At 39.2% G+C, this 72,089-nt stretch overlaps 1 protein-coding gene across 2 annotated transcripts; it reads left to right on the plus strand.

The window, feature by feature from the left end:
- Nucleotides 1–20,423: 20,423 nt before the first annotated feature.
- ADD3 (adducin 3) lies at nt 20,424–45,808 on the plus strand (the record flags this gene model as incomplete). Of its 2 annotated transcripts, XM_079701490.1 has the most annotated exons (14): nt 20,424–20,618; nt 30,923–31,061; nt 32,811–32,962; nt 34,156–34,236; nt 35,084–35,233; nt 35,719–35,862; nt 35,975–36,073; nt 37,196–37,378; nt 37,917–38,174; nt 39,474–39,593; nt 40,031–40,117; nt 42,942–43,065; nt 44,699–44,794; nt 45,390–45,808. In XM_079701490.1, 14 exons carry the CDS (start codon nt 20,424–20,426, stop codon nt 45,680–45,682), a joined length of 2,121 nt encoding a protein of 706 aa, XP_079557616.1. In that variant the 3' UTR covers nt 45,683–45,808. The 2 variants fall into 2 exon arrangements, with proteins under 2 accessions (XP_079557616.1, XP_079557617.1); XM_079701491.1 differs by lacking the exon at nt 44,699–44,794.
- Nucleotides 45,809–72,089: the final 26,281 nt, after the last annotated feature.

A 72,089-nucleotide genomic window follows, 5' to 3' on the forward strand; every position in this document is an offset into this window, starting at 1 on the left:
ACCAGGTCAGAGCCTAGACCTCTTTAAATGAATCGACAAACCTATATGGCAGTAAATGTCCAGCACAGTTCTAGATGAAATAATGGGGCATATATGATCTAGGTAGTAGGGTCCAGAGGACTCCCCTCACCTCTTTCTAAAGCTCACAATTATAGTTGTAATTTAGATTACACTTTGTAGAAGATGAAATTTGATGAATGACCAGGGGATTTTACTTATTTATTATTGATTTAATCATCAAATTCCTGAGTGTCACACCCTGTACATCATGCTTTTACATTCAGGCAAACTTCATCGTAAGAAAATACAGCCTATGAAAACATATATCTTTTCAAAGAGTTCACATTAGAGGTGGGGACTTAGATTTGGGGCTGGGTAGGGGAGGAGTTGGAAACATTTACTGGAGGATCTTAACAGGTATAAATTTGAAATGACTTAAAATTTGAAAACATCATTGGAGTTTAGGGGTGGGGATAGGGTAGTAGAAGGTAGAGATGCAATATAGTGTAGTGGTTAAGAACACAGGTTCTGGAGCCCATCTACTTGAATTTATATCATAGCTGCACACATATTGGTATGTGACCTTGTACACGTAGCTTCTGTATGCTGTTTCTTTGTAAAATGAGTATGGTAATAGCACCTACCTGTCTAAGGTTATTATGAAGATTAAATGAGTTAAAACACGCTGCCTTCTTAAAACAATGTTAGGTAATAGTAGATGCTCAGGAAATGTTGACTACTGGCCATTAACCCTCTCTTTCATCAAAAGTTGTGTTTTTAAAAATTCTGATGTAATTTATTTAATAGAAAAACACGAAAGCTAAATTACTAAGAAGGATGGTGTCAGTAACAGAGTCGGAGTGGCTGAATGCCTGACAAAGATTTGGAATCCGGGCAGACCCTTGAGGACAGGGCAGATTCCTAGCAACAGGCAGTAGGAAAAAGCCCAGGTGTATGGACTGTCAGGGAGGTTGGACAGTAGGTTTCAAACCCTGGCCTGTAGGCAGTGCATAGGAACAGGGTGTTTTGGCAAAGGGTGGCAATTGGTAGAAGCCTAGATGGGGAATTCATACCAGGGAAGTTTGCATGGCATCAGAAATCCCCTACTGTAAGCCAGGGTGTGAGCCATCAGGTTACCTTAGGGAACGGTAGAAACTGATAGAAGGGTCTAAGACTGAGACCTGGGAAAGAGGGTTCAGGCATAGATCTTCAATTTTGAAAGTATATGGAGTTACCTGATAGAAAAACAAGAAAGGGATTTAGGCTGCTTTAGAGTGAGTGGAGTGGCTAAGTTTGATTATTAACAATCAGATAAAAGTATTGCTAAAGTGAAAGTCAGACATCAGAATGGGAGCAGCAGCAGCAAGACTAACTTGATGCTGAGCTGCTAAACTAGTTTCTTAAGGTTTCTCTCATAATCCTGGGGGCCCAGAGCCTGGCATGATGCTGAATCTGCAGGTTAGGGTTTAGTGGTCCCTAATGTGGGGAGAAGGGCAGAAATGCAGCTTGTATGTACACATGGCAAGAAACCTGATAAACGGAGTGAGTGGCTTTTTAAATCCACTCTTGCTTAATGAAAAGACATTCCATCAGACTAGAATATTTTAAAATTTGATAACTGCTTTAAGTGTTTCAGCTATGATAGAACCAGTAGAGCCCACTGTATCTTTAATTTGTGGTTGATGTTCACTGTGAATCCATGGAGTTTTACAAAGAAATTTCTGTTCAGAATCTGATGTGACAAGAACATTCATATCATCTGGCTTCAGATTTTCTTGGAAACATTGTTTCTTGATCTAACATGGTAATAGTTTGCAAAAGTCATACCATTGTGCAAGACATCTATGTTGCGTTGCCCTTACGTATATCAAATGGTATATCAAGTGTCATTCGGGAGTCCTCCCTGGTGGTGCAGTGGTTAAGAATCTGCCTGCCAATGCAGGGGACACAGGTTCGAGCCCTGGTCTGGGAGGATCCCACATGCTGCAGAGCAACTAAGCCCATGCGCCACAACTACTGAGCCTGTGCTCTAGAGCCCGCAAGCCACAACTACTGAAGTCCGCCGGCTTAGAGCCTGTGCTCGGGAACAAGATAAGCCACCGCGATGAGAAGCCCGCGCACCGCAACAAAGAGTAGCCCCCGCTCACTGCAACTAGAGAAAGCCCGCGCACAGCAAAGAAGACGCAATGCAGCCAAAAATAAATAAATTTATTTTTTTAATGTCATTGGGGTTGCTATTTTGATTTCTGTTATTCCCAAAGAGCTGACTTTGATTTTGCAAAGGCGTGCTACCTATCTACACTGTTGTGATGGTGAAATGTCTCCTAAAATAGGTATTATTAAGATGGAAATTCCATTGGAACAGTATGTATATTAGTTTTCTAGGGCTACCATAACAGAGTACCACAAAATGAGTGACTGAAGACAACAGACATTTATTCTCGTACAGTTCTTGAATCCAGAAGTCCAAAATTAGGGTGTCAGCAGGGTTGGTTTCTTTTGGCTGCTCTGAGGAAAATCTCTTTTGTGTCTCTCTCCCAGCTTCTGGTAGTTGCTAGCAATCCTTGGTGTTCCTAGGCTTGTGGCTGCATCAGTTCAGTCTGTGCCTCTGTCCATCATCACATGGCTTTTTCCCTTGTGTGTCTCTGTATCCACATCTCTCTTCCTTTTCTCTTATAAAGACACTAGTCATCATATTTAGGGCCTACCATAATCCAGTATGACCTCATCTTAATTTAATTACAAATTAAGACACGATTTTCTTTTTTTTAAATATATTTATTTATTTTTGACTGCGTTGGGTCTTCGTTACTGCGCGCAGGCTTTACTCTAGTTGTGGTGAGCTGGGACTACTCTTCGTTGCAGTGCGTGGGCTTGTCATTGCGGTGGCTTCTCTTGTTGCAGAGCACAGACCCCAGGCACGTGGGCTTCAGTAGTTGTGGAGCGTGGGCTCAGTAGTTGTGGCTCGCGGGTTCTAGAGCACAGCCTCAGTAGTTGTGGCGCATGGGTTTTGTTGCTCCGCGGCATGTGAAATCTTCCCGGACCAGGGCTCGAACCCATGTCCCCTGCATTGGCAGGCAGATTCTTAACTGCTGCGCCACCAGGGAAGTCCCAAGACCCTATTTTCAAATAAGGTCATATTCTGAGGTAATGATATGAATTTTAGGGGACACTATTCAACCCCAGTACAGGATGTAATATCAAACTTTAGATTTAAAGGATAATTCATTTTAAAAAGCTAGTTTCACAAAAATAGTTTTTTTATTATAAAAACAGATTTTCAAGGTTGACAAACATCTCTTTGCATGGACTTCCACTTAAAACTGTTATCAGAGTTCTGAATGGTGGGTTATGACCAGTATTTTTGGAAATAATTTTCAAGTACTATTACCTATGCTTAATAAATTGCATTTTCATGACTCAGTATTAGACTTTCCATAGAAAGAAAACAGATGAGGTTGTGATGATCTTGAAATCCTCCTTACCAGCCAAATCTAGAGGTAGGAACTCCTTCAAATGACTTCTTTGCAGTAACGATATACTGAGTTACCTACAGCTTTTGGATTGACTTTTGCAGCTGTATTTTATAAGTTATAATCATGAAAGCCAGAAGTCTTTAGTTGGGATACCTGATAGTAGATCAAAATGAACTCTTGGAACTTACTCATACCTTGTGTTCTTTAAGATTTTTTTGTATATTTTCCTCCAGTTTTTTTTTTTTTAATTTATTTATTTTTGCTGTGTTGGGTCTTCATTTCTGTGCGAGGGCTTTCTCTAGTTGTGGCAAGTGGGGGCCACTCTTTATCGCGGTGCGCGGGCCTCTCACTATCACGGCCTCTCTTGTTGCGGAGCACAGGCTCCAGATGCGCAGGCTCAGTAGTTGTGGCTCACGGGCCTAGTTGCTCCGTGGCATGTGGGATCCTCCCAGACCAGGGCTCGAACCTGTGTCCCCTGCAATAGCAGGCAGATTCTCAACCACTGCGCCACCAGGGAAGCCCCTCCTCCAGTTTTTAAAATAAGGAACTTTGCCTCATATTTTTTGTGCCAGCCTCCCTTCTGTCCCTCACTGGTCACAACAATCACGTTAGGAATGGACCATTAGAAGTACGATCCACTATAACAAGTCAGTTTTCTAGACCAGCCTTTTGGGTGAATGTTTTGATTTGCAAACTCAGCTCATTTTTAATAATGAGCTTTTGTAGGATCATTTGCATTTCTTCAGAATGAGGAACTAGAATTTCTTGAGTTCAGAAATTTTGAAAAATAGGTATATGTAAGATTGGAATTTGAGGGAGTTAAGTTTTCTATATTACTTGTATTCTGATACTCACTTTGGAAAAAGTTTCCTGAGGTTTCAGAGTAGATATGCAGTAATAGGTAAGAGTGATTTTTCCTCAAACATTGCTCTCAAGAAAATGTCAAAAGCAATAGCTTTAAATTTTTCAAGCTCAGTGCTGCACATGTAATTTTTTTTTTTAAAAAAAGCTTTTTTCCAGGACTACTAAATAGTAAAGAGCCAACGATTTAAGGTATCTCCAGAAATTGAGAGCAATGAATCTTTCTTTAAAAATCGTAATCTCCACTGACTCCACCTTTTTAAACCTCTCATTTATCATGAGCTGTCAAGTTCTGGATAGTTTCCTGGATCTCAATTTAAAAATTTTCACTGATACCAGGGGACATAATAACAGAAACTAAATGTCTTAGTGGCACATCTGAGTAATCAATCCACTGGTCTCTGTCAACTTTCTCTTAGGGGGAAAAAAAAAAAACACCTTTTGGTTTTTTCCCAACCATTTCCAATACATTCCATGTTGAAGACAAATGATGACTGAGGGAATATATACAGAACGTTCATCATGTTTTGTAGAAAGGAGGGTAAAGGCACTGAGGCCATGTGTTTTTGGATTCTGCAAGATACTTGAGAGATTGCCTCTCTGTGGTTGATTGTTTTACTCATCATTTTATAAGATATATATATATATATAAATCAGTCTTATATTCGCTTTTCCAAATGATTCACGTTGGGAACAATTTGAGCTAAGTCTAAAAAGTGATTGAGTTTAGGCTTCAAGAATATACACTTCTGAACTCTTTGTACATGTTTTCAAGTTTATAACTCTGTCCCTCGCATGGCCATTACAACTGGTAAATTTGACCTATTTATAATGAAAGTTTTTTTCAAGTTACCGGTGAACATTATTTCCAGTCCTACCAATGTCTAAGCAAGTGACTGACTCTCTTCTCCCCAGACCCTACTCTTCACGTACAGAAGTCCAGCTCTCTGTTCCTTGCAACAGGTAATGTTGATCAACAAAATATTCTTCATCAACTACTGATACCTTAGTAAGAAAGAAGTTAGATTCATTTTCTGCTTTATCCAGCAGTGAATGCCTTTGGTCTTTGGATCACCCTGCTCAGTGTGACCTAGCAAGCACCTACTTAAACAACGTGTATTATGGTTATACAGAACTACTACTATGTTCCAATTATACAAGCACAGGATGTATTTTTCATGTTTGCTAAAGTAGTTTATGTTAATTAGCAGCATTGCTTTTATTATTAAAACAGTTTGAGACCAAAATACTCTCATAGCTGTGCCCTCCAGTTGATACTTTTCTGATATCTGTTTTTTTAATAAATGCTGAGCCAGCTATCAACTTCCATTAAAAGTACAAGACCCTTAGAAACATAAAGTGTTGCTGTAACTGTTACTAGTTTGTTTTATTATTGTTGGCATTTTTTCCTTGACTTTGTCAGATTTTTTTTTTATTGAAGTATAGTTGATTTACAATATTATATTAATTTCAGGTGTAGAACGTAGTGATTCCCTATTTTTACAGATTATACTCCATTAAAAGTTATTACAAGATAATGGCTATAATTCCCTGTGCTGTACAATATACCCTTGTTGTTTATTTTATACATAGCAGTTTATATCTCTTAATCCCATTCCCCTAATTTGCTCCTCTCCTCTTCCCTCTCCCCTTTGGTAAGCACTAGTTTGTTTTCTATATCTGAGTCTGTTTCTGTTTTGCATATACATTTGTATTTTTTTAGATTCCACATATAAGTTATACCACATAGTATTTGTCTTTCTCTGTCTGACTTATTTCACTAAGCATAATATTCTCTAGGTCCATCCACATTGCTGCGAATGGAAGAACTTCATTTTTTCTTATGGCTGAGTAATATTTCATTGTATATATATATACACCACATCTTCTTTATTCATTTGTCTGTTGCTGGGCACTTGGGTTGCTTCCATATCATGGCTATTATAAATAGTGCTGCTATGAACATTGGGGTGCATGTGTCTTTTCAAGTTAGTGTTTTCATTTTTCTGGATATATACCCAGGAGTGGAATTGCTGGATCACATGGTATTCTACTTTTTTTTTTTTTTTTGGCTGCGTTGGGTCTTCATTGCACGCGGGCTTTCTCTAGTTGTGGCAAGTTGGGGCTACTCTTTGTTGCAGTGCGTGGGCTTCTCAATGCAGTGGATTCTCTTGTTGCAGAGTACGGCACATGGGCTTCAGTAGTTGTGGCACACGGGCTCAGTAGTTGTGGCTCACCAGCTTTAGAGCGCAGGCTCAGTAGTTGTGGCGCCCGGGCCTAGTTGCTCCGTGGCATGAGGGATCCTCCCGGACCAGGGCTCAAACCCGTGTCCCCTGCATTGGCAGGCAGACTCTCATCCACTGCGCCACCAGGGAAGCCCTGTTATTCTACTTTTAGTTTTTTGAGTTCAGTTGCATTTTTGACTCAGGCCCAGATTAATGGTGTCTTTTGCTAATCAACTATAGATTCATTTTTTCCTAGACTTTTGTATTGAAGCTTAGAGTTTATAGTTTTATTTTAAAGATATACTCAACAGAAGTCATTTCAGAAGAGAAAAAAAAGTATTCAGAAATTTAAGGCCCATTTGGATCAATTTTAGGATTCTGGCAATAGACCACAGAGAGTTAAATATTCACAGTTATACCAGTTTGGTAGCCATACAAGATTTTTTTATTTTACTACTTTGATAATATTTACCATTTCTGTTTTGGTGCTGGATATTGTGATCCTATAATATATTTTCAGATGCCCCAGTAAAGAAAGACAGTAATTAAGTTTGTAATAGCTGTGTATACTTCTAGGAAATAACAGTCCTTTGAGCCGTTCCATCTTTTTTGGTCAACTCTTCCACACCTAATTAAGATCTATAACCATGAATAATTCCTTGTTTGGTGAAGAATATTTGGTAGTCTGAGGCAAATTATTCAATCTCAGTTTTTTTAATCTATACAGTGGAATTATTGCCAACATAATCTTTTTCCGAGGGTTGATTTGTTTCATTATAAATAGTTAAAGGCCCTCAACTCTTTCAAAATGATGCTAACTTAACTTTAGAGATAAAAATGTAAACTTGAACATAATTTATTGTTACCCAGGGCACAGTGAGTGTCATTCTGATAACTTCTAATTAAGACATAGCGGTTATCTGCTAGGTTAACAGTTACAACTTCCAACATACTGATCATTGCCCATGTGGTGGTGTTTTCAGATGGACTTGAACCAGTTTAAGGGCCCTTACCCTGCATGTATTTAGTTCCTCTTTGTTTGGAACTCAAAATTTTATGGAATGTTCCATGATATTTTATGATACTACTCATCTTCGCCTACTTCATTAAGCTTCTTGGTCTGCCCATGTCCTAATACTCCTTGTCCTTATGTATCTTATTTATCTGGTTTGCTAAGTACTGATAGAAAAGAAGGCCAATTATGAGGAGGCAATATTGTGTTGCATAAAGAGCTAGGAGAACTTAGATCACCCTGATGGTGTTAGGTGTATGATATTGGGCATGTCTCTGTATGAAGACCTCTTTCATTAGTTACCTAATCTAGAACACAAGAGATTTGGACTGGTTGTTCTCCTAATTTTTGCTTCAAAGCCTTCAAAGAATTTAAGTGAAAGGACAGATCCTTAATTTACTGGTAATATGTTACTAGATACTTCTTAATCTTTAAAAATCTAGTTACTTAAAAAAAGTGTATTCCTAAGGTATTTAAGTCATGCAAGCCACCACTATACAACTACCTCATTTGTACATCTACTTTTCTGTGCATGCTAGACAGACAGACAATCATAACATTAAGTCCATTTAGAAGCACTAGGATTTTTAGGCTTTCCTTATAGCCTATTCTTCTCAGTCAATACTATGTATAAATTACCTGCATAAACTGTGTGTGGTGGGCCTTGTTTTTTTCTTATATTTCATTTGAGGGTAAATTATGGCCATAGGGCAGTCTGTGAATGATATGGTAATACTAATAAATGTCATTATTATGCTTTTATAGCAATATCTGATACTTGAGCTTTAGAAAAATTGTAGCTTTAGAAAAATTACTCAACACCTCTGATTATAGTTTCCTCTCATCAGTAAAAAGTGTTCCTTGAATCTAGTCTGAAAAATTCCAAGAGAGCTCTCATAGAATCAGTAGCCATTATGGCAGTGAGATCCTAGTGCTTTGTGGGATAATTAAATCTTCTTCCATTTGGGCACTTAGAAAGTGCCATCTGTATTACTCAGTGCCACTCAATGCCTGTTTTTCTTTTTTCATTTTTCTTGACTTTTATCTACTTCTGTTCAATTTTCCATATCTATCAATTTCTATGTCAGCTGTATATAAAATTTTGGCTAGCAGTTGAAAGTAGTTCATGTATTTTGCAGTTTAAAATGAATAAAATTTCAGTGGTCGATCTAATGTGGCTTGTCATAGCTTATGCAGAGTCCAAGTTGTTTTCTAGAACTTTATAAATACCTTCACAATTTTATAGTAACTTTCATCAAGAAAAACTAAATAAACTAGCATTTGTTGTTGTTGTTTTTAACCAAATATGCTGCTTTGAAGTCTCGGCATATCTTTGATTATTGTTTTAAATACCAAACAATGGGCCTGGTACTTGAAAGTACAGCCATCTTTTTGCTTATGTTCTAGAGAAAGCTGTTAAAACTACCAAGAATTTCAAGCTTGGAAAGACTTTTTATAAGTAATAACTTTTCATAGGATTGTTTTTACCATTCCCAGTCTAGAAGTAACACAAACAAGGTTGTTTTGGAAGGAGTTGTGATATAGTAAAATAATTCAATTCAGCCGCTGCTGTGGAGTATTCTGCTGTTGTGGGGACTACAAACATAAGCAAAGAGGTCTTGAAAATTGAACTAGAAGTAGATATGAGTCAAGAAAAATGAAGGAAAAAAAAAAACCCTGACATTGGGTAGTACAGATGGTACTTTCTAAATGCCCAGATGGAGGAAAATCTAGTTATCCCACAAAGCACTAGGATCTTATTGCTATAATCTGCCATAAATATTAAAAAAAAAAAATCAGGGAATCATTTCTTATTCCCTTCCATCTCTCTAGCACATGTTCATTCCCCCCATCTCTCTCTCTCTCTTTCTCTGTCACACACACACGCACACACGTACACGCACATGCACACACACATTCTTCTTTTTCTTTCTATTTCCCATCTGACCATGACTTAGAGTTCCTAGGGCAGTGTTTTTCAAACTGTAGATTACAACAGCTTATTACTAGATCATAAATCAATTTGATGAGCATTTGTTTTTAAAAAAGGAAGAGATTAAAATAGAAAATACCAGAATATACTACATAGTAAAGGAAAGTATATGCCCTGAATTTGTTTCAGTTATACATCTCATGTATTTGTATGTGATTACAATATAAAATGTATTTCTTATTGTGGATTACCATTTTTTAAAAGTTCAAAAGCCATCATTCTAAAGTGTTTTATCTAATTTTGTCTTGAACCTAATGTTCTTTAAACATACATATTGTATAGTTACTGCATAAATATTTGGATAATGTTTTTAAAGCTAGAATTTTGTTTATGCTTGATATCTTGTTTCTAATCTGCATGGCCAGAGGAAAACCCATAGTATTAACAAGTTTTATAACATTATTTTTTTTTAAATCTGTCTTCTGCATCAGTTTCAATTCAGAGAACATTGTTGAAAGACTAATTTTTTCCCCCTAATGTAGTTCATACTGGTTTGCACTGGTGTTTATATTGTTCTGCAGTAGTAGAAAGCATGACTCTGTATATGTGGTATTAAAAAATAGGGTTGGTTAATTTTAAAGAGAAGGAGCCCTGGGGGCAGTAGTGAAGATGCCTGGCTCCCTTCTAAGCCATGGCAATTCTGGTACTTTTTCTTCTGGGGCCTGAGTAAAACCTTTTCAACCCCTCAATGCCACCGAATAGCTAGAATTGGCATTTGAAAAGAAACTAGTAGTTACCCCTGCCTGGGTCTGAGTTGTGATCAAGTCCATGAGCTTTAGAGATCAACAGACTAGATTTAAATCCCTGGTCCACCACTTGCTAGCTCTTGGACCTGAAACAAGTTACTTCTCAGTGACTTTATTTCCTCATCAGTAAAATGGAGATAATAACACCTACCTCATGGGATTATGCGGAGCAAACGAGCTAATGCATTTAAATTCCAGCGGCTAGCACATAGTAAGAGCTCAGTAACTGACAGTTGTTGGGTTTTTTTTTTGTTTTTTGGGTTTTTTTTTTTGCGGTACGCGGGCCTCTCACTGTTGTGGCCTCTCCCGCTGCGGAGCACAGGCTCCGGACGCGCAGGCTCAGCGGCCATGGCTCACGGGCCCAGCCGCTCCACGGCATGTGGGATCCTCCCGGACCTGGGCACGAACCCGTGTCCCCTGCATCGGCAGGCGGACTCTCAACCACTGCGCCACCAGGGAAGCCCCTGACAGTTGTTTTTAAATGCTGTGATGACCCATCACTAAAGTAAGGAATACCTAGTTATTGTTGGAAAATCTCTAGCTGTTATGAATACCAAGCTATATCAAGGTTCCTTATCTGCCTCATTATGGGACTAGATCAGGGGATACCAGTAGGACCATAGGATGTTAGAACTAGGAAAATCTGAAGGGTCTTTTGAGATAGCCCTTTTATTTTACAGTTAATCTTGGGAACTTTATGATGTAATTGCTTACTTACTTCTTCATATTCCTCACTAGACTGCAAACCTCAGGAAGAACTGTGTCTTATTTGCCATTTTTATCTCCATATAGTAGGACCTTGGCACGTAGTAGTTGCTCAGACGCTTACTGACTGAATGTGCCATGGCTACTCTAAAGTCACACAGTACTTGGTGGATGTGCAAAGACTTGAGTCCTGGTCTCTTTGTCCTCAGTCCAGTACTCTGCACCATTCTGCTTTCTTCTTGACAGGATTACATACAAGGAAATTTTTAGAATATAATTAGAAGTTTTTTAGTCTGATAATCAGCTAAGGCTCCTAGAACATTTTAACTATTTTCAACTAAGTGAAAATTTCTGATAGAAAACAATCATATTTAAATTGATCTGACCACAGCAAGATTTTTTAAAGTTCCTTTACAAAGCCAATAGTTGAGTTAATGTTTCCCCTTGCTGTGTCCGCTGGCTTATAAAGCCTAGTAGTGAAATCTGAACAGTATCCGTTAAATGCTTTTTTTATGGTATTTTATTTTGTCTCCCGGGGGCTTCATATTCTGACTGTCCTTAACTTGAGTAAACTGCTATGTAAGCAGATGTTAAGTTCCAAAGTTGCTCTAGACTAATCATCATGAGAAGTATTTTGCAGTGACCAGTTGATGCTAATAGAATGTATGCATTTTTATTCAGATGCAATTTAGTTGTATTGATGGAACTGCTTTTAAAATACATTCTGGTACAAAAGATATCTAAAAATATCTAAAAATCTAAATATTTAAAATACATTCTGGTACAAAAGATATCTAAAAATATCTACAGTATAAGCTTTATTCTGCTCTAGGGTTGATCCCATTCTTATGGAATGGCCTTTTTTAAAATTAAACTTTTAAAGTTTGAGATAATTGTAGATTTGCATGCAATTATAAGAATTAATACAGAGAGATCCTGTACCCTTCATCCACTTTCCCCCAATGGTAACATCTTGTAAAACCATAGTGTAATGTCACAGTCAGGATACAGACATGGTTGTAATCCACTGGTCTTATTCAGATTTTCCCAGTTTTGCTTGTAAGTCACTTGTATGGATGTATGTTTGTGTGTTTAGTTCTGTGCAATTTTATCATATGTGTATGTTCATGTATCCACTACCATGGTCAAGACATAGAAGAATTCCATCACCACAAGGATAACCATACCTCCTTTTATAACCATACCTTCCTCCCTCCTTCCCTCCCTCCCTCCCTCCAGAGCATACTCCTTCCCAACCCCTGGCAACCACTAATCTATTCCTCACTTCTATAATTTTGTCATTTGAAGAGTATTATATAAATTGAATCATGCTGTATATAATCTTTTGGTATTGGCTTTATTACTCAGTGTAATTCACTGGAGATTTATTCAGGCTGTTGTGTATCAGTAATTCATTCCATTTTATTATATTGATAATGTTCCATAGGATGGGTATACCGCAGTTTGTTTCATCATTCACCTGCTGAAGGACAACTAGATTATTTCCAGTGTTTGACTGTTACAAATGTCCATAGTAGCTTTATTTGTATACAGATTGTGTGAACATATGTTTTCTTTTTTCTGGATTAAATGACCAGGAGAGCAATTGTTGGGTCATTTCATAGTTGCATATTTCATTTTATAAAATGCCAAACTGTTTGCTGGAGTTGTTGTACCATTTTACATTCCCAGTAGCAAGGTATGAGGGATCCAGTTTCTCTGCATCCTCTCCAGCGTCTGAGATTATCATTATTTTTTGTTTGTTTTAGCCATCCTGGGACCTGTGTAGTAGTATCTTGTGATTTTAATTTGTGTTTCCCTAATGACTAATGATGTTAAACACCTTTTCATATGCTTTTCTACCATGTATCCTTTTCAGTGAAATGACTGTTCATGTCTTTTGCCCATTTTCTAATTGAATTGTTTGGTTTCTTTTTACTGTTGAGTTTTGAGAGTTTGTTATATATTATACATGCTAGTCCTTTGTCAGATGTATGGTTTGCAAATATTTTCTCATGGTCTATGGCTTGTCTTTTCATCCTCTTAACAGGGTCTTTTGCAGATAAACATTTAAAATTTAGGGGAAGTTCAATTTATCAGTTTTCCTTTTATGGACCATGTTTTGGTGTCAAATCTATAAACACTGCCTGGGACTTAATCCTGAAGATTTTCTATATTTTTCTGAAAGCTTTATAGTTTCTATTTTGAGTTAATTTGATCTAGTTTGAGTTAATTTTTTATCATGGTAAAATACATATAACATAAAATTTACCATTTTGAAGTGCATGATTCAGTGGCGTTAAGTACATTCACAGTGCTGTACAGCCATCACCACTATCTAGATCCAGAACTTTTTCATCATCTCAGACAGAAACCCAGTACCCATTAAAAGCAGTCACTCCCCATTTCTGCCCCCCACACAACCCAGCCCCTGGCAACCATCAATCTGCTTTCTGTACCATGGATTTGCCTGTTCTGGATATTTCATATAAATGAAATCGTATAACATGTGTGGCATTTTGTGTCTGACTTTTTTCACTTAGCTAATGTTTTTGAGGTTCATTCATGTTGTAGATGTATCCGTGCTTCATTTCTTTTATGGATATATATTCCATTATGTGGCAACACCATATTTATTGTTTATCCATTCATCAGTTGATGGACACTTGGGTTGTTTCCACCTTTTGGCTCTTGTGAATAGTGCAGCTATGAACATTTCACGTCCAAGTTTTTGTTTGAATACCTGTCTTCAGTTCTTTTGGGTTAATATTTAGAAATGAGTTAATTTTTTAATAAGGTATAAGACTTAGGTTGAGGTTCTCTTTCTCTCTTTTTTTTTTTCTTTGCCTATGGATGTACACTTTCTTCACCATTTTTTTTTGAGAAGGCTCTCTTGCAAGGGTCATTTTAAAGAATATTGTAAAGCTTTTGGAGAATCACTAGAATTTCTGTATGTATACAGTAATTTTGAAGAAAAGCAAAAGAATTAGTAATGGAGCATTGTAAAGATAGTTTGGTGGGTTTTACTGGGCTTTTCTTTATATTATATTTGTGAAAGTTTAAGCTTGGATGTTTCTATTACAGACAAAGCAATTGTATTTTCTACGTATTGAGGTGATGAGGGAAAGAGAAAACAAGTGAGCCACGAATAGTTTTATCCCATGGATGACAGGAAGCCATTTAAGGTTATAAGAAAGACAGACATAATCAGATCAAATTAAAAGATGGAATTTAAGAACAACAACTCTTGGTAGGATGGAATAAGGGCTCTGGTCAGGCAAGACTGACACAAATGTGTAGAAAGGTTTTCACACCTGGTTTAAGTGAACTCACATGCATTTTCTGTGGCATTTCTGACTTAGAAGCTTGAAAAACAACTTGAGAAAAATCAGCCTCAGACTAATAAAACTGGCACCATTTTACATATATTGCTTATGACTTGTTAGTTTTTGTTGAATTTTTTTAAGCTCAGGGACCTAAAATCTTACTCCTGAAACTAGCTTGAGGAGAAAACTTCTATTTAAAGAAGTCTACTTAGCTGCTGTCTTTAGGGGCCTATTAATATTGTTATTTTCCTTAGACTACTTTATTCCCCTGCTCCCAGAAAAGAATATTTTAACATTAGTGGGTGAAGTAGGCTTGATTTCCTAGTCTTAGTAAAACCACTGAACTTTATTACAAAATACTATGAAAAAACTTCTGGGTCAACTTTTTAGTGAAGGAGAATAGAGTGTATGCATTAATAAGTAGTGATTACTAGAGTAATCATTAAGTGTAAAGTTTTCACTTTGGAAACCCAATTTTTCACTTGATATTGTACAAAATTCTGAGAAATGGTAGGAAATTACTACTTGGCTTGCCTTATCAGTCTGTTAGTAAGTTTGCATTGCCTTCTAAAGCAAATGTGAAATTCACCTGTTTCTTTAAAACTCATGTAACTTTTTATTATAACAATAATGTATTTAAATGCTTTAAGTTACCTGTAGGACTGATTTTTAACCAAATCTTTAAGCAATTGCTTCTGTAAGATGTGCTGTTTATCCCGTTGCTAACTTTATTCCCTGGCACATTGCTGTTTCCCTGGGCCTGTACCTTCCTTAGTGTAAGAAAACGCTATATTCTCTAGGAAGCTTCCCCTTGTGATGGGTAGAATCCTTTTCACTGGGTTATAGAAACCTCTGAACTACTCTGGGAGCTCCCAGAAAGATTTGATTCAACATTCCATCCATACCTTCAGTACAAGGCCTGGCACATAGTAGATGCTCAATAAATATTTTTGAAAGAAGGAAGGAGGACCTCTGACATATATTTATATACAGCACGTTAGTTGACTGTGGCCCATTTATCATTATTTCAGACTAATTTAGGAGTTCTCTCTAAGCATAGAAACCACTTATTTTTATATTATATAAGCGAATTTATTAGGTTGAGTAAAAATTCTTTAGTCTTTTCCTTTTGGTATCCTAGTCTTCCAGAATGGTATTTGGTGATATGTGTCTTATGGGTAACTATATAAATGAGATATAATTGACATAACATTGTATATGTTTAAGGTATACAGTGTGATGATTTGATACATGTATAGTGAAATACCATAATAAGGTTAGTTAACACAACCTTACATCACATACTTATTTTGTCGTTGTTATGGTGAGAACATTGAAGTTCTACTTTCATAACAGCTTTCAAATATATAATACAGTATTGTTACTATAGTCATCCTGCTGTACCTTAGGTCCCTGGAACTTATAACTGACAGTTTGTACCCTTTGACCTACATCTCCCTATTTCCCCCACCCCTCAGCCCTTGGCAACCACCGTTCTACTCTCTGTTTCTATAAGTCTGATGTTTTCAAATTCTACATATAAGTGAGATCATATGGTATTTCTCTTTGTTTTGTATGACTTACTTGACTTAGCATAATGCCATCAAGGTCCAACCATGTTGTTGCAAGTGGCAGAATTGCCTTCTTTTTTATGGCTGAGTAATATTTCATTGTGTGTGTGTATCACATTTTCTTTACCCATCCATCTGTGGATGGACACTTAGGTTGTTTGCATGTCTTGGTTGTTGTAAATAATGCTTAAAGCTTCCCTTATTTTTTTTCTGAATTCTGTTTATTTCAGATAATCTTGTGGATCCTAAGTTTTTTCCAGGCTTGAAATAACACTTCAGTCTATAGTGTTTGGTATGTAAAATTGCAAATAATCAGTTGTTGCTTATGATTGGCTTAAAAATCTGTGTAAAACTCTTAGTGTTGAGTATCTAGGTATAGAAGAGCACCAAAATGGCAAACTAGTGTTCTTATTCTTTATTTCTATATCCTTCTTATAAATTCTCAATTCTTATTCCAAGTACATAAAACTTTGAAACTTCTTGTATTAAAAAGCCATGCTAAATAATGAGCTTTTAAAAAAAAATTTATTGAAGTATAGTTGATTTACAATGTTGTGTTAATTTCTACTTTCAGCAAAGTGATTCAGTTATACATATATATACATTCTTTCTCATATTCTTTTCCATTATGGTTTACCACAGGACACTGAATACAGTTCCCTGTGCTATACAGTAGGACCTTGTTGTTTATCCATTTTATATATAATAGTTTGCATCTGCTAATCCCAAACTCCTAATCCATCCCTCCCCCACCCCTCTCCCCCTTGGCAACCACAAGTCTGTTCAATAATGAGCTTTTGAAGTTTTAAAAAGGTCTGAGTGTTTTGAGTCATTTCTAATCCTATTTCCCCTTTTTGGTGTCATTTCCTCAATTTGACAGATTCTATAAACTCTGAATTGTTTAATATTTAGGGCAGAATGTAGACTAAAAGTCTCAAAATTTTGTAGCCCTCTTATGTTTTATGATATGTTTCATTGTAAGTGGACTAGGAGACAGAAATTGTGGCTTTGAATATTGCCTGTGACACAAGCAGTGTGATTTTTGGCAGGATGTTTAATCCTCTGAACCTCCAGATTATTAACCTCTATCTCATTGTGTAGTTGCAAAGGTAAAATAAGATAGAAAGGTGTAAGAGCATGGTATAAACCATATAAAGTGTTACACGTCTATAATATGTTCTTTTATTATTAAAATGGGTGGTTAGATATATTTTCCTCTTTACCTTACTCATCTAAAAATGCATTCATCAAGAGTTCTTTAAACTCTAAGCTTTTACTTATCAATGTTTTTATTATCGGTTTCTTAAACCAGTGCTGGGACAACAAAATGAATCTACTACAACAGTTCCTTGCTTTTTGCTGTGTTTTAATAAAGTTAGTTTATAAGCATCAGCAAATTCAGTTAGACATAAGCTTATTATCTAACTCCGTTCCTCCATTAAGCTAAACAGAGCTTTTTGGGGTTGAGGAATAGGTTAAAATCCAACTGAAGGCAATATTTGTGGAGTTTCTTTTTTAAAAATGACTTATTCATAGCCAGTGACCTAGTGTGGTAAACTAAACAGAACTAATTTCTTTATTAATTGATGTCCCATTTATTGAGTACCCACTTAGTCTATACTTGGCCAGAGCAGCATGACATTTACTAATATATGTGAGTTTGTTTGTTTGCTTTTTTAAAAACTTTCATTCTCCTTGAAATTTTTATCTGCTAGCAGTAAACTATTTTAAGGAGTTCAAATGACCTATTATAAAAAGTTTCTGAGAAAACTATGTTCCAAAGATTGGTTAGACCTTTAGACTGCTGATAACCCAGCTGGATATGGAAAAAAGTTTCTTACAGTTGGTGCTCTGTGCACCACATTTTTGGATAATAGCAAGATGATGATAAATGCCATAGGCTAGGGCTTCCTTGGTGGTGCAGTGGTTAAGAATCCACTTGCCAATGCAGGAGACACGGGTTCGAGCCCTGGTCCAGGAAGATCCCACATGCTGCTGAGCAACTAAGCCAGTGCACCACGCTACTGAGCCTGTGCTCTAGAGCCTTTGAGCCACAGCTGAAACCCCTGCACCTAGAGCCCGTGCTCCTCAACAAGAGAAGCCACCACAATGAGAAGCCCGCGCACTGCAGCGAAGAGTAGCCCCCGCTCGCCGCAACTAGAGAAAGCCCGCGCACAGCAACAAAGACCCAAGACAGCCATAAATAAATAAATACATACATACATACATACATACATACATACATACATAAAATACCATAGGCTAGTGCCAGTCTAATAACAGTGTAGCAAAACCTAATTTTTGGAAGAATATAATATGGCCAGGATCATTCCATTAATAGTGGATGTTATACTAAAAAGAAGGAAAAATGGCCATTTATCCTGTGGAGAACACATATAATGATCAGATATTCATTCTTTAGTTGAGTGTTTTCTCCCAATTTTTAAGTTAATGAATTAGGATGTGGAAGACTCAGTTATAGAAAAGCTCATTTTTCACATTTCCTTCACTGATTAGTTGCTTTCTAGTCATAAAATCAGAATTTCATTAAAGCCATATGATATAAAGTGTTTTTAACCATATTTCATGAATTTTGGGGGTAGTACACTAAAATAATTTAGGTAGCTTTTAGAATGTTCTGCATGAGATTGATGTTGGCAAGTAAAAGAAAACAGTTTTAACACTTTTGCAAAAATTATTCAACAGAATAAGTTTACATTTCCAGGACCAGAATTAATGCAAGAATGTTTAATGTCTTGCAATGAGTTTGCTTGGGCTAAGTTGAGTCAAGGCAGCTTTAGAAATGACTATTAGAGAAGACTATTATTAGAGACAAATACAGTAACCTCACTGGTTGTTATTGTGTTTAAAAGATGAGATCAGGTATCTCTGGTCTTTATCAGGGATTCAGATCCCTAAGAAAAAAGGTGGCCCTTGCCTTTTCCCTCCTGGATCTACCTAGAAACTATTCTGCTGAGAGGGAATCCAAGGCTGTGAAGAATCTTCAGAGTTTCAGGTCCACAGATATTTCTCTCCCCTTAGTTTTCTACATAAATAGAAAAAGAATACTTGGAATTTTTTACATTTAATTTCCCTTATTATGAAGTGATTCTTCTTACTAGGCAAATAATCAGTTTAATAAATACCATTTTGTAGTGAGAATGTTTTTTTCTGTTACCCAGTCATTTATATTGAACAGGTTGCATTTGTTACCACCTGTAGAGAAAATCGTGTTAAGCAAAACTGTCTTTACAATTTCTTCTTTAAAATCTGTTTCCTTTTATTCTTCCTTGTTGCACATTTTTTGCACTTTCTACATTCAGTTCAAAAGAACAACTATGTAAAGGGATACACTAATCAGTGGTGTCCTGTTCTCTTGATTTAGGCTTTTGCCAAATCACTTCTAAAAGTTAGAGGAGGCATTCCTTCAGTGTGCAGTGACTGTTGCTCTCTGCTAGGTCAGTGATACTCTAAGTGTGGTCCAGGATCCGGTGCCATTCTGCAGACTGCAGTCCATGACAAGTACAGAATATAATATTAAGCATTTAGAAACTTCATGCAGTTTGACATTGCCGTGACATCTAAATGCATTATTTTGTATTTTACAAAAATACTGGTTTATAGCAAATTGGAGAAAGTCCTTCACCACAGACAGTCTGAGAAGAACCCGGTTAGATGACTTCATCAACTTCTAGCACAAGCCATCACAGCCTGGGGCTGGGGATGGATGTTAAATAACTGTCCTGTTGATCTAGCTACAGTTGGTTGATTAGGTGCTCAGCTGTAGCAAAGCCCAAATGAATTTGTTTCCTGGCATAAAGTCAAGGATTATCCTAAGCGTCAGTAATAATTAAATGAATCAGCTGTTCCTGTGGTTTCTGAATGGCTTTTTATTTTTTCTTACTTGGATTTGAAGCACTATCTGCTAAAGTTATATAGTGTGGCAACCTTAATAATTCCTACATTTTCCCTGGAACTTATTGAATCACTTGAAAAGCTTACAACTGTGTTTCTCTCATGTGTTAATAAACTAAAACTACATTCACTATAAAACAGTGATCATTAAATATGGCCAGAGTTTGGTCTAACGTAAAAGCATGAGTAAGAGAGGAAAGAGAATCTCCACTAACAGTAATCACTAATTGTGAAAATTTGCTGTCTTAGGTGTGGCATTTTACTTTCAGATATTTTGATCATTGCTCCTTTAAAAAATTCATATAGCAGTTGATGACATTATTATAATTGAACCACAAGTTGCCACTAGCTCTGAAAATATCAATTTCCAATTTAGCATTGTAATCCAAGATATTTTCACCTAATAAAAAATTGTTCTCATATTTTTTGAAAAGCTACTTTTTAAAGAAAGTTGCCACTGTTACTCTGAGGGCAAAAAAAAAAAAAGTGCTGCATGACCTGTGTAAAATTTGAATTTAATAATGAATTTATTATGAATGTCCTACTTCGTGTTTATTAATGCAGATAGCAAGGAGAATTGGCAGACTTGAAGCATGAGTTCAGATGCTAGCCAAGGCGTGGTCACTACTTCTCCTCCTCCCAGCGTGCCTCACAAAGAGAGGTATTTTGACCGCATCGATGAAAATGACCCAGAATACATAAGGGAGAGGAACATGTCTCCTGATCTACGGCAAGACTTCAATATGATGGAGCAGAGGAAACGAGTTACTCAGATCTTGCAAAGTCCGGTGAGTCAAAATAATTTGAAGGCTATAATTTTTCTTCCTCTTTGGAAACCTTGATACAATGATATTCTCAGGTTAGAAGAGGGGTGGAGGAAGAGTGACTAGTTGTCCCCAGTCTTTCAGAGGCAAAATAAGCACGTAATTTATAAATTTAATTTGCAAGGCTTTAATAATAAACTGGTATCATCTTGGTGGGATAAATTTTCTTGAGTGATTTCTGAGTGTAATGTTTCATTAAAGGAGGACAAAAGATGCTACTGAACTCAAGGATCCCCATTACAGACTGAATATCTGTGAAGAAAATAAAGGTATGAGTGAAGTGTTAGGAACCAAGAAATAGATACACCCCATGAACATACTTTCTTCTTCCTTTGGGTATCTTGACACTCAGAGCAGCATAGGAAGACTTAAGGTTCATGAGGATGTCTGTGATTTGGCAGCCTAATGTTACATACACCTAATGTAGGCACACATATATGCATACACACCAAACTAACTAGATTAAACATGGATTCTAACCTTAACTCAAGCTGAAATTCTGTCTGCACAGTAATATCCAGACTTTGTAAATCATGTTCAAGTGATTTGTTAAGTTTCTTACAAACCTTTAGTGGAATTGTAAAGGTCACATATAAGTTTTAGAAAATGAGTGAACAGCTTGATTTAACATGCAAAATGAATTCATAGCTTTATGTATAATGAAGATCATGGGCCCCTTAAGACAGAGTTCAACATACATAGACACACGATGCCCAGGTTGAGTTTCTATTAGATTTCCAACTTAGGTACTAAAATAAACACCAAGACATAGAACTGCCTGAGGTGGCCCTGGTGAATCATTTTTGTTGTGCCCCTGTGGATTTAATCACAGAGGCTGAGTCCAAAGCCAAAGGGGAATTCCACTCCTGAGTAATTCTTATATATCAGTGGCCTAGATAAAAGCAAGTACAAGTTATAAAAGCAAGGCAAGCTTTGAGGAATTTAAGTATAGCTTAAATGTAAAGCTATCCTTTAAATAAACCCTTAAAGAAACCTTTTCCCAATGAAAAGGAGACTAACCATAAAATTCATCATGAGGGACTAAATGTTCAGTCCTTCTTTTATGCAGACTAGTTTCTATGTTTATAAATACTTGGAGAGCATGCTAATTATATAGATATATTTCCTTCTATAAAGAAACTCCACTTTGAAGAACAAACTCATTAGCCAAAGGATTATGGTAATATATAGAATAAGGTAACTGAAAGAATGAGATGAAGTTCAGATTTTGTTCAAGGTTATTAAATATTGAGATTTCTTTGGGAAGTGCTCCAAAGAGGATCATTCAATTCTAACTAAAGTTTAAAAGGAAAAAGTACCAAACTACATTTCTATGCCAGGGTTTTTTTAAGATAATTTCTCCACTAAACTAACGACAGTATAACAGTGAGGAGATTACCTAATGTTTTTACTTGTGTATTACTACTTGTAGATTGGCTTAAAAGTATCAGTTTTACTTATGCCCAGGGGAACTTAATGAACAAATGGGAAAGGGCGGGTACATAGATTGTCATTTCCATGTTCATATAGCAAGAGTGATAATTTTTAGCCCAGAGAGAAACAAAGAAAATTTAAAAGAATTGTGGATTGATCACTTTTTCCCTAGATCTTTACTAGTGAATTTAAAATCTTGTTTGTGAAAGACTTGGAAAAGTGTATACATTTTGTCTTTCTGCCATGTTTTAGGACAGTGGCTTTCAAATTTCTTTTAATACAACAAACTTTTCACCACAGGAAATAATACATGGTGGCCTATATTGCTAAATAACAAAACCTAGCAGCTTAGAACAACAGGCTTTTATTAGCTTGTCATTTCTGTGGGTCAGGAATTCAGGAGCAGCTTAGCTGAGTGGCTCTGGCTTAAGGTCTCTCATAAAGTTGCAGTCAAGACATCAGTCAGGGATGCTGCATCTGAAGGCTTGACTGGGGTGGAAGTTTCTGATCTTAAGATGGGTCACTCACATGACTGTCAGCAAAAGGCTACAGTTCCTTGCCACATGGACCTTAACCTGAGGCTGTTTGAGTGTTCTCCCCCACAGGAAGTATCTGAGAGCAAAGAGGAGCCTGCAGTGCCTTTTATGACCTAATCTCTGACATTAAACACCATCACTTCCACCAAGTTTATTAGTTAGAAGTGAGTCACTAAGTTCAGCCCATACTCAAGGGGAGAGGAATTAAGCTCCACCTTTTGAGGGGAGGATTGTCCACTCTCTGATCACAGTTTATTTTAAAAGTATCACAGTCTGCCACAACTTATTTACCTTCCTTCTACATGCAAAATACACTCACCACCTCCTCCTTCCACATGCAAAATACACTCACCATCTCCTAACACCCCTGCAAAAGTTTCATCCCATTACAACATTAGCCTGAATCCAGAATATCATCATCTAAATATGGTCCAGGTATAGATGATACTCCTCAAGTGTAATTTCTTAAGTACGGTTCCTCTCAATCTATAGACCAGAGAACTAAAGAGACAAGTTATCTGCCCCGCACACACCCAGTGGTGGGACAGGCAAAGGTAACTGCTATAGACATTCCTGTTCAAAAAGGGAGAAAATTGGGAGTACAAAGAAGTCACTGGTCCATAGCAATTCTGAAATTCACCTGGGCAAATGTTCGGCAGTTCCCTTGATGAAGACCCAGTCCTTCTACTTAGTAGGAATGAGTCTCCCTAGTTCTTGGCTCTGCCCTCTGAGCTTTTTGTTCCACTTGTAGAGGTTTTAGAGTTCAAAGACCTCTTTCCTTTTTGTACTCTCTTTGTTTCTTTAAGTCCAAGCTTGTAATGTTTCTGTGAATATAATTTTCTTAAAACCTTTGTGTGTCTCCTGTGAATATTGGGGTTCACTCTGTTGGACAAAACCCATAACCAATAAAGATCAAAATCAAAGGTATTACTAATTCATGTTTGTAAGAAACAAATTTGTAATCCTTCTATTTTAATTGCTGAGTTCATTTGGGAAGAAAGGAAATCAGGAGAAAAACTAATAAAAGCAAAGTATAATACTTTTTTTGAAAGCACTTACTATGTACCAGGCACCTATTATGTATCAAACCCTATTTAATCCTCAAAACAACTCAATCAAAGAAGTATTACTATCCCTAGTTTACAGTGGAATAAACTGAAACTTAGAGGCATTAAATAACTTGCAGAAGTTTTTACAAGCTTAGTTAAATGGTGGGGTCTGGATGTAAACTCCAAAGCTCACACCCTTACGCATTAGGCTGTACCACTTAAAGCATTCAATAACTTTGAAAAAATTCCACTCATATATTATTGTTTCATTCTTCTTCAAATTCTCTTGCTCAAGTTAATTCAACCCAACTCAAGAAGAGTTTCGAATCATAAGACATTTTGGTGTCTGTAAATTTGGATAACAAACTTGACACCTTATTGCCTTGAGCTGAGAAAATAAGAGCAATTTGTCTCATCCTAACTCCAAGTTATTACTTCTTTCTAGGAATTTCACGGCCTTTTGTCTTTTTTTTTTTAATTTAAGAAAGTATTTGTCTTAGAAATTAAGAGCTGGCGAGTAAACTTGTTTTAGCTAGAGATTTTGTTAATGCACTCGGGAGAATCCATAAGTTTTCTTTGACCAATATATTCCTCATATATATGTCTCTGATGGCATATATAAGATTGCCCTTGTCTCGGAATGAAGTGTCCAGGGCAAACTGTTAGAATTAAATGATGGACCTCATCAAAGTTAAAGAATCATGTAAGTTGAAAACTAATAGCGCATTGTGCATAGTAGATATTTAGTAAATTCTGAATACATGGATGGATGGATATATGAATAGCTGAGTGGGCTTTGAGTCATTAAACACTTGAATGTTGTCCAACAAGCTCCTACTGAACTTGACTGCTTAAATGACAATCAGTTGGTGGGTTTCAGAAAAAGAATGAATGTTCTTAAGCCATATCACTACAAGAATTTAGACTTGTTAACAGAAGTTAACAATTTAGACTTGTTAACAGAAGTGTGCAATGTTACTCTGAAAGATAGGACAACAGGAGTGTAGGTGGTGATTGCTCAGGCACATGACACACTAACATTTCTTAATAAAAGGGCAGTGTGTAATGCTTCAAACTTATTTTAAAGATAGGAGAAACTTCAAAGCCATATACATGTTAGAATATCACTGTAATCAAGGCCTAAAATGTTAACAGATCACCTCAGTTAGAATAGTTGGTCAAAATTACCATGATGTATCTGGTCACAAGTATTCTTTATTAACTTTGTTTGCATTTTTATTTTATACCAGCTTTAAGAAAAGATATTATTCTAACCTTTAGCTTTATATTAATTAAGACACATAGATACAGGAGAAAGATCATCCAGAAGAAAATTTGGTTTATTTGTGTTTTCTCCTTTCAACAGGACCAGTGGTAATCTATTTCCAAATGAATACATTTCTTAATGGAAAAATTCTAAGTAAGTTTGTTATGCTCCTAATCCCACTTTAGGAGAGATCTAATAGCATAATTGCAGGGTGCCTTGGGAGCAGCAAGTCTGTAATCTGTTTTTCTTTTTGCTCCAGTTTTTCTTTCTAGTAATTATTATGAGGTAGAACATCCAGATGTGGATATTTAAAATCCAGCTCTGATACTTATCAGTATTCTGTTAACTGATTTTCATAAGTTAGACATTACTTATAGGTCAGTCTATGTAATTTTTTTAGCCTTAACCAAAATAATCACATCAAGTCTGTTTCTTTGTTCTCTTTTCTGTGATTTAAAAATAGAAAATCTTTCATCTATTGCCACTTTCTCCTGAAGGTTCTGATCTTAGACGCAGAAGCCTTAAGATCTGATGTTTCAAATTACTCCTACTTTTGGTGTATAGTATATGTGAATATGTATATACTTAAAGTATATACTTTAAGAGTATACTTAAAGTATACTCTGACCTTACATTCAAATCTCTGAATCTTTTGTGTTTTTACAAGTTTATTTTTATCCATACCTTTATGAATTCAAAGTTTACAGGATCACTCCTTCAACATTGACAGGAGAAGTATCAAATGAAATGGGGGAGATTCAGAGAAAGCTTTAAAGGCAGGCACCCTCTCTCTAACTTAAACATTTTGTTTTTCACCTAGTGATTTTTTTTTTTTTTAACCACACTTTTTTGGACATGTGTTTGATGAGAGAGCTGTCCAAACTATAATGTTCTGGGGACAAACCAAGTTTTCAAGTAGGATTTTGTTTGAGTTGAAGAACTAAATGACTTTTCAAAAATGTATAACCTTCTGTTAAGATTCATTTCTTATTTAAAAAAACTGAATTTCTCCCATTAGATGATGGACAAGCCTTATTACACAGGAGGTATTTCTCATTCAAGTGACACACTGATAAGACTGTTTTCTAGAACTTCAGATTCCAGTGCTAATAACCTATGAAGTGGATCTTTGCTATCATTAACTCAAGAGGAGATCAGATTCTTTGCATTCTTTCCTTATATCTAGGAAAATATAGAAAAGAAGCTCTAACTTATTATTATAATTGAGCACTGAATAATTGTGTCCAGGAGACTCTAGAAGTGTGAAAGACACAGTCCCAGCCATCAGATATTACTGTATAGTAGAGTATGAAAAATAAATCACAATCATGGTAGCTACCCTAAATGTAGTATAGGCAAATGTTAAAACAATTCAAAGTGGGGTGAGAAGAGAAGAAATATGGAGATCCCTCCTAACTGTGGTGATTAAAGGGGAGACTTCAAGGAGAAGGTGACATTTTAAGATGAGTGTTGAGTAAAGGGTAAGAATTCATCTGGTAGAGGAACAGTAGAAACCAGCATTTCCGTTTGATGAAATACAGTGAGCAAGGATAGAAAAGTACAAGTTGTGATCAGAGAATGCTCAGCAAACCTCATAGGCTACCAGAGCATGAGGTAGTAATGGGAGATAGAGCCAAAAATTGACCTAACAGATTGTAGAGATCCTGGAGTACCAGACTATTGTGGCCTAAGTTAGAGGTCAGCCCATTTTCTCATCATTTCCAGTTTTAATCTGTTTATATAAATGTTTTATACATGCATATATATGCATATAGTGCTTGTTTTGGATCTTGGCTCACCACCACTTAATAGCTATGTGACATTAGGAAACTCACTTAACTTGAACTTCACTTTTCCTTGCTGGTAAAAATGGACCTCACATGGTGGTTGTGACAGTTTAATGAAATAACATAAAAGCATGTAGTGCAGTGCCTAGCACATAGTAGACAACTGTTTCTGTGGAAATGTATACATAGGGTTGAATACAATATTGCTAACTTAAAGCATTTTTATGCTTTTGTGACAACACTTTGAAGATTATAATCATAATTCATTAGACTGTATTTTGGTTTTTGAAGGCCTTAAAGGATCTGTCACCCCTATGGCACTCTGCCTTATTCATGTTCATGTATTCATGTATTCAAGGACTGCCTTCTCTTCTCTGTTCTTCTCTGAGAAGGAAGACGGTTTATGCTGTAAAACCACATATGTGTATGTGTTGTTTGATATTTTAACCTGACTCTTCTCTAGTAGAGACCCTAGGGAATTGTTGGTTTAATCTGACTTCAGAAGCCCCAGCATGTGATCTTGCTGCCCTGCTTATAACTGAGTTTCTCATTCTGCTTTGGTGGGAGAATTCCTAGCTATAAGAGGGCAAGTTTTGGTACTCCAAGATCTGCTGTATAATTTTTTTTTTTGCTTTATCTATCATTATAACCTAATGCCCTAATCTAGCCTAAGAGGTTTACTTATATTTCTGATCACAGCACACCTGCTGCCTTATTAGTTGTACAGGCATACCTAAGGGATATTTCAGGTTCAGTTGCAGACCACTGTAATAAGACAAACGTTGCAATAAAGTGAGTCACACGAATTTTTTGGTTTCCCAGTGTGTGTTAAAGTTATATTTACACTATACTGTAGTCTATTAAGTGTGCAGTAGCATTGCGTCTAAAAAAAACAATGTACATACCTTAATTTTAAAATAATGCTGTTGGAAAAATGGCACTGATAGACTTGCTCGGCAGAGTTGCCACAAACCTTCAATTTGTAAAAAACACAGTATCTGCAAAGTGCAATAAAACAAGGTATGCCTGTGTTTGGTTTCAGTGATACAACCCATCTCTGATAAAATTAGGCAAATATCTGTGCCCAACTGAGAGTTCGAGATTTGAATCTTTATTCCATTTACTTGTTAGCTGTGTAACCATGAGCAAGTCATTGCCTATTTCAGGACTTTGTTGTGAGATTCAAATGAATCAACTGTAAAGGATTATTTTATTAACATTGAATTTTAGTAGGAATATGATTAACTATCCACCATAAAGACAAACAAAATTTTTATTATTTTAACGAAAGCTTAAGTTTACTGATAAATTTTAAAAACCAGCTGAAACAATTTTATATCATTAGTAAATTTTATACTGACTGTTTTATGGCTTAGGCAATTATCTGAACAATATTTCAGAAATATTTGGAACATAATAACTGAGTTATAAATGTTCATGACAAAAAAATATTAAATCTTTTGGAATAGAAGAATTCATATCTGTTGAAGCACTGTCAACTATATAAAAAGGCTGGGGACATTCCATTTACTTTGAAAATTATTTTCTTCTCCTATACTGCGTAGAAGCAATTAACTAGCCTTAAAGGGGAAATTCATATTTTTTTCTTAATTAATTTCAGAAGGGCTTATACATTCCTCTGTGACACCATGGATCATCTCAAAGCTTTAGGATGGTACTCACCATACTATGGGATAAATGGAAGTGAAAAAAGCATTTTCACTGATTAAAAAAAGCATTTGACCTGAGTCCTTTCCTCTGACATTTACCAGCTCTGTGACCCCTGTGAACGAATTTTTCAACCTTTCTTATTTAGCTTTCTCAATCCACCCAGCAAAAATTTCTCATCAGGGTCATAAATAGTTGTGATTCTCTTGAGCATCTAGTTGGAGTTTTTTTATTTCTTAAAACCCTTGTAAACCAGCATATTGAGCGATTGTGTTGATTCGTGTTGGCTGCTGGAGACTTTAGATAAAAGTTGGCCCATCTGTAGCAAATGATACAATTTTATAGTATGCTCTTTGTATCTTAACCTCATTCCTGGCTCTATCTTACCTTCATATGCCTATTTTCTCGTTAGCTTGATTTTTCTTACCTATATTTAATTTATTTTCATGTCATGTTAATCTATGGAATCTGCCTTAAATTCTTCCTGGAATAACATAAGGTGCATTCAATAAAATAAATTATGCCTACTTCTCAGAGCTATTGTGATACATCCAGTAGGTGTAAATTTTTTTTTTACACTGAATCAAAGAATATTGGTTATAGCTGCTTTGAACTGTGGAAGGTTTAAATAGAGTTTGGTTTTGAAGGGAAGATAAAGTTTCAGAAGAGCATTTTGGCCCATTGCCAGGTATCTAGAAGTTTTCTGTAGTTTATATAAAGATAAATGAGTATATCTGGGAGATTCTTTTCCTTTCAGCCTTAAACATGGTAAAACACTCATGTTACTCATCAGTATGAATGCGTCCATCCATCTTATATGCAGCTCACAACGATTTTATGTTCACGAGGTCTTAGATATGTACTAATGGAGTTTTCTGATAAATGTAATGTGTCTTTGTAGAGAATATTTTATACGATAGTTTCTCCGGTTTAAATCATGTATTTAAATGAACTAGATAAAAGTCAATGGAATTAGATGTTTAGAATTTTTTTATAATTATGCTAAGGATTTATATTTAATAAGCCTTGAATTTGTAAAAGAAAAACCATGTTTAAGTGGTATAAACTTCTCTATGAACTCAGAATTCAAATATGGTCACAGTATTTTTAAAATTAATCATTCAAACATCCATTTGCTGTATGAGCAGAAAGTTTTCTAAAAGCAACACAAGCATGAGTTAGTACTGGTTCTAATATGTACTACCACCTCATAGCCTCACAACCACATTTCCACTTTCACCATGGGCTTCTCTGCCATTATTTAAATTTTTTTTTAAAGTTCTTCCTTCTGAAAACCTCAGAGGTGTTCAGCCATCCTCTAAGCAAAGCTACATCTAAGCAACTGTTCCAGGAGATCTTATTCCCAGCTTTTATGAGGAGGGCTATTCTCAGCGACTTGAAGGAGAGCCACTCTTCTAAGGAGGATTTCCCAGTGATCTCCATGGTGTTTATATCTACCCCTCTTGGAGGTAATGTTTCCAAAGCAGTTTTCTGCCTTCTCCCTCTTAGGTGAGGTGGGAACAAACTGAATTTAATTTCCAGCAGCGTATTCTGCTATACATGTAACCAATCTCAAACGGAAGAGCAAGGTCTAGATGGTTTATATTGCAAGAGCCTTCATGTTTAAGACGAATGAATATAAACATGAGCAAGAGAATAAATGATGAATTTAATAAAATAAGTGTTGGTTGGGTGTGATAGAAATACAAAACCAGCTATTTCAACTAATGTGAAGGACTGGGAGATGTTTCAAATGATGAATCATATTAACAACTCAAGGGTTACTGGAATAGAAAATTTTCTCTTAATGTTCAGTATTTTTATTTATATAAATACTGCTTCTGCCACACATACCACCCCCCACCCCCCCGCAAAAAAAAAAAAAAAAGAAAAGAAAGAAAAACAGCACTCCAGAACAGGAACATACAGTACCCAAAGTTGGGGGGAAAAGTTCTTTCTTTAGCACAGTGTTGCATAAGGGGAGTAATCAGCTCTCAGCTTTTATAAGTTTGCTTGCAGAGTTTATAGAGCTGCGGAATTGCCATGGAAATCGTAAAATGGAAGCCATGATTTACTATGTCTTAGTGAAAACTTTTGCTGGGAGTTGCTATAGTCAGAGTCATGCCCCATTCAGATAAGAACTCTATCCTAACCTAGATAATGAGATGCTAGGCAAGGAATGGGTCTCTTTTTACATCAGTCTGTACTTGGTGCTCTAGTTGCATATTATTAACAAAGTTGCTTTTACCTATACCTGTCTATTATAGATGTTGTAATATAGCTCATTTGCTTTGAGATTAAGAATGCCTAATGATTTTCCCTCCCCTGAAAGCAAGCTTCTTGCTTCTTCTTCCAGTGTTTTAATTTTATTATTTTTTGTTTTATATTTGTTTTAAAATAATGTACATGAAAGCTATTCAAGAGAGGGATGAGGGAAGAAGACTGATTACATCAGAGCAAGTTATGTTTGGGTCGTTCTGCTCCAAGCGAGATGCATGTGCTCAGTGATTATTTTTGTGTATTACAGGCCTTTCGGGAAGACCTGGAATGCCTTATTCAAGAACAGATGAAGAAAGGCCACAATCCAACTGGATTACTAGCATTACAACAGATTGCAGATTACATCATGGCCAATTCTTTCTCGGGCTTTACTTCACCTCCCCTCAGTACGTTAGTTTCGTAAAGTTTAAAAGACAGTAATTTCATCTCTACTTTGTACACTGCACATTTCTAGCAGCATATTCTGATCTGGTTCAGTCCTTAAGTTTATAACATCTAATAGTTAGAGGAACATAGTGTTAGGATCTCTTACTTTTTCATACCAACCAGACATTTATTATTACAAAATAGTTATAAAGTGTGGTCCCTGCCCCAGATAAATGCATATTTGAATTGAGAAGACATACAGTGAATGCACAAAAGATTAAAACTGCAAGGTAACTGTAGAGGAAAAAATTACAAAGCAGCTGGTAAGAAATTGTCTAATGACCTTTTCTAAGTCACCTTGCTATGAGCTCAGAGTTGGAATTGATTATTGGCTGAAGTGGACTGAGAGAACTTTGTGGAAGAAGAGAGGCCTCAACTAACCAGACTTTAAAGGATGGAGCAGTTAGAACTTGGTGTAAAAGGGTTTAGGACATTTTATTCATTCAACAGTTCTTTAGTGAGAGCACCAATTTGGTGGACTGAACACTAAGGATACCAAGAATCATAAGGCATTGAGTTCAGGCACGTTACATCTCAGAGAGACATGCACAGAACTCACTGCTGTACCAGGGCAGGTACACAGATTCCCAGACCATCAGGGACTTTTCTTTTCCTTCTCTTTCTTCCTTTGTTACTTCCTTTTTTTTCTTTTTGGTTAAAGATTTACAAACAGGAATTCAATGAATTCAAATACTTCGCAAATAGAGGAATGGTATGAAAAGAGACATGATGGTGGGAATGTGCAAGGTGAGGGTAGAACTCCTAAGTGGATCAGTATGTTGGGACATACATACTGGTTAAAGAATCTTTGAAGGAGTCCCAAAGTGAATTATAAGTGCTTGAACTAAAGTAGTGGTTGCGGGTAAAAGAAGGAAGAGATCAGTGAGAAAGGCATAGCCAAGGAAGAGGAGAGAAGACTTAGCCACAGGTTTGAATGTGGTGATGGCGGGGGTGGTAGATGGATGGTGAGAAGAACGATGAGTTCCCAAATCACCCACTCTTCCAGCTTGGGAGAAACATTCTATCAGAATCAACAGGAAAGTTAAAATGTTGAGCTAGTTTTGTTCACTTTTTCTATAACATTGATTACCTGTCATGTGCCATGAATCCTCACAAGAGTCCATAAGGGATAAGAGGTCCACGATAGTACCACACAGGCCTGGAAAAGAAGTCTAGGAAAGAAGTGGGAAACGGTGTCTAGGAGAATGAAGACTGAGCAAAAGTTGAATTCAGCAATTGGGTCATTAGAGATTAAGACTCATTTTTGTTGCTTGGTGAGGGCAGAAACCAGACTGCTGTTTGACTGCATTCTTAAATATTTTTTGTTTGAATAAAAGTCAAAAGAGGTATTAGAAAGGTACAATAGCTTTCTGTTGAGATCTTTTCATCATAAAATTAGTAATAACCTCAGTGTTAATAACGCTTTTACCATTGGGATCCTGTGACCATTTTTCCCCAGTGGTGTGAACCTGACTCCTTAACATCACAAGTACTAGATGAAACAGCAAGGCGATAGCTGATACGTATTTTTACTCTCAGTGTACTTCTCTGAAGGCAGATAAGCTAATGCAACATTGTGTGGGCTGATAAGTTTCAGATCATCATTTACAGGCTGGGACACTCTCGGACTCAGGCTGCTTCCTGGCAACTGATTTTCAGGTAAGGAATTATTTGACCTGAATCTTTCTCCACAATTTTTCCTCTTTTAGGTCTCGGCATGGTCACACCTATCAATGACCTTCCTGGGACAGATACATCCTCGTACATGAAGGGAGAAAAGCTTACTCGTTGTAAACTTGCCAGCCTATACAGACTTGCAGATTTGTTTGGATGGGCCCACCTGGCAAATACATATATCTCAGTGAGTCCTTCGTCTTTCAGTTCCTTTTTTTAAAATCCCAACTTAAAGGCAACTATACTCTCCTCACCTTTACTCAGAAGTCTGGTTTTCAGGCCTTATTCTCTGAACCTAGCACGCTGGACCACAACCTCATCCTGATATAAACCTTATGTTTAAGGGAGAGGCTGCAGTTACCCCAACGTTCTTCTCCATTTGTTATCTGTGTTGTTTCCTTAATTCAGACCAGTCGCAGAACCTATCCAGGAAGAAATCCTCCTGGCAGAATTTTCTCTCTCTGTGTTAATTATGTCTGAGAGTCAGTGATATTAAAAAATGCTTTAGGGCTTCCCTGGTGGCGCAGTGGTTGAGACCCCACCTGCTGATGCAGGGGACACGGGTTCGTGCCCCGGTCCGGGAGGATCCCACATGCCATGGAGCGGCTGGGCCTGTGAGCCATGGCCGCTGAGCCTGAGCGTCCGGAGCCTGTGCTCCTCAACGGGAGAGGCCACAACAGTGAGAGACCCGCGTACCACCAAAAAAAAAAAAAAAAAAAAAAAAAAAAAGCTTTAAAAAGCACTTGGGGCAGGGAAAATAGAGGGGGCCAGGGAAGTTTCCTCTCTCGTCTTTATTTTTTAAAATATATTTTTCCCATTCATCATCATCTTGTTTTCATGTTGCCACACTTGGACACAAGACAATATTTGGAAGCAAAAAGTATGAAAATATTGTGTGATGAAAATGGCACAGATGTGAGGTGCAGTCTTCTTACAACTTTTCATCCCTTCCTCCAGCTATTCCTTGGCTTCCCCTTCCATTTCCACCTTAATTCGTTCCTAGGAAGAGAATCTATTCTCTTTCCTTTGCCCATTTCCCCTTAATTTCCATATTGCATTGGGTTGAACAATACTGGCATTCGTTTCTCCTGCGTGTAGCTGACCCTAAATAACCTTAGAACCCCCAAAATAACACTTTTAGGTAAGTCCAGTAAATGAGAAACTAATGTCAGAATTTTTTAGCAAGTACTTGAGGGCTTGAGGGAAGAAGACTTTTCAAGGAAAGTTTCATGCTGCACAGCTTTAACTTCTGCTTTGTTTTTCCCCCCAGATATCTTACAGTTATTCATTGTAAATATATTCCTAGTCATGTTTACACTGCAAAATATGAACACCTCATAGTAAATCTGTATTGTTTTGTTTTGTTTTTCTTTTTCCCAGGTAAGAATAAGTAAGGAGCAAGACCACATAATAATAATTCCCAGAGGCCTGTCTTTTTCTGAAGCCACCGCCTCCAATTTGGTACAATTTTCATTCCTATGTTACTTTTTCTGTGCTTCCTTGTACTTTTCTGACAGATTTTAGCTTTTAATACAGGACAGAACAAGAAAAGGTATGGATGGAAGAACATTTACTAGTGAACAGGGAAGAATTTGGAAAGCTAATGTTGATTTTTAAGAAAAGCTTTAGCGTTCAAGAAAAACAGGGTAGTTGAAGAGCCTAATAAATGAATTGGTCTAATCAGTTAACCTATTTATGTTTTTTAGAGAATCTTGATTTTTTTCACCCTGTATTCTCTGTAATTTGTTTTAAAAAAAAAAACAAAAAAACCCACACACAAAATCTGTATATTGTATAGCTAGATTTAAACAAAGTTCAGTTGGTGTGAGTATGGGGTCTGACATTCTAGCATTTTATTTTCCCATGATTGTACCCCAAGCCACTGTCATTGGCCTCTAGAAGAGTAGGAACTACGTTGGTTCTGGTGCTGTAGTGTTAATTAGCAAATGAACATTTTCCAGCCAGTTCAGTAAATGCCAGACTTATCCAGACTTTCAGTGAAGAGCTTAAGTTATTCAGTTTCTTGGAAACTGTGCTTCTTGCTAAATGCTGAGTTTTGTTGCAGACTACCTGTTTTTGTAAATAAAATTTTATGGGAACAAAGCCACACCCATTCTTTTACAGTAGTTTGTGGCTGCTTTTATACTACCGTGGCAGAGTTGAGTAGTTGCAACAGAGGCCCACAAAATCTAAAATATTTGCTATCTGGCTTTTGACAAAAAGTTTGCTACCCCCTGGTTTAGCTCATGAAACACAGGAAACTTTGATGCATGTGTGCCAGTTAACTGTGTCTTTCTGATTTTTCCAGGTGAAAGTCAATATAATAGGAGAAGTGGTTGATCAGGGAAGTACTAATTTGAAAATTGACCACACAGGCTTCAGTCCCCATGCCGCAATCTATTCAACACGTCCTGATGTTAAGTGTGTGATACACATCCATACCCTTGCAACGGCAGCTGTAAGTCACTGAAGGGCCAAAATCAACAATGACCCTGGGAAGTGTATTTTTTCATGGCTTTCCTTACATGATACTTTATAATCTTCATTCTTTCAGACCCCACCATTTGAAGTTATTTTCAAAGTATTAATCCTCTGCATACCCAGAAAGCAAAAGTCCCTTTGGAGTAAATGCTACTGTTCTAGGAAACAACTGGAGAGATAGCATTTGCATTTTTGAACTCATCGGTTTAATAATGGGGTCATTGAGTTCTTTAGAGCAAGCCTTCTTTCCTAATATCTGGCACAGTATGTAAATTGAGTAGTATCCCTAAAAGGTCTTTTTTTTTTTCTCTTGAAGAAGTGAAGAACTGAAGTGGGAGGTGGGCTGGAATGGTGAACACAGTGAATAGGCCAGCACTCCCTGAGCTGACTGAAGAATCCAGTTCCTATGAAGGTGTAGTTAGTAACTAAGTGTGTTATCTTGGCATGAACCCAACCAAATAGGTATCCTCCATGAAGTGCGGGATCCTTCCAATTTCTCAAGAGTCCCTGATCCTGGGAGATGTCGCCTATTATGACTACCAAGGGTCACTTGATGAACAGGAGGAGAGAATTCAACTGCAGAAAGTTCTGGGGCCAAGTTGTAAGGTATGTAGTAGAGTTTCTATCTAAGGAGCTATTTTTGTTGCTGTTACTGTTGATGAAAGCAGTGTGAGCTATGCCAGTTATTTAAAGTGATTGCTTTGGGATTCTATTTTAGGTGCTGGTACTCAGAAATCATGGTGTGGTAGCACTTGGAGAAACAGTTGAGGAGGCTTTTCATTACATTTTTAATGTGCAGATAGCCTGTGAGATTCAGGTAAGAAAAATTGTCTACCCCCCTCTCTCTTTTTTTTTTTTTTTGCTTTGTTATTTGTTGTGTTGGGTATTGTGTTTACTTATTTCCAGAGTTCTATCAGTTGGTGGCTTTTTGTTTTGTCTTTTAAGAGAAGTTCTGCTTCACTTGAGTAAAAAAGGGTCAACTGAGGTATCTCTTGAATTGAAAACAGGAGGAAAGAAAATTAAAATTCATATACAGACACACACACCAAATCTAAGTGCTGCATAAACATCATTTTCCTCATAATCCTACTTTTTAAGATGGTATAGTTGCACATTTCTCCATTTTCACCCTCTAGTGATGTGGTGCTAATTGAGAAAGGTGACTACCAGTTATCAAAATAGACCAGCTGTGTTGTGGCCACTTTTATAAAAAGTGTAAGAGCAGTGCCAGAAGTTTTATGAACTCATGCAGTTTCCAGTGATGCCACAGCCTCAGCCTCATTATTATAATGGATTACTTATTAACCACTTTTCCCCCAGAGAAGCTGAATGCATTTAATGGCCCTAATTTCGCCCTTTAAGAAACATCAAGCAGATTCTCTTGAAGCAAATGGTAATAATCTGAATTTATTGGAAAGGCTGCAAAAAAGGGGGAAAGAACTTTTTCTACCAACTTGTCTTAACCACCTTTTTTTTTTTTTTTTTGCTTTAATGGTCACTCTTCTTCTCAAATGAGGCTATGAAAAGCTTAATTATATTGAGATAATGAGCTGACTTCTGCCTAAATATTCTTAAATTCACAGTATAGTGTTTATATTCCTTTAAAATTATAACTGTCAACAAAAGTATTAACTGGATTGCCATGGGAAAACTGCAAGGAAAGAACTTTAAAATTTGGCAAGAGAATTCAGTTTCTTGAAATATATTAAAAGGTATGGCTCTAAATGTGTTTTCCATCAGGGAGGGTCAGAGTCCTGGAAGGTATAGATAGATGGAAAAGATACTTCAGCTGCCTGCTTTCACAAGTGTATTTCTTTGTTGGCAGCCTGGAGGAAAGTGTTACAGATATTTGCTGAATCAACCTTATGCCTCTTTAAAAGTGAAATACTCATTCTAGTCTTTACAGTCCTGTGCCTCTATATTTTGCCATTGATTACAGGTGCGGGCATTAGCAGGGGCAGGTGGAGTAGACAATCTGCTTGTACTGGATCTTCAGAAGTATAAAGCTTCCACTCACACTGTGGCAGCATCTGGAGGAGGAGGAGTGAATATGGGTGCCCATCAGAAATGGAAGGTTGGCGAGATTGAGTTTGAAGGGCTGATGAGGACTCTGGACAATTTGGTAGGTGAAAAATTGAACATAACCTTGATTTCATGTTTCCAGATTCAAGAGCAGATGTTTCCATCTCCCTTTGGTTTTGGAACATGCTCCTTACTCCAGAGTGTGACCCCAAGAAGGAATTCAGTGTATTTTAAGAATCAGTGAAACATGCAACTGTTGTCTTATCTTAGTTATTAGCCTCTTGCACTAAGAGTCAGAAGGCAGATTGCCTTCAGATCCGGGAACAAATACTTATTAAATGAGCACTGAGATTTGGCCTCCAGAAAACCAGTTTATATCTAGGAACATGTTTCTGGTGAGCAGTTTTGAAATTACCTTTGTCAGTAACAGTTGTGTGAGTGGAAATTGCTTTGTCAGCTGAAATCAGTTTTAACCAGATCTTGATATTTGCTTAATTTTCAACTCTAGTGTTATGTGGAGGTTATATGGAGTTTGGAAGGATCTTCCCTTTATTTGTTTTTTGGTAAAAGAATTAGACTCTAAATGCTGTGTTTGCTACAAGTTTGATAGCTTCAAATGTGGTTTTTCCCTCCCCTAGGGATATAGAACAGGCTATGCTTACAGGCATCCTCTCATTCGAGAAAAGCCTAGGCACAAGAGTGATGTGGAGATCCCAGCAACCGTGACTGCCTTTTCCTTTGAAGATGATACAGTGCCACTCTCTCCTCTCAAATACATGGCACAGAGGCAGCAGCGTGAAAAAACAAGATGGCTGAACTCACCAAATACCTACATGAAAGTGAATGTGCCTGAGGAGTCTCGGAATGGGGAGACCAGTCCCAGGACCAAGATCACAGTATGCCCCTACTTTACGTGGTTTGCCTTTACTAAATATTTTGCCTCGTTTACTGATGAATTGGATAGTCTATGTTGAAAATATTGGGGAAGTAGAATATAACATTAACAATAATATCACTATAAAGTATCAGGTAACCTTTGTGCAAGGCACTTTGTTCTAAGTGCCGTACATGAATTATCTCATTTACTTCTCCTAATATGGAAAGGATGCTGGTTTTCCCCTCCGTTTTATAGATGAGAAAACGGAGGCACAGAGGGATTAACTAATCATTTGTGAATGGTAGAATCAGGGTTTGAATGCAGGCAGTCTGACTCTGGAGCCCAGTGTTACCCATTGCATGATACTGCTTTGTAGTTTATATTGTACTTGTGAATCAGAACTATAAAAGTTATCAACACCTAACGGTGCCAGATTTTGTGAATTACTGCACATAGGCAAGATCTTGTAGATAAAGAAACAGGTTATCTTAAATTTTTCAGCATTTTGTCTCAGATTTGGTTTAATTTTGGAGTGCTTATCACTAAATATTCTATAGATACTCAAAATTGGTTCATCCTATCATATAAATCAGCAGTATTCAATATGGAAATACCTAGGCATCAAAGTTTTTTATTTCCCCTAGTCTATATTGATTTCTTATCTCCTAGTAAAAGAACATAAGTTTCCCAGAATTAATTTTATTGACAGAAACTAACGGCCAGTCGTCATTAATCTTGATGAATATTAGCTTTCTTTAAGGGATATAACGGGAAAATGAGAAGAATTATTTAAGGCTTTTCCACCCCTGCGGTGCCATTACACTATAGATTACTACAAGATTATCCCCTTTGTGAAATGCTGGTCAGGGGCTTGGCCCATTCTGTCAGCCAAAAATAAAAATGATATCTGGAAAACTAAATCTTAAGAGATTTCTTGAGTCCTTTTTGATGACTTCTTAGCCATCATCACTTAAAACTTGAAGGCAGGTGGCAACTCTGAATGTGAGTTAATGTGAGATCAAGCGCTATATACTTGAAATATTTTCACCAATATAGTTAAAATGCCAAAAGGAAAAAATTTAAATAGGCATCATTTAGTATTCATGTGAATAATAATGGCATTTGTTTGTTTTTAAGTGAATGCTGATTCTAACTAGTATGGGAGATACACTAATTGACCACTAAAAACTACTCAGTGAAATTCTTTAAAATATTAGCAGTGTATGCACCCAACCACTGGAGTCAATCAACAGTTGTCAAGAGCCTACCATATTTCCTTAACACAAAGCTTCATTCTGGAAAATGTTTGATTCTTTAGTGGATGAAAGCAGAGGACTCTTCAAAAGTTAGTAGTGGAACACCTATCAAAATTGAAGATCCAAATCAGTTTGTTCCTTTAAACACAAACCCGAATGAGGTACTAGAGAAGAGAAATAAGGTAAGACGTGGCTGATCTTCTGTGACTAGACGAGGCCTTTTTACGCTGTTTTATGTTTAAATCACTGGTGACTGAATCTGATTAATGCTAAGCTTAGAGGTTTAAATACAGAAGAATTTGAAATTTAATTCTGTATAATTTTAGCTTGTATTGAATACCTCCAGCTCTGTTCTAGTTTCTGGTGAGCGGGCTATACGGGGAAGAAGTATTAGACATATTTCTGCTGTATTAGTGAAAAATGTAGTCCTCTAACAATGTAAGACAATAGGAAATCACACATCAAGAAGAGTGGAGATTAATGTGAGTTGCTGTGATGGTAAAAGAGGGCTTTGTGGAGGTGGGAATTAAAGAGGCTCTTACCCTGGGGTGGTCAAATAGTAAGCCAAAGGTCACCTGCAGAGTTGCCCCCAAGAACTTGTTACTGTGTTTCAATTCAGATTCGAGAACAAAATCGATATGACTTGAAAACAGCAGGACCACAATCTCAGTTGCTTGCTGGAATTGTTGTGGATAAGCCTCCTTCTGTAAGTCCATAAAGCAATATGATCTTTGTTTTCACATTAATTTATTTGCTTTTTAAATATGAATATCTGTCTTTACTAAAGTTAATATAAACACAAGTTAAAAAGTCAAATAATCCACAAGACTTAAAATGTCACCTTCAATTCCCAACTTCTAGGGGCAAGGACTTTATTCTAGCATACACTTTTGGTTCTAAAGAGCATCTTTATTCTGCTTTTTCTTGGTTTATCAGTTTTAGACGTCAACTGTATTTCATCAAATCTATTTCATCAACTATGAGAAGTACCATTATTTTATGTATCACTGAAAGAGAAAAAAACCTAATTATAAGATGAATGCCAATTTCAGGATCAGAAAATGTGGGAGAAAAGTGCATCTTAGAATTAATGAAAGACAGTAGTGACTTCTTTTGTGGACTATGAGGATCTAGCCTGTTTACACAAGGCTTCCCTTTTTCATTCACCCAGTAAGGTTGTACCACAATGTTTTGTCTAGTCAGCTTTCAGTGTTTATATTTTTAAACGCTTACTGCTGAGCCAGGTAGTATCCCATGATGACATTTCCTTTCTTATACAACTTTTCTCCCCTTGGAGAAAAAGTTGCCTCCTTTTTTCATTGGCTTAGTACTTAGGATACATTGGGCTTAGTTCTTCCCAAACTTTTCTTAATAGTATTTTCCATAGGGTCAGAGGTAACAGGTAACCTCTCAGTTCTAGCCCTTTGTCATTGTTATTCTGGTCCGGATCTGGACTAGGTGCTCTTCAGGCCAGAGGTACAGGCCCATCCTGAGGATTCCTTTGCTTCTCACCATGTAGTCCTGTTTCCTGCATCGTATGTCTCCTACTTAAGAAAGGAGACTCCTTTCTTACTCCTTTATCATTGAGCGCGTCCCCTAATAGCTTTCTGGGAAAGGATACATAGGAGGTAACAGTCTGAAAACCTGTATTCTACCTTCAAATGTGCATGTAATGGATACAGAATTCTAGTTTACAAATAAAATGAAAAGCATCACCATATTATCCCCTAGCTCCATATCATTGTTAAGAAGTAGGAGAGTATTGTGATTCGTGTACCTTTGTGTAGGCTTTTTTTTTTTTAAGACCCTTTCTATATTCCTGCTGTTCTGAAATTTTATGATGGTGTGCTTTGTAGTAATTTCTATTTAGTCTCCACTTTTAGCACGTAGTAACCCTTTTCAATCTGCAAAGTCATGTCCTGGGAATTTTTTAAAATATTTCTTCAGTAAGTAGTCCTTTTCCCTTCAATTTCTTTTTCTGTCAGGATATATATGCTGTTAGTTGGATCTCTTTGACTAAGCCTCTGATTTTTTTTCTTTCCTATTTTATATCTCTTTGTCTTTTAATCCTACTTTCTGGGAGATTTGCTTGACTTTATTTTCTAAGCCTTCTATTTAATTTTCTATTTTGATTTTTTTTTTTTTTTTTTTTTTACTTTTTAAGACTTCTTATTCCCTGAATGTTCCTTTTTTTTTTTTTTTTTTAACTAACATCCTGGTCTTTCTGGATACAGTATTTTCTCTTATTGCTCTAAGGGAATCAATTTTAAATTTTCTTCAGCTGCCTTTATTGTCTGTTTCTTCTGAGTTCCCTTTTTCTTTTTAATTCTCGTTTCCTCCATGTTGGAAACTTTCCTCAAGTGTCTGGAAATCCGTGGTAGTCTGTCTGTATTTAAGAATGAGACACTGAAAGCCAGTCAGAAGCTTCAGGTGTGTGCAGAGCTTGGGAACTGGCGAGCTCCACTGTAGGGTGACTGGATGTGGACCAGGTTGATTCTTTCAGAAATGCCCAGATGTTAGTATCTGTAGTTGTTTTATCTGGGGTCATTTAATTTATCCAGAGAATTCTCTAGTCTCTTGCCAGTCTCCCACCATCATCCTGGGAACCCTCAGCTATGTTTTGTGTCCCCTAATCAGTTGTTCTGAAGAATAAGCCTCTGATCTTCTGCAGAGATGAGAGAGAAGTAAATGCTCAGCTGTGTGGAACAGGAAAGGGGACCTGAGAATCTATCTGTTCCTTATTTACACTTCTAACTTGTCCCCGCTTTTCAGCTTTTCTTCACTGCACCTTCTGTGATACCTGAGCCTTACCAGGCCTCCACAGGGCAAATGAGCAGGTTTCTCCTTTGCAAGGCGAAGGCTTCAACTTTCTCAGCTCTTCCACCCATTCTTCCACCTGCTTTCCATCTTCCAACAATGTGTTACGACTTCTCATCCCCTGTTGGCTCATCTTCCATTCTTTTGTCCTTAAAAGTTTATACTTTTTTGTGGTTGTTCCTTTACTATCATTTTAGTGGGGTTTGGGGAGGAATTTTTTTAAATGCATGGGTTCAATCTGCCAGGTTTAGCTGTAAGTCTCATTAATTTCTTTTCTAGAGCAAATAGGTACAAGTTTATTTTCATAGCAAATTTAAAGTTCTTTTGGTACAGTTTCATTTTTCTAAGACTTTTTTCAAAGGCTTTTTGAAATTCTTCATTTTTAAGATATTTCTTAGTTATATGAAGCTTTCTAGAACTTGGCTTAGTTTTTTTTTTCAGAGTTATTAAAATTGACCTATGCAGGCTTATTGAGGAAACATCACTGGCAATTTTAGTCTATTGGATCAGTAGTCTAAAAGCATTAATCTGATATGAATATTTTAAACAAAGCATGTTACTTTATCATTTCTTATGATTGTTGTGAGGTGGGGTGTCACAAACATATACATTTAAGTGTGTGTATGAAGTTGTGTATATATGTAAATATATATAAATAAATATATAGATCTAAGTAAAGCTCTTGGTAACAAGTCAGTGCTTTTCTTTGCAAGACCATGCAGTTTGAAGAAGACGATCATGCCCCACCAGCTCCTCCCAACCCCTTCAGTCATCTCACAGAAGGAGAACTTGAAGAGTATAAGAAGGCAATTGAACGTAAACAGCAAGGACTGGAAGGTTAGTTCGTTTTGAGATTGAGCCCAAGATAACCACACTGCTAACAGCCTCTTGAGGTGGATGACAGAGGGCAGTCAGGGTTGTTTTTTTTTTAATGTTCCTTTTACAATCAGTTGTTCCATATCCTCTCTCCCAGTCCTTACTTGAGTATAAGTAGGACTGAAATGCAAATAGCTACCACACACCATCTATGTTAACGTGTAGAGAAGACTGTTTTCCTCAGAAAACAATCTGATTGCTAGCAAAAAGTCTTCTATAGTAAAGTGAAATCCCCGGATGAGTAAAGAATCACTAGCTAGAGTAAATGTAGATACATTAATAGATTTAAACATTCAGAATATGTGGCTTTTTAAAAAAACTTTCTACTTTGACATAATTATAGATTAACAAGTATGTGGCTTTAATGCTTTGTAAAATCTCTATTGTTACTGGATGTCTCAAGATGTCAATATTTAATTTCAAAATCAAAATATAAAACAGACTGCTAGAATTTTTATGTGACTTTCCTTAAGTACATGGGCACTCTAGTGAGGTTGCTTTTATCTGACTTCAGAACCCTAAGCAAGGGTTGTATTTTAGAATTGTTCATGAAAATGCCAATTGAATATTAGCTCCCTTTTTCTCAAGAATAAGAGATTCTTTATAGCAAGCATTCTCAATCTTGGGTCTTTGGATAAGCTTTAGACAGTCCATGAGCCATCTGAAAAATATATGCTTAATTTTGTACAATACAGATTTGAGGAAGGCAAGGGTGCAAGGTGGAGGGCAAGAAGTCTGTAACCCCAAAAGAGGCTAAGAGCCTCTGCTTTAGAGCATCTTCAATATACAGTTGAAATTTTTATGCAAAACAGAACCAATAGTTAAAGAATCTTTGTCCCAGTTAGATATCATGTAGAAAGAACTAATGACATCTGGATCATCCAGGGAACAGTTTTTTTAAGTGTGTTAGTGTCTTTGTCACAAAAGGAAGTCATCCTGACTCATTAATGTAATTACACTAAATGTTAGGTGATACTATTCAACTTGTTTATTCTAACATAAGGTTGGAAACTTTCTCTGTTTTTGTATTTTGTAAAATGTCCCTCTTTAATCTCTTATTTTTTGAAAGCCTAAAGATGCCAGGTAACAAATATCGCACAATAGAACCATCACCTTTTATATATAACTTTATAGTTTCTTCCACATTCATTATGACCTGAATTGGCTCACTAATATTGCTGACAGGAATCACTAATTGGATATTGATCAAAACTTCAGTGAGGCATTCTGCCTCATTAATGTAGCATCATTGGTGAAGCTTTCATATTTCTTTTCATTTGGCTGCTCAACGTATTTTGATTTTCTAACACTCTAGCAAAAGTTAAATGCATACATATTATTTGCCTGGGCTTCCAGTAGCCATGCTTCCTTAAAGCATGTGTATAAAATTACCAGTAGCAGCCAGAAATGTTAACACATTAACCTCCTCTTACTGCATAGTTATCGATATGTGGGATAACTGTTAGCATGCTCAGCTCATTGCTGAAGAGCTTATCATCCCTGTGTATGCAGGTATTTGATGTATGCACTAACCTCCCTGAAATCTTATGCTTCTTTGTTTTGCATGGCTTTTAACTAAACTCTTATCCAACAGATGCTGAGCAGGAATTACTCTCAGATGACGCTTCATCTGTTTCACAAATTCAGTCTCAAACTCAGTCACCGCAAAATATCCCTGAAAAATTAGAAGGTATTCAATGTAATTTCCCATAGCCTTCACCGACTTAATCTTTAGAGTCTGTCCCTCTGTCATTTGTCTTCATATAAAGAAATTGAACACCTGATACAGTAAGTTTACCATGGATTTTACTTAAAGCTCCCAATAATTTTATATTTTTTATTAAATGGGGTGCTACTTTTGTTCAACATTTATATTGACTTACCTTAACCTGGATATTGGCAATTCTTAAGAATTTGTGAAATTAAAATTGGTTTGTCATATGTCTTCCAAACAGAAGCATGAAATCTTTTTCAATTTTGATTGCCCAGTGACCCCAAAGTTAAAGAAAAATATATGTATGTTGTCTTCCTCATTTATACTGACTTGCTTTACAATGAAACTATCAAGTCATCAAACTGGACTTATCCAGCCTTCATTCTTTGGTCTAACAACTTTCCTCTTTATACCGCTTAAAAGCATTAGCTTTATGCTAATAGACCCATAGTCTATTAAAATAATGATCTGTCTTTATTGGAATTAAAGTACATTGCTTAAACATTTCAGTTTTGTAAAATAAAGCAAGGATGTTGACTATATAAAATTTAAAAATCCTCCCCTTTTGTAGAAAAACATGAGCTGTTTTCCAAGAGCTTCATCTCCATGGACATGCCTGTCCTGATAGTGAACGGCAAGGATGACGTGCATGGGGTTGAAGATGAGCTTGCTGAGCGAGTGAGCAGGTTAACTACAAGCACCACCATAGAAAACATCGAGATTACCATTAAGTCTCCAGAAAAAATTGAAGAAGTCCTGTCACCTGAAGGCTCACCTTCAAAATCACCATCCAAGAAAAAGAAGAAATTCCGCACTCCTTCTTTTCTGAAAAAGAACAAAAAAAAGGAGAAAGTTGAAGCCTAAATAAAGTCTTTTTGTAATTATTATTATTACAATGTGACGTTGCACATTTAAAAACCACATTTAAGTTGATCATTAATATGCAGTGGTAGATCAGATTGGGGGTATGTAGCAAACTGGACTTTAAGAACTGGAAAGAGGTTTTACTAAAAGAAAAACATATTATGAAAAACACTTTCAAATTCATCTCTCATTTTGTATGTCCAAAAAAGGTTTTGAATTTTTAAACAATTGCTAGTTTTGATTAGCTCTGCCCTCGTGAAGTATTATTATAATCACCACAAACAGATATCTGATCTGTCTGAATTACTTCAGGCCTTCTACATAATATCTGTTGGAAAGAAATTACCAGTGAACAAGTGAGAGAATTTTTGTTTCTCAAAACCTGCTTCACTTGGTAAGCAGATTATAGTTTTTTATCTTGATTATTGACTGTCCCTTTTGGGTTCCCATTGTTAAAATGGGCATTAACAGAATGCTTTAAAAGCTTCTAAGATAAGAATCTATAGCATTAGTATACACTGGCACATAATTGTTTTTTTAAATTTAAGAAAAGATTCATTTGGAATTTTATTCATAGTATAAAATTTCCTCACCTGAAGTAACTTTGTTTGCAAAAAAAACACGTCATTTTAGTAAACTATAATTTTTGAAAAATTCCTTTTTTATTAGTTTAGAAAGCCCCTTATTTTTCAACAAAGGGGATTTTATACACATAACATGGGTTATTTAGTTTAACTCTGGCAAAAACGATTTTTGTATGTTGAGATGTTTGTATACCATTCAGTATAAAAGTGTCTGAGCATATTAGCCAATCATTTAACAGTAGAGCACATTTGAGGCTGCTTGGTACTAAGTATACTTAAATATAATTAAAGAATCCAGGGACTTGGTATCAAAAGGGGATTAGAGCATTTAAAGGCATAACAGGATTCATATTTGAACCTTATAATGTATTTTTCTCTTAGTATCACTAATGAATGAAGAAGCCCTCATAAGGTAACCAAACAGAAAGGAAAAGAATGAGAGAGAAAGTGAAAAATGAAGGGAACAAGAGAGGTGTCATGAGAAGAATTCTAGTTCGATAATGATTCATAGTCATGATAGGATTTGAAGTGTCATTTATTTAACGCATGTCCCAAATTTCTAAAATTCTGCTTCTCTGCCAAAATTATTGTATTTCTTAGTTGATATTTGAGTTTTAAAAAGGGTCAGATCCTCCTTTTAACTTGTGTATCTTCAGAAGGCAGCACAAGAAGAAATCAGTGGGTCTAATCCCACCCCCACCGTGAGAGAACTACCACTTCTTAATTTTTACCAATTTTTCTTATCTTTTCAGTTAACTTTCTTTCTAATGTAAATACAAATTTAAACCTAGGCTTAATATAGTTATTTTTTCCCTTTCACCCAAGTCATGTCACAAATCAATGTAAAATCAATGATCCAACATAGTCAGTGGGTAAAAATAATCCAAAGTATTTCTGAAGGGTGAGTTGGCGTGTAAAAAATTACACTGATGATAGTGTGCTCTGGGGCTGGTTCTGTTTGACTGTGAGTGTATGATGATGCAAAGTTGAAATGGAGCCTGGAAAGTTCATTCTAGATCTCACTAACTACTGGAATCAGTGTTTTAATCTTAGTGGAAACTTTCAGTTGCTTAATTCTGTATTTGAGGATTCTTTTATGTTCTACATCATTTATGTTGTATTACAACGTATGTAGAAACAGTAACCTGTGAACTATGCTTTTCCATAACTTTTTAAAAATATATATAAAATGAATGCAATGTGCATAAATATTTTTTAAATGCAACAGTGAACTATTTGCACCTTTTGCTAATGCCTCTATTTACTTGCTTTGGCATAAAGAATGAGCCAGTGAACCTCTGTGTCATGTGGAAAATGTATAAATGTTATCTGATATTGCTCTTAGATGTAATGCTAATTAATGTAAAATCACAAATAAACAGTATTTTAAATAGACGGACTTGGTATCAAGAGCTTTCAGTTCAAGGGTGGTTACTTATCCTGAATTACTTTGTGGACTGTTGAGTTTTGTACTGCAGTGAGATTTTGAGTAAGACTGACACTTCTGAATAAGGAATGTCCTAATACATTTATTTTCAAATTAGTTGAAAATCAACTATATAAAACCCTTTTTGTTTCAGCTCATTTTGGAGGAAATATTCCCCAAGTTACCTACTTTTTTTTCTTGATAGGATATGGCAACCTTAACTATTTCTCTGACATCTAGAGATCTTTGAAGGACTTAGGATTCTGATTCTCAGTCTCAGAATCTATGGATGTAGAATAGAAAATGTTGCAGAATATGTGTTGAGTTTTATAGATTAAGGATTCTGATTCTCAGTCTCAGAATCTATGGATGTAGAATAGAAAATGTTGCAGAATATGTGTTGAGTTTATAGATTACTTCTCTTTGATTTTTATTTATGTAACAATGTAACAATAAAGAAGATAGTAGAGAGAATAGAAAGGTTACAGTTCCACCACATTAACATTCAACAAAATATTTCACTCCCTTCTAGCTGTTGTTCAGCTATGTATGTATTTCCTGTGTACTGGTTATCATGGGGTGAGTGTAATTTTATTCAAGATTTTTTTTCTACTTAAACATAGCATAATCTGTCCTAGAAGATTTTCAAACCAAATCCCTCATATGAGTGATTTCTTGTGATTTTTTTCTACCACTTTGTCCTAAAAATAGAGTGCAAGAGGGGAAATCATGTTAATTGAGGGTTCTGGTTAATTGAAGTTTTTACTATAATTACCCATTATAAAAATGAAGGGTTTGGGCAGAGGATAGATTCATAGTCTTGGGCATATTTAAGTATTACTTTGGCTTGTAAATAATCCTTTGGCGAAAAACTGCTGTTTTAGAAAGATGCTCATTTCAAAATTCCCTTTCATAAAGCAACAAAGGCAATTATCTTCAGTTCTCACTTGAGAGTCCATATAGCATGAAAGGTAATGTTGCCTGTGCCTTTTCCTCTATTGATTAGTATTTTCATTCAGCAGGGAATAAAGAGAACCAAATAGATCAAGTTGTGACAGCATTGGTTTTTCTTAACATCAGCATTTTTTTTTTTTTTTTGACACAGGCAGAAAACACATAAAGGCAAGTGGGTTATTTTTCAAACTCCAGGGTGAAGTATATACATCAAAGTTGCAAGCTAGACCAAACTAGGATTTTAAAAAGAACAATCTTATTTGTAGCCACTAGAGGGTGTAATAGACCTAACAGTCCTGTATGTTTGTAGTCCTTGAACTTAACTTCCCTTTTCTTAATTGCTAGGCACCACCATGTTTGTTGTGAAATACCCAGAACTTAGAAGACTTTGTTGCTTATCATTCTCCTCTCTAGACTGTTCTCAACCTAGTTGTCTCAGCAGGTCCCATTTCACCAATACCAATACCACCAGCAGGGACTCAGTGCCTCTGGAGAGCACATTGAAAATTGTTGAGGTGTGGTCTCAGAAAGAAACCACGGTGGAATATAACTCCTCGGAGGAGTTTTCATGCCTGTGAGTGGTAATATAATGCCTGCTTCAATAACTGACATTTTTGCAGGAGATAACTGATAATATCTGTCATTTTTTGATGCCTTCTGTTTATCAAAGATTATGCTAAATGCTTTTCATGTATTACCTCATTTGGCCTTCCCAACATCCTAAGAAAGTAGATGATATTATCCTCATTTTGTAGATAGAGACTAAGGCTTGCAGAAAACTAAAAGGGGGTGCTAGTATTTCACTCAGAGATTCAGATTGCGAAAACTGCTAGTGCCAGACCCTATGTGCGTCCAGTGTACGTTTTCTGGGGGGAGAGGCAGTTTACTTAATGTGGACTATAAGTCCAGCCATGGTGAATTCATGTTTTGATATAAGATGGGATATAGATTTGGGATAAAACATTAACTTTTGATTTGGAAGACTTTTTTTTAACAAATTACCCCAAGAATGAAGAAATTGATGAATACCTGGAAAGTGGGAACAACCTGCAGTAACATGATCCTTTAGGATAAAGAACCAGCTCTTGAACCTTCTCCATAATACCTGGAAGATAAGATATCTACACTTTTGCTTAAGATGCAAAAAAGGCTTGGGGAGATGCTCTTTATCTTTGCTTTTTTTTAACATTTCCAATGTTGGGGTCAAGGAGAGACATTCTAAGGAAAGTTATTTTTAAAACCTGAAAAGGCTGCTTAATCTAGTTACAGAAGCAGTTTTAAAGATAAGAAATATACTGTACCTACTTACAATTTTATTTAAATGAACATACTTGGAGATGATCTTTCTTGGAGAAAAACCTAGTGTACATGCTGGAGATCAGAACAAGGATAAGCAAGCCTTTGGGAGAAATCTGGATAGAAAAAACAATTTGCAAATTCAGTAGTTTTCAAAGAGATTTCATTTCTAAGAGATGACCATTAGGGGGCAATCCTGGGTCTATATTTAGCTTTAGTTAATTGAGGGAAATTCCTTCAAAATATCTATGAGCTTGGATTTGCAACTTTTTTCTGATTATGCATTACTAGATGCAGAATAAGGTTGAGGAAAGTTTATAAATACCAAATTACTTCATTCATGCCTTACAGCCTAGTTATCTTGTTCTGACTTAGGAAGAATCAGTCCTGCAGAGAAGCTGTGCTTGCCTGACTTACAGTTCAGAGATGGCTTAGCCAGGATTCAAGCAAAGGTCTTCAAGTCTGCGTCTCACACTTGTCTGCTATGCTACAGTCTCCCTCGGAAGCCCATTGGATCGTAACCTAGGAACAGATACACAGTTATCTAAAATTCCCTGCAAATTAATGTTTAGAACTTTATTATGGGAATAGTTAAGAGAAACATTGCAGAATGGAGCCTGTATATTATTTATCAATAATTGTTTTTCCTAAAATTTCAAGTCTGTTAGATGCTCTGATAGAACAGTCTTCTATGTTTCCCCTCAAGACAATGTTTTCTTTAGTGCTACAGCCTGTAATATTTTAAATGCCATTTATACCTTAAATGACGAACTGATACCTTTAGATATTCCTTCCATAGCAAAAAATGTTATATGTCTTATCTAGCAGATAGATGGATATGTCTCCAGTCAACAATTATTTTTAAGGCCTATATAATTTCTGGTTGGTTAAGTCTTGATATTGAAGCAATGGTGAAGGTAATTGATTAAGCTAGCTTTTGTTTTACTCCTGCACAAACTACTTTAGGTTTTGTCATTCTCAGGCCAGCATTGACCTTGCTTATAATAGTAAAAAAAAAAAAAAAAAAAAAAAATTCCTTATTTTCAGTCCCAGGTAACTCCTGTCACTAGACAAAATACTAGTTCCTCACTAAACTCTATACCTTAAAATTAATAGCATTGATTTTATTAATCCAATTTGGATGTTCACTGAAGAATACCAAATTTCTAAGAAATCATTCAGTCTCTTGCCTTCTGAGACAGACCGCATTCTGCCTGTGGAATGTGTATCTCTCTAAATAAACTTGCTTTCACACACACACACACAAAAATAATAAATTTCTAAGAAATGATTCTAATTTTTTAATATGCATTTGAAATAACAATATGTAGCACAAAATCTTATAGACAAGATTTTTCCTCATTATTTGTCTACTTATATTAGACTGTCCCTCAAAAGGCCAGTAAGTATGTGAGCCCTATGGAAGGACCAATTTGTTGTGTTAATTATTGGACTTCTTAGACCAAAGAATGTCCTGTCAGGTTGATATTTAGACTTCAGATTTTTAGAGAAAAAACCTGGATTTCCCAAAGCAGTAATATCCTAACCGATGGGGATGGAAATGAGGAAGTGGTTTGGTTATAAGAGGTAGACTGTTCTGTGGATTTCCCACTGGTCCTCTTGACTTAAAAGATATTTTCTGGGTTAAAAAAAAAAAGTGGTAGTGACAGTCCCAGCCTGGACCTGGAGCTGCAGTGCTGCTAGACGCCTTTCAACGATTGCCAGACTAGCATGTGTCCTTCCTTAATGTAAGGGCACTTTCTTTCATAAGCAGGATCTAAACTAATTGTTTTTTCCAAAAGCAATAACTTCTGAAGATTCTTACTGAGCAGGAGCTCTGGCGGAAGTCGTTGCTGCACTCTATAACTCAGCCCTTTCCTGTTGAGTAATGCTCTAGGGGCTGGATTTCAGTGGGGACTGGTTTGGTAGACTTTGACTTCAGAGTAGATGACCTCCTCGGTTTTATGAGACAACACGGAGATACAGCCAACTTGCTGGCAGGCACAGGCCTACTCTTCCAAAGGTGTTTACTGGACTAACAAGTTAAGGTTAAACATTACTTCCTACCTGATGTCTATTTTGGAAATGTTGGCTTCAATTGTTTCAACTGAAATAAAGGTCATTTGAGGCTATTCAGACAACTAAAAATGTATTCCAAATATTATCTACCGGGCCTCGGTGCTGAGAGGAAGAGGGGGAGAGGGAGGGGTGAGGCTCCCACTGCATCTGGATGTTTGGCTGTATTAAGCCCTTTAAAATATGTTGTGTGGTAATTGAGATGTTTCCTTTTTAAAATATCTTTTAAGTAATTTTATATTGTAGAACCACGTATGGGAAATGATTTTGTATAAGTATGGTCTCATGTCTCCATTTTGACCTTTAGGTGGATATTGAGCAAGAGTACATGCACATATACTTGCTAAAGTCAAGCTGAGCATGGCTCAGTTAACTGCAGAAGAACAGGGCAGACTGGGTGGGGCAAGCTCTGGAATTCTACCCAGTCACCGAGCCAAGTCAGGCACTGGGGCAACAGCTTAAGCTGAAGCAGCTAGTAGGAAGTCCAGCCCAGCAGGTGAAGCATGGAATCTGGAGACGTGGCAGTCAACCAAGAGCACAATCCGGTAAAGTGGTCTGCATCTGGGAAATGTAAGTCCCCGTCAGACACCGGAGCAGGAATGCAGGACCGCAGAAGTCTTGTAGCACGTGTAGGAGCCCCAGCCCCAGCCCCAGCCTAAGCTTCAAGAGCAACACTTCCTCCGCTTCCTGTGGAGCAAGGGCAAGATCAAGGCAGGACCTCGGGCTTACGGGGCCTGAGTACAGTTCAGGCTTCAGGACAGAAACTCAGATGGAAGGAGAATGACAGATGGGGATCCTGTTATCAGAGCTGAGGTACGTGATACTGCTCAGGATCCCAGGAGCAAAGCAGGGTTCGGAGCCAAGACACAAGGTCATGAGGGGCCTGGAGACAGGTGTGGCTTCTTGCTGAGTGAGTCCCAGAGCCTGGAACTAGAGCCACCTTAGTTCCTCCTGCCTCATCAGGACTCGTCCTGAAGCCCACACCCACGTGAGGGGGTCAAGTGGCTCCGGCCGATGGGGGGAGGGGAGTGCTGCAGAGACAGGCAGGGGCCTGGCCTGACTCTCACAGTGGAGGCAGCCCCATGTGACAGCAAGACTCAGCAGGGCAGCCAGAATGGGTTATTAATATTTCACACCAGAACCTACCTGGGAGGACAAGGGCCAAGCGCTATTGAAACACTAGCTGTGAAAATGGCCCTGTGTTCCTTGGGAACTCATTTTCTCTATCTGAAGGCACACCTTCACCCCAGAAAAATGAGCTCTAGTGACGAGTCTGGCCTCTCTTCTGGGGGTCACTAGGAGATGCGACTCAAGTGTACTACCTGGATAGAAGAGGATCAGCGCGCGGTCTGCGTTTCCTCCTCCTGCCGCTGCTGCTGGCATAAGTGAGGCTCTGATTTTAGGCTGTGGAAACAGTTTTTTGTTTTTTGTTTTTTTTTTTAATTGCGGTACATGGGCCTCTCACTGTTGCGGCCTCTCCCGTTGCGGAGCACAGGCTCCTGACACTCAGGCTCAGAGGCCATGGCTCACGGGCCCAGCCGCTCCGCGGTACGTGGGATCTTCCCGGACCGGGGCACGAACCCGTGTCCTCTGCATCGGCAGGCGGACTCTCAACCACTGCGCCACCAGGGAAGCCCCGAAACAGCTTTGATTCCACATGGCACGTCCTCCAGACCCTCCGGCTGTGGTAACAGCCTTTTGCCCCGAGTCCGAAGGCCTCACTGATTTGTCTTGCCACACTTGCCCACATAACGACCCCTCAGTCCACTCCTCCAGCCTGCTACTAGAGAAGATAGCTTCCTCGGGCCCTCACCTGTCAAAGCTCAGATCGGTCATCATCCTCTCTTTGAGTCGTTCTGTCCTCCACTCCAGTAGTTGTCCACAGAGCGCCTGTTCCCACTCCCTGACAAACAGAACCTCTTTACACCCATCTCCCTTCTCCTGCTTACCCTGCAGAGGGCTTGCAGCCTCTCAGGTAGCTTCCCAGCTCTCCAGGCATCCTCCACCTGGCCCCTTTGATGAAAGATGTTACTCTCACCAAAATGACTTCCTTCTTTACCAAACTCCAATGGCACTTTAGGGTCAAACTTATCTCAGCCTGTCTTAAATTACCATTGTTGATTATCTGTCTCCCCAACAAGACTGTGAACTCTGGGAAGGCAAAGCCTACACCATGTTCATTCTTTTGTCTTCCGCCATGCTTGGTCAAACATAGAGGCTGCATTTTTGTTGCTTATGATGGACACTACTGTACAAGTTAACGATATGTACATAGCAAAAAGATGTTCTCATATACCTTAAATGGCCAAAGTCAGGAAGTGGCTTGAGGTGAAAATCCTGATTGGAGTTCCTAGTTTGATCTGCACAGCAAATAATAATAATAATTGCTACAGTTTATCAAGCGCCTACCACTCATAGGCATTGTACTACATGTTTGAATTACATTATCTCATTTAATCCCCATTCCCGCAGTGACAGGAACCTGAGGTTAAGGGAGAAGCTAATAAATTGTCTCATATCGCTACATGGTAAGTGGTAAATCCAGGATTCAAACTCCAAGTTTGTTTCTTACTGTTTGCCAGGTTATTCACCAAATGCAACCCTCTTGTCAGTTGGTAGAAAATTCAAGCGTTAGAACTTGCAGCAATGTCAGAGGAGCCTTCCCCAACCTGTCTCTCTCATGGCTAGAGTAGCTTCTAAGTGACGAAGAGTCTACCCAAGGCAGACTGCCTGGGCAGCGCCACTGCAATCACTAATCTACAGTGGGGGAGGGCTTCCTGTGCACGTACACAATGTAGTTTCGGTTAGGAACCCAAGGACAACTTAGAGGATCTATAAAGAATAGAAGACTGGGTGTTGGTCTTTTCTCAGCAAACACCACCACAGGTGTGCTATTAAATTAACAGTGATACAGCCACTGCATCCTGATCAGCAGTGTGGTTTTTTTAAATTCCTGTATTGCTCATTGGATCTTCGCTAATTGTTTATTTAACTGAAGACTGCTGTCATTGATAGAAGTTGTTGGCACATTATAACTCCGTGGGTGAAGTGTAATAGCTAGGATTTACTGAGTACCTTGTTAAATGGATGCATTAATTTAATACAACAAACCTCCAAGATAGATAGTATTATCTCCCATTTTACAGATGAGAAAACTAAAGTTTTAGAGAAGGTGCCTAAGGTGGCAAAAGCTGGGGTTGAAACCTATGTAATCAAACTTGAGAGCTCATACTTCTACTGTCTTTGATTCCCAAGGATAACTGCTATCTCATTCATCTTCTTCATTTACATGACTTTCTGGGGACAACAGACATCAGTTAAAGAAACTATTACATTATACAGGGTTCATGTTTTCTTTCCCTCTCAGTCACTTTGGTGCTAGAATACTCTATCTATGGCACATGATGTGGTATATATTATCTAATTAAACAATTGTACCAATAATACCCTGAAATTTCCACATTTGAAATTGTTGTAGCATTTTTTTTTTTTTGTCCAGTAATAGAACATGATTGTCTAATAATTAAGAGCTTATGCTCTGGAGTCATAGAGACCTGAGTTTGATTCCTGGCTCTTTACTTTTCTCTAAATTGGGTATAATAATTGTACTCACTTCTTAGGATGATTATAAGAATTAAGTGAAGGGCTTCCCTGGTGGCGCAGTGGTTGAGAGTCCGCCTGCCGATGCAGGGGACACAGGTTTGTGCCCCGGTCCGGGAGGATCCCACATGCCGCGGAGCGGCTGGGCCCGTGAGCCATGGCCGCTGAGCCTGCGCGTCCAGAGCCTGTGCTCTGCAATGGGAGAGGCCCCAACAGTGAGAGGCCCGCATACCACAAAAAAAAAAAAAAAAAAAAAAAGAATTAAGTGAAATTGTAATATACACAAAACTTAGCATGGAGTTCAGTATCAGTAAGCCCTCAGCTAATGCTGGTATTGTTAGTATTATCACTTTCTGTGGTCTCCTTTATCTGCCAGAAGAGAATACATATTAGAAAAAAAGATGAAACTATAGATGGTTTATCCCTTTCACGGTTATCCATTTGAAATGTTGTCATTCCTGTTCTTTTCAGAACTCTTTGTACAACTATGACCAGCTTTCCAGTCTTTGAAAAAGAAGGGCAGAAGATGACAAGGAGTGAATACATAACCATATGTAACTTGCTCTTTTCCAGTAAGAAACTTTGTTGTTGGAAGGTGTGGTTTGTGCCCTGGGAAGGTGATAGTTGAAGGAACTCTTACATTGATTCCTCCCAGACAAGGCTACTCCAGAGCAGCAACTTCAAGATCAGTGGGAATGCTTAGACCTAAGGCAGCTTCCTGGAGAATCCTGTAGGTTCTAAGGTGTATTCGTGGAAGCAACTAACTTTGGGGCTCTTGCTGGAAAGGATTACATTTCCTAGTTCTCTTTGTGCCTTGAAAGCTGAGTGCCATCACATAGGGGGTTGGTTATCTGCAGCCTTTGGGCCCTAACTGTCTGATCTTGGAAATCTAAGAAAGTCCTTTATGAACAAGCTTAAGTGATGTTTCACAATTTTCAGTTTTCAGCATCTTGGGGATGCTCTGGTGACAGAGGTTAGTCTGAACTGTTCTCAGAGCACCATGGAGAAATCCCAGAAAAGGCAGGTTCATAGCAATCCTGGGCTGGGCAAAACATTAGTAAGAAGATAAAGATGCTTCATGAGAAAAACCTGCACACAATATATGCTCACAATATAATTGTTAACAGTGGGGGAGAGGGAAAGGGGTTATGTAAAAGTAAATGGGAAGGGAGCCCAGAATGTAAAATTCTTTCTACAGTTTGAATAATAAAACACATTATACACTTTCATATTCATAGGAGAAAGACAGGAAAGAATACACCCAAAGAGAATATATTTAACAGTGGTGATATCTTTTTTTTAATTTACCTTATTGAAGTATAGTTGATTTACAATGTTGTGTTAATTTCTGCTGTACAGCAAAGTGATTCAGTTATACATATATATACATTCTTTTTCATATTCTTTTCCATTATGCTTTGTCACAGGATATTGAATATAGTTCCCTATGCTATACAGTAGGACCTTGTTGTTTATCCATTCTGTATATAATGGTTTGTATCTGCTAATCCCAAACTCCCAATCCATCCCTCCCCCACTCCTGCTCCCCCTTGGCAACCACAAATCTGTTCTCTATATCTGTGAGTATAACAGTGGTGATATCTTGGTACTGGGATTACATGTGCTTTTTATTTTTTTAACTCTTTTATATTTCCAAATTTTGAGTAAAATGTTAAAAACTCAGAAAATCAAAAATTATGATAATTAGGGTAAATGTTATTTTTAAGTCATATATCAATATTGAATGATAAGCGCAGAGCAGAACAGTGCCTATTGTATGCTACCAGTCATGTAATAAAGGAAGCAAAAAATATATATTATTTGTATGTATATAAAATATCCCAGGAAAATTAAGCCAGAAATCAGTCACAGAGGATTGACCATGGGAAGGGGAACTGCCCTGTAGGAGACAGGGATGGGAGACTTTTCACTATAAACCCTTTTATATTTTTTTTTTGTAAAATGATTTTTAAATACAGTATATTTTCCCCTATTTTTGTAATGTCAAGAGTTCCTGAAAACTGTCAGAAAGCACATCATTATAAGTGAACTATATGCTCACCATTTCAAACATGCTCTGTGTGATCTACAGTAGGTAGAATGTCTGCAAGGTAGCATGATACCATCCACCACACTGTGTGGGGCTGTTTATCTAAAGGCCCACATGTCAAATGTGGATCCTCATTTAGAGCCAAAAGAAAAAAAATTAGTCTTAATATGACCCATCAAATTTCCACTTTTGCCTTGGCTTCCAAGAAACCTTGAGCTATGTTTTGTCTTCAACCAGATTGTCTGGTTAAAGGGGACAGTCAGACTCGTAGCTAAACCCACCCCATTTATTACTCCACTCTCATCTTTCAAATTTTGTTCTAATAGCTTTCCATTTAGTTAGAGCTATGCCTTGCCCTAGATGCAGTTTCAAAACCTCTTTAGAAGGCAATGGATATGTATTAGTTAGCTATTGCTAGGTAACAAGTTACTCTAAAATGTAGAGGCTTAAAACAACGATATACATTTATTGTATCTCACAGATTATATTTCTTTGGGTCAGAAATTCAGGAGCATTCTGGCTTGGGATCTTTCAAGAGTTTGCAGCTAAGATGTCAGCCAGAGCTGCCGTCTTCTGAGAGCTCGACTGGGACTGGAGACCCTGCTTCCAGGAGGGTCGGCAAGCTGGTGCTGGCTATTGGTGGGAGGCCTTCGATCTTCCCCACATGGGCCTCTCCACAGGCTGCCTCAGGACAGGGTGGCCCATGGAGCAGACAATCCAAGAGAGAACAAGGCAGAAGACACAATGCCTTTTATGACTTTGCCCGGGAAGTCATACACCTTCACTTCTGCCATAGCCTCTTCATTAGAAGTGAGTCACCAAGTCCAGCCAGTCTTCAGGGGGAGGGCTATTCAGCTTCACCTTTTGAAGAGAGGGACGTCAAAGAATTTGTAGTCGTATTTAAAAACCACCACAGGGTATAATAAATAATCAGAATTAGTCAATTCATATCAAATTAGTTAAATGAGATGGTAAAGACAATGAGAAATAAGGGAAGGTTGCTTTTAGAAGAAGGACACACCCATTCAGCACCTGCTATGTCCTGGGTTCTGTCCTTCACACACATGATGGTGTTTAATTTCATCAAAACTTATTCTCCATTTTACAGATGAGCAAAGTGAGACCCAAGGAGGATGTATAACTTGTCCAAGGTCACGTAGTAGCTAGTAAGTGTCAGAGGTGCATGTCAAGCACATGTCAGCCTGAGGTCACAGCTGTGCCATCTCCATGGGGAATGGAAAGCTTTCTCAACTATTTGCTACCTTGACTTATCTAAGCCATGGCTATTTTGTCACCAGAGAGAAATGTGATTAATACTCCAAGTTGAATGAATTCTTACAGAGCTGTTTAACTCACTTTTAAATTCCCTGGAATCAAATGTGTTAATTCTCCTTCAGAAGCACCTCCCCTGCCTTCTGCCATTACCAGTATGTACCCAGTCCGGGCAGGACCACGCCTCTGCTCACCCCTGACTTTGAAAGCCAGCCAACTTCTCTTCCCATTGCAGCTGGCTGTGATACAGAGGCCAGTGGGGTCAATGGAGTAAGATGACACAGCACAGGGGTGTGTGAGGACAAGGCCCTCCTTCTTATGGGGACTGAACCAAGCCCAACAGGGTGGAGATCGGACAGCCCATCTGCCCTGGTGCCATGCTGGACTGCGGGGGCCTGATAAGCCAGGGAGTCACCCAGCCAGTTCAGTGTCCTCTTCCAAATATAGATTTCTCCCGATGCTGCCCTCCCAGCCGTTGATTGTCACGTGAGTACTTTTCTCCAAAGGTAGCTGGTGGTCTCCTCACTGCTGTGAGGTGGGACCTGATCCAGGGCAGGACCAGCTCTTTGGCATGCCAGGTTTACCGGCTGGGGTTAGAGGAGAAAGCACTGAATCCATAAGTCTCCTACCCCACTTTCCTTTTCAGCCTTGGCCACTCCATTCCTCTTAGGAAACAAACTTCTGATGGATTCTCTGGTCAACCCTGTCCTTTCTGCTGAGAATTCATGCCTGGGGAATCCCTGGAACTCTGCTCCATGGGTATCTCGTCTCCTAAGGCACATTTCCTTGTACAGAGAATTCTCCTTGGTTTGGAAGCTAAGGAACCAGTGCTGCCATCAGAGGCAGAGCTGGAGTGAGATGTAGGTCAGTTGGGCCGTTAACCGGGGCTCCAGTCCATAGGGGCACTCAAAACCACCCTTTCAGGTAAAAAGGAAGAAGAATGTCAACTTCTTAGGAAGTATCTTTCAACCAGTTGTGACTGCAAGAGTACTGTGAGGAAATACTTCGAGGTAGGGGAAGGCATTGAGACCTCTTGCACCAATTTATTGCCAAAGGTGAAGATCTGGTGAACAGCAGGACTTTTTCGCTGGGTGTGATATGTGCCTTTGAAGCTCGTTGCTGCTCCCACCCCACCCTTCTCTCTGTGCTCAGCCTCCTCTCCAAGAAAAGGAGCAACAAATACTGAGAGGTTATTGGCAGGGAACCATCACCAAGCTGCCGCCTCATGGACGAGGACCCAGGGCTTGTCTGCCCTGGTTGGAGCAGTGTGTGCCTGGGACACAGAGCAGGGCCTCTGCAGAGGACCAGAGCTGCCCTCGCTGGGGTAGAGGGAGACTCTGGGAGGGACCAAACCCATAAGCTAGCTGCTGGCTGTCCACCTTGGTCAGCAATTAGGTTGAAGTTTCCCTTTCTTTATAGCTAAGGCTGATCCCTCACGTGGAAGCCCCCAGGACATCTGACACTGATGAATGAAACAGGTGAGCCCACAACCCTGCCAGGAGGGCAGCTTCAGGTCAGTGCCAGACCATGTTGTGCGCAGGTGAACAAAACCCTGCCGTGTTGTCCTGAGAGCCCACGAGTGTGTGGTGTGGCCCCGGGAGAGGTCAGTCTGGGGGTAGAAAGTACAGGAATGATAACCTCTGCTAGTATTCGTGGTGCCCCTGCCACGTCCCAGGCAGCGCTCTGGGTGCTTTATAAAGACGGTTGCGTTCCCAACAATGCCCCTGGGGACAGGCTGCAATATTACTCACCCTGTTCTGTTGAGGAACCTCAGACCCATGGAGGCTAAACTACTTGCCCAAGACAGTGGTAAGTGGGGGTCAGGATTCAAAGGCTGGTGTGTCTGACTCCTGACCCTTTTGAGCTCCTAGGTCTCTCCTGAGAGAAGTCTCCTCTTCCATGCGTGGGACCCCCAAGTCTTGCCTCTCTGAAGCCATCTGTTCTGCTCTAGCTTCCTCCGAGGACGGAGGCTGGGCCCTGTCACTCTGGGAAGCTCCCGTGATCCCTGCTGTGAGGCAGGCCTTTCCAGAACAGATCTGGGGCCTGAAACCGGGCCAAGTGCGTCCCTGGAGAAGGCAGGACCCAGCCTGGTGAGGAGGCGCTGGGTCGTGGGTGGGCAGGGCCATGATCGTGGACTCCACTCTGGGGGAGGGAACAAGGCGAGGCAGAGGCTGAGCGGCCCAGAAGGAAGCAAACATGTGAACTCTGGAACCGGAAGCTCTGCCGAGGACCAGCTGAGTGACCTTGGGCAGCTTTCTTCTCCAAGCTCAGTTTTCTCAGCTCTAAAGTGAGCGTGAGCATGAGCATGTTTGCCTTGTAGGGTTGACGCTGGGGATTAAGCAAGCGTGAACCCAGCGCCTGCACTGGTGCTGGCGCACTCCAGGCATCCGCGTGTCACTGCAGGGCCTGTGAGGTTCCTCCTGGGACCCGGCCACCCCGACTGTGCCTCTCCTTCTCTGTCTCCTTCCTCTTCCTCCTTCTTCACTCTTTGCCTCTCCCTCCCTTCTTTGTGGCTGGGGGCTTCTGCGTGGCCAGAGAGATGTGGCTGAGTGTCCAGGGACACTCTGGGAGGGGTCATTGGACACACCTGCTGGTGACCTAGAACACTTCCAAGCGGAAGGGTTAACTGAGCCAGGCCCGGAGTCAATCAGAGGACACGTGTCCCATGACAGCCGTACCCCGGGCCTCCGACCCACCACCCCGCCCCTCACTCACAGGCACCTGCTTGCCACCGACCGCCACCCCAGGAGTTCCAGCTGTGGTCCTGCAGAAACAGCTGACTGCAGAGAGACCACGGCCATGGTCACTTTTAGCTGGAGGGGAGACTGCAGACTGCCTTTCTCTCTCCCCCCGCCGCCCCAGTCCCTGAACCCAGAGGAAAAGAGAGGCAGGAGAGGGGGCCCTGGGATCGCCACGCTCGGCTGGCTGGCTTTCTGTGTGCAGGGTATTGAGGCTGCCTAGTTGAAAGACAGTAAACAGGGATAAGGACCCTGGGGCAGAGAAGCACGGGGTGGTTGGGATGAGGCAGGCGAGGCACTGGGGGTGGGGGCTGAGGGTCTTGGGAGAAGACTAGATGGCTCCCTGCCATGTCCCCATCTGGGCCTCCGCTAACTTTAGGCTGAGTGAGCAGGGCCTTGTGGACAAAGGCTGCTGCACACATGAAGGGGGCCATGGGGACTAGGGCCTGGGGGAAAGTGGAAGCAAAGGGCTCCCCATTCTGTGTGAGGCCTGACGGCTTGGGACCCCCTCCAGGTGCCCCTCCCTCATTCCCGACTCAGTGGGCGGGGCATCTTGTGCCATGTCCACACTGGCCCTCAGCTCACCTGTTCCTGTGAGGCAGGCCTGGGACAGCTCCACACGCTGGGAGTGTTCACTTTTCCTGCACGGGGATGGGGTCTCTGCCCCCCTGCTGCTGGCAGCATTCAGGAAGAGGCCCCAGGCTATCTGGGAGAGCCTGGCCTCAGCCACCAGCCCTGTGACTTCCCAGCATGGCCCCAAGCCCAGAGGATCTAGGTCTCACTCCAGGATGGGGTTCTAAACGAGGGAGGAAGTAGGGGCTGCCTGCCCTCCTCCCGGGCCCACACGTCATCACACTTACTCCAGACGTGGGCAGGCTGGGTCATGGTCTACCTTGAGTACACTTCGTTTCCAAGGCTTCATGCTGTGCCCAGCCCCCAGGGGAAGAGAGAGGATCAGAAACATCTCAGTTCCTTTTGGGCAAATCCTCTTATTTCACCCTCTGTCTTGCTCCTCAGAGAGGCCTTCCAGCCCTCAGCCTGCCCCACCTGAGTTCTGAGCTGCCAATCAAGCCAAGCCTCTCAAGGAGAAGAACTGTCCTCCCGCTGCTCTCCCAACCCTCCCAGTGTGCCCCAGGCTTTACCATACAGCTAAGTCCTGCCCAGAGAGACACCAAGACAGAGAGAGCAGGCAGACCTGGGTTCAGATTTTATAACTGTGCTACAACTTTGAGCAAGTCACTTACTTTCTTCAAACCTCAGTTTCCTAATCTGTAACTGGGAAAGTGGGTACCTCCTTGCAGACTTGTGAGGATTTAGTAAGGTGAGATCTGTAGAGCGCTCTGCCATAACTAACAGAGGCCACATGGCCATCGTATCCATTGGTGCTTCCTCCTAAATCTCTCCCCCTTTTGGCCCCTCTTTCTATTTCCATTGTCATGGCCCTAGTCTAGGCTCTTCATTTTTCACCTAAATTCATTTAAACAGTGCCCTTACTGGTTTCTCTGCTCCAGCCTCACACTTCTGGAGAGGGAGCTCCTTAAAATGCAAATCTTGGTCCTGTCACACGCTGCCCAGAATCTATGACTTATGGCAAAGATGAAATCCAACTTCCTTTGCATTCCAGGAGCCCACTGGGGAACCAGCCTGGCTTTATTCCCACACTTCAGCTGCTCACCTGGCTCCAGACACTTGCTTTCACACGCGTGTCATTGCAAGTGCTCTTTCCTCAGAGTGACGTGTCCTTCCCCAGCTCGAATTGGAGAACCAGTTCTTCATCCTCCCAGGCACTGTGCTGAGCATTTGATTTGCATCATCTCGTGAGGTAGGTGCTGTTATCATCCCCCACTTAACAGGTGATAGAACTAAAGCCTCAAGCGGTTGATCCTGTTCCCAAATCCACGCACTTTGTTACAACTGTCTTCCAGATTAAACTCTTCCTCCTCCACAAAGCCTTCCCCATCTCCAGGGGTGGAGGCTGGATCTGGCTTCGTGTTTGGGGGACAAAGTGTGTAGATGAGTTTCGAAGAAGCAAAAATTGGTTCAGGAAAAGCACAGGATCAGCCAAGCAAACATGGATTCAGCAGTTCCTATATTCAAGGGACAGGTCTGGGTGCTGTGTGGGGTTAAAAAACAATTGGTTAAAAAAAAAATTGGTAAACAAAAACAAGTGCTGGCAAGGATGTGGAGAAATCTGAGTCTCCATACATTGCTAATGGGAATGTAAAATGGTACAACCACTTTGGAAAACAGTCTGGAGTTTTTCAAAGAGTTAAACATAGAGTGAACCTATGAGCCAGCAATTCGACTCCTCAGTATATCCCCCAGATAACTGAAAAATACTTTCCCATAAAAACTTGTACACAAGGGCTTCCCTGGTGGCGCAGTGGTTGACAGTCCGCCTGCCAATGCAGGGGACACGTGTTCGTGCCCTGGTCCGGGAAGATCCCACATGCCGCAGAGCGGCTGGGCCCGTGAGCCATGGCCGCTGAACCTGCGCGTCCGGAGCCTATGCTCTGCAATGGGAGAGGCCGCAACAGTGAGAGGCCCGTGTACCGCAAAAAAAAACAAACAAACTTGTACACAAATGTTCAGAGCAGCATTATTCATAAAGTATAACAACTCAGATGTCCATCAACTGATGAACGCATAAACAAAATGTGGTGTTATATGTACAATCGGATATTATTCGGCAGCAGCAGAAAGGCAGTACTGATACACGACACGATACAGATGAACCTGGGTAACACCATGCTAAATGAAGGAAGCCACATATTGTATGATTCCATTTAGATGAAATGTCGAGAATAGTCAAATCCATAAAGACAGAATGTAAATTAGAGGTTTCCAGGGTCTAGGGGTCTAGTGACTGCTAATGGCTGTGCAGTTTCTTTGGGGGGGTGATGAGAAAGTTCAAAATCAGTTAGTGGTAATGGCTGCAGAACCCTGTAAGTGTACTAAAAACCACTGAATTGTTCACCTTACAAGGATGAATTTTATGGCATGTGGATTATATCTTACTAAAGCTGTTAAAAAAAACTAGATACAACTTAAATGTCCAGCAATATAAGACTGGTTGAGAAAACTGTGTTACAACTGTCGGATAGAACACTCTGCAGTGATTTCCAATAATATAAAATGTTGATATGAAAATGTCTTAAGATTATTGAGCGGGCATAAAAGGAGTTACAGAACTCGAAATAGAATATATGATTCCACTCTAAGCTCTAAGTAAATGTGGTGTGTGTGTGTGTGTGTGTGTGTGTGTGTCTGCATAGGAAAATGGAAAGATCACCAAAATGTTACAAGCCTTTGTGGATAAATTTTGTCTTTTTTTTTTTTTTTTTGGAGATAAAATCTCTCTGGATTTTCTGATATTTCCACACAATAAACATTTACTAGTTGTGTAATTTCTAAAAACAGTGTTTAAGAGGTCACGCATGCCCTTGCAAGTGCTCACGATCCAGCAAGGGAGACAGATATGAACGTTACAAAGCAGAGGCTAAGAGATTGGGAGAGGGTGGAGTTAGTCTTACTGAGGGGCCTCAGGGACATCTCCTGGAGGGGACGGACTTTGAAATCATGGCCGGAAGAAGCATTTGGGGGAGTTAATCAGAAAACTCGGCCAATGGTCCGTGGTTTTCTAGGGGACAAATAGGGAGGGGCAAAGGGCATTTTTCATCAACTGTCCCCAAAATCCTATGTCTTGTAACCTAGTCCTCCCCGAAGCCTGTGGAATAATTTCACCTAGAGTTCATGCCTTCCATATCTCCACAACCACTGGTGGGACAGTGGGGACATTTGTAAAGCCAGTAACCAAGATTCGTCCAAGTTGGCCCTGGCAGCCTTTGAGTTGGGTCTGGACCAGGGTTCCTGGGAGCAGCCACACTGGCAGGTCGGAGGGGGATCCCCACTTTCCCAGCAAAGTGGATGAACAGAGGCAGGACATCGACACTCATTACCCTGCTGTTTCCCACCTTTCACGTTCTCTCGGTCTTTTTTTTTTTTAATGCTGTTTCTTCTCAAGCTGGGGGAGTGCCCAGTGGGCTGTGAACAGAAGTCAGAGGCTGTGAAATAAAACAACCTTCAAGATCAACAGGAAACAAGGAGATAAATCACAAGGAGAATGACTTGGGGAGGGTGTGTGTAGGGTTTAGTCTTATTTTTAGTGGTCATGGTGGTAATGGTGGTGAGAAATTGAGGCCAGAAGCAGGAAGCCGGGTTTCCCAGCCTCAGCTTTTGATGGTTTCCGGGTCTCCTTGGGTCTGTGAAGGAGGGACTCAGCTCTGTGATGAACCAGCTCTTTTAAGTTGCCTTTGTCTTTGAGAGGTGTTAATATGTTCTTGTGAAACTGCTGCTCCTGGGAGGGGGTCCCTCAAAGCATGAGCAAAGCAGAGGATGTTAACCAGGGTCTGGGTATTGTCCTAGAACTGAAGCATTGTGAATGAGCCCCCAGTACACACACTCATGCAGGATGATCACTCACAACGTTGGGAAGATAAGCTTTCATCAGACTCTCCAAGGGACCCATAATCTGCCCCAAATTAAGAACCACTGCATGGTGACTATAGTTAATAATACTGTACTGTATATTTGAAAGTTGCTAAGAGAGTAGATCTTAAAAGTTCTCATCACAAGAAAAATCAACTGTTTTGTAACTATATATGGTGACAGATGTTAACTAGACTTATTGTGATGATCATTTTGCAGTGTGTACAAATATAGAATCATTATCCTGTACACCTGAAACTAACATAATGTAATACATCAACTATAACTCAATTTAAAAAAAAGAATCACTACTAAAAGGAAAAGAGCCTGAACTGGGAGTGGAAAACAAAGTCTGAACCTCTGCTTTGCAAACTTACTTGCTGTGTGAGTTTAGGCAAATGATTTAATGTTTCTGAGCCTCGGTTTCCTCATCTAGAAATGATGTCTAAGTGAGCTATAGCATTTGAAAGCATCTGCTACTGATTCTTAGATGCTAAGGAATATTTGCTGTATCCAAGTGTCTCTGGAGAGGTGGGAGGGCATTCTGGGGCAAGCATGCAATGCTGCAGGAAGGAATGGGGTCGGTTGTAGGGCTCATAAACTGTACAGAGGCACTGCCACCAAGAACCACTTCTTTTTCCTGTTTGTTACCCCCCTGCCCTTCCTCACACCGACATGTCACCCAGAACCACTCCATACACTCCCCCCAAGCATCTCGCTCCTTTCTTTGTTGGCCTGTCTAGTACCACGTGTTTGAATTTGTGTCCTGACTCTGCCAGAATGCTGGAGTGCATCCAGGGTAGAGAAATGGCCTGGGAGGGAAGCTGGCAGAGTGGAGTCAAACAGACCTTGCTTGAAGCCTTGCTCTACTGAGCTGTGAGACCTCAGGCAGCTCAATCCCTCTGAGCCTCAGTTTGTTCATCTATAACGGAGGAATAATTAAGAGCACCTTCCTCCTAAGATCTTGGTTGGAAGATTAAATGAGGTGTTCCACATCAAGGCTTAGGCAGAACGGGGTAAGCTTTCAATGAGCCTTCGTTATTGTTTTTCTTTCTTCCTCTGGCATGTGCGATACGGCCCTGAGCAGGGGCTCAGCTCCCAAACCTCAGCCAGGTTGATTCCTGCCCTTCCCACAACCTTGCCTTTCTGAAAGGCACTCCAGTGACTGGCTTATTGCAAATGTAAACCCTATACTCTAAATGGCCTCTTAGCTTACTGGGTCCTACCCAAACCTGGCTGCATTCAGAATCACCTGCAGAAGCTTTTTAAAAATACAGATTCCCAGGGCCCTCATCTTACCTACCAAATCAATCTGTGGGAATGGGGCCTGGGAATCAGCACATTTAAAACTCTCCTTGGGTGACTCAGATATAACCAGGAGATCACTATTTTAGAGGAGAACACTCTTCTCTTCTGTTAAAGCTCCTTTTTAGTAAGCTTTGAGCCATTTGTTCTATTATTCAGAACACATAATTGACAATGACAAGATGTGTTTATTTCTTCATTAATTAAAAAAATATTCATTGACTTTCTCCTGTGTAGAATAATAATTAAGAGTTTAGGCATTGGGCCACTTCACACCCATTAGGATGATTAGAAACAAAAAGATAATAACAAATGTCGGTGAAGATATAGAGAAACTGGACCCCTCATACACTGCTGGTGGGAATATAACATGGTGTAGTCACTTTGGAAAATCACCTGGCAGTTCCTCAAAAACTTAAATACAGAGTTACCATATGGTCCATTAATTCCACTCCTAGATGTATGCCCAAGAGAAATGAAAACATATGTCCACACAAACACTTGCTCATGAATGGTCAGAGCAGCATTATCCATAATACCCAAAAAGTGAAAACAACTCAAACGTCCATCAACAGATGAAAGAGTAAATAAAATGTGGTATACTTATGCAGTGGAATATTATTTGGCAATAAAAGGAAATGAAGTACTGATACATATTACAACAAGATGAACCTTGAAAACATTATGCTAAACAAAAGAAACCAGTCACAGAGGACCACATATTGTATGATTCCAGTTACATGAAATGTCCAGAATAGGCAAATCTATAGAGATAGAAAGTAAATTGGTGGTTACCTAGGGAATGACTGCTAATGGGTAAGGGCTTTCCTTCTGGGGTGATGAAATGTTCTAAAATTGATTGTGATGATTGCAGAACTCTGTGAATGTACTAAACACCATCCAGTTTTACACTTTGAAGTGAGTGAATTATATAGTATGTGAATCAGATCATGGTCAATCTGATATAAAAAATAAAATATCTAACTCCCCAGCTTGGAATCCCATCTCTGTCATTCTCCAGCTAGGCAATTTGGGACAAGTAACATAACCTCTCTATGCCTTCATTAACTCATATGGTTATTGTAGAGATAAACTGAGTTAATATATGAAATATCTCAGAAGAGTATCTGGCCTGTGGTAAGTGGTCAGTAACTATTAGCTATTATTGCTTTGATCCAGGCATATTCCAGACCTGTGCTGCTCACTATGGGAGCTACTAGCACTTAAAATTTAGCCACTCTGAATTGAGATATGCTAAACGTATAAAATACATACCAAATTTCAAAGGCTTAGTATGCAAACAAAATAAAATATCTCATTAATAATTTTGATATTGATTCCATGTTGAAATAACATGTTGGGGTTTTTTTGTCCATGTCACACAGCTTGCAGGATCTGTTCCCTGACCAGGGACTGAACCCAGGCCACGGCAGTGGAAGCCCGGAATCCCAAACACTAGGCCACCAGGGAACTCCTGAAATAATATTTTTTATATATTGGGTTGAATGAAATAGATTAGTAAAATTAATTTTACCCTTTTCTTTTTTTAATGTGGCTACTAGGCCACCAATTTTAAATTAGTGCACAACTCACATCATAATCAGTGATAAAAGACTGAATGCGGGTTTCCCTGGTGGCGCAGTGGTTGAGAGTCCACCTGCTGATGCAGGGGACATGGGTTCGTGCCCCGGTCCGGGAAGATCCCACATGCCGCGGAGCGGCTGGGCCCGTGAGCCATGGCCACTGGGCCTGCGCGTCCGGAGCCTGTGCTCCGCAACGGGAGAGGCCACAACAGTGAGAGGCCCGCGTACCGCAAAAAAAAAAAAAAAAAAAAAGACTGAATGCTTCCCCCTAAGATCAAGAGTGAGACGAGGATGTCCATTCTTACCATTGTTCAACATTGTGTTGGAGGTTCTAGCCAGAGAAATTAGGAGGAACAAGAAATAAAAGACATCCAAATTGGAAAGGAAGAGGTAAAACTATCTTTATTGGCAGATGATCTTTTACACAGAAAGTTCTATGGAAGCTACAAAAAATTACTCTTAGAGCTAATAAACAAATCAAGTTTTCAGAATATAAGATCTGTATACAGGGACTTCCCTGGTGGCGCAGTGGTTGGGAATCCACCTGCCCGTGCAGGGGACGTGGGTTCGAGCCCTGGTCCAGGAAGATCCCACGTGCCGCGGAGCAACTAGGCCCGTGAGCCACTACTGAGCCCGCGTGCTACAACTACTGAAGCCCACGAGCCTAGAGCCCATGCTCCGCAACGAGAGAAGCCACCGCAATGAGAAGCCCATACACCACAACAAAGAGTAGCCCCCGCTTGCCGCAGCTAGAGAAAGCCCGCGCGCAGCAATGAAGACCCAACGCAGCCAAAAATAAATTTAAAAAAATAAAAATATTTTTAAAAAAAAGAAAGAAAGTAGGTTAGAGGTTGTAAGGGCACTGGGGAGAGGGATGAAAGGAGAGCCACTGCTCACAGATACAGGGTTTCAAACTTTTGGGGGATAATGAGAATGTTCTAGAATTAGATAGTGATGATGGCTACACAACCATTTGAATATACTAAAAACCACTGAACTGTACCTGCTAAAGGAATTAATTTTCTGTTATGTGAATTATATCTTAACTTTTTGATGGAAAAAATACATACGTGGCTCACATTTTTTCACGGACTTTATTTTTTAGAGTGTTTTAGGTTCAGAGTAAAATTGAATGGAAGGTGCAGGGGATTCCCATATACTCTGTGCCCCCCACAGCCTCCCCCGCTACAACTGTCCCACAGCAGAATGCTGCATTTGTTAAAACTGACGAACCCACACTGACAAATCATTATCACCCCAAATCCAGAGTTTACATTAGATTTCGTTCGTTCTTGATGTGGTACATTCTATCAGCCTTGACAAATGCATAAGGACATGTATCCACCATTATGGTGTTATACAGAATAGTTTCACTGCACTAAAAATCCTCCGTGCTCCGCCTACTCATCCTTCCCCTCCCCCTCACCCCTGGCACCCGCTGATCTTTTCAATATCTCCATGGTTTTGCCTTTTCCAGTATGTCATATACTTAAAATAATACAGTACGTAGCCTTTTCAAATTGTCTTATTCCACTTGGTAATGTTCATTTAAGGTTCCCCCATGTCTTTTTGTGGCTTGATAGGTCATTTCTTTTTAGTGTTGAATAATATTCCATTGTCTGAATGTACCACTGTTTATGGATCCATTTACCTACTGAAGGACAGCCTAGTTGGCGTCTTCCAAAGAATAAGGCCAAAAACCTGGTCCCAACCAGCTATTTTATAAATGAGAAATGTCTTCAGAACAGAGATAAGACAAGAAGGTAAGAACGGTTCGTGCTGCCCTTACCCATTCCTGGAAAACTCAGCAAGAACACCTACCAGAATCACAAAGAATAAGGAGCCGGTAGGTCCTCATATCGTGTGCTCCAACACCTTGATTTTACAAAGGAGGGGAAAGACTCGGGTTAGGCATGTGACTGACCTAAGATCACACAGCTGGTTTAAGACAGGGCAGAACTACACCGCATGTCTCCTAAGTCCAGTGTCAATGTGTGAAGTTGGCCAGGATTAAACATTAAACATGAGAAAAGGAAACCCCAAGTCTCCTCCTGGAATACCCCTGCCAGAGCAGCGTCGCAAGGCAGCCTCCAACATCACCTAAAGGAGCCTCTGTATCTTGAGCCAGCAGTTCCACTTCTAGGACTTTATCCTACACACGATCACACAGGTGTGCACAACTTAGGTACACAAGTATCCACTGCAGCATCGCTTCTGATAGAAAGCACTGGAATTGATCCATGTTCATCAGTGGGAGGTTAGTTAAATACATTATGATACACCCATAAACGGCCATAATATATATAGCAGTAAAAAGAGTTAGAAACCTCTTTGTGTACTAATAGGGAACAATTTCCAAGATCCATCATTAAGTTAAAAAGTAAGGTGCAGGGCTTCCCTGGTGACGCAGTGGTTGAGAGTCCGCCTGCCGATGCAGGGGACATGGGTTTGAGCCCCGGTCCGGGAAGATCCCACATGCCGCGAAGCGGCTGGGCCCGTGAGCCATGGCCGCTGAGCCTGAGCGTCCAGAGCCTGTGCTCCGTAACGGGAGAGGCCACAACAGTGAGAGGCCCGCGTACCTCTAAAAAAAAATATATAAGGTGCAGACAGGGTGCAGATTATGTTCATTTTTCCCTGAAGACAAAAAGGGGATGTGAGCCTTGTCATCCCCTCCCCTTCACCCCTGAACAGGGGTTAAGTAACTCACACAGCAATTATGCAGACAAATTAGCCACCCACTCCCCTGACTTTCAGCTCCTGTTGTTCAGGGATGTTGAGCAGCTCAAGGTTCTTCAGGCTGAGCTTTGAACTCTTGGGACACTCAGCACCCTTCCACTGGCCCCGGATGCAGCTCAGGGTGGCCCTTCAGGAGCCATAGGGCTTCCCCAGGGCTCCCCCATCTGATTGAGAGTCAGAAGGTCTGGCTCTGGCCCAGCTCTAGCCCCAACTTGATGTGGGAGATCAGATAAGTAGGCGAACTGCCTGTTGCAACAGTATCCCATAATACCTGTCTCCCCAGCTTCACAGGGACAGGG

This window comes from Hyperoodon ampullatus, assembly GCF_949752795.1.
Source record: "Hyperoodon ampullatus genome assembly, chromosome: 1".
Taxonomy (NCBI): Eukaryota; Metazoa; Chordata; class Mammalia; order Artiodactyla; family Ziphiidae; genus Hyperoodon; species Hyperoodon ampullatus.